Source organism: Amblyomma americanum, chromosome 1, assembly GCF_052857255.1.
Source record: "Amblyomma americanum isolate KBUSLIRL-KWMA chromosome 1, ASM5285725v1, whole genome shotgun sequence".
Lineage (NCBI taxonomy): Eukaryota > Metazoa > Arthropoda > Arachnida > Ixodida > Ixodidae > Amblyomma > Amblyomma americanum.
This window is the reverse complement of record NC_135497.1, coordinates 49,294,429-49,351,528: the sequence shown is the minus strand read 5'-3', so window position 1 is coordinate 49,351,528 and position 57,100 is coordinate 49,294,429. Positions and strand designations below refer to the sequence as shown.

The following is a 57,100-nucleotide window of genomic DNA, read 5'->3' as shown; positions in this document are numbered from 1 at the left end:
CCAACAGTCTGAAGCTACTGTATAGAAACTGGCAGACGTCTTGAAGCTGAAGGCAATAGATTAACTGGCCGTGTGATGGTTTCCATGTCATGTTGCATGGCATGAATTACTGCGGAAGACATCGTTTTCTTTATGCTCTTTTACAGTGCAGTTTCGGGTAATGCCAAGTTCACAAACTGCCAGCAAGAGCCCAGCGCTACAGAATCCGCCTCATTTGCAGCGAGTTGCAATCCCAGTAGCACTGCTAGGGCTGTTATCTTTGTAAAATACCTAGAATAAACATTCAATTCAAAGGGCCTAGATTATAATGTTCAGCAAGAGCTTCCCCAGCACTGTCATCGCTCAAGTGCTGAATGAGGGGGTGGTATGGGTACAAGCATCCCACTCAGTGATGATGCAATTAGAAAAGTCACTACCCTCCTGTAATAAAGTTGAAACTGGCCCCTCCTATGCAATAAAAGTAGGCACATGCAGTGCCCACAATCATCCTGTTCATTCCCTGATGTACATTTTCAGTGGGCTTCAGCACCCGTTTAAGTTGTCTCAAAGCAGTATGTTAGTGAAATTTCTTTGTTTTCATTAGCTTTGCGGAGCATTTTCTGCTGCAATGGCATAAACAGGAAGGCACTATGCGGTTCTGCAGGAACACTTCAGACTGATGCGACACACGGCAAGCACTTACCTCAAATATGAGTAGGTTACTCAGAGGAAACAATGTGGTGGTTGGGTATAGTCTTCAAAAAAAAAACTGCTTTGTAACACGGCTTTTCCATATGGCCAACGAAGTTGTTACTCATTTATTCATACACTTCATTAATTACTAACAAGGCGTGTCAGTAGGAATACTTTATTTGCCAAGGAAGTCCTGGCCGACGTGGGCCTAATGCGACTGCCTGTACGCCAAGGTGCAGACTTGTGGGCACATTCTTGAGCCAGTAGCCTGGAACGGGGAATAGGAGCCTTGGACCAGAGAATGCCGCGCCATGCAAGGTCGGCTGCTGCAGTCCCTCCACTAGTATCAGTCATACACAGGGTTGGATGCCATGAAAAGAGAAAAAGTATGCAAGCTCAGAACAATAAAATGCAACTAATCAACCACTAAGAGAAACCCACAAACAAATACACAAATAATGGAATGCATATGAACGAAAAAAGATAGACATCTCCCAACAGGCTACAGCAGCAGCCCACGCACTCCTGTAGTGGCTTTGCGTATGGACACTAGAAAGATCCTAAAAAAAAAGGATAAAAGGAACATTGTTCAAGACGTGCCAGAGAAACCACACACAAAAAGAAGTGTGTACAAGGCAGAGACCAAGAATGAATAAAAATAGTCAAGACAAACAATGAAAGAGTTTCTGAAAGGCTTCTGAAGCTGGCACACAGGAGGTCACAAGCTCCATATGTTAAACCCAAAACCTTAAAGGGGCGGAGACATCAAATTTTTGGTTGGAGTGTTCTTAGTTTCAAACATTGCATACTCCCACCCGGCATGTGATACGTGCTCTGCAATTCAAATATGCACATTAAATATTATCGCATTATTTATACTGAGCGATTTCGGTTTCTGAGTGTCGGGGTGCATTATGACGTCACTCCCAAGGAAGAGCAGCAACCCTGGTCATGTGGGCTCCAAAAGTAGTGACACAGGAACCGCTGCATCGTCTGGACTCGTACACATGCTGTGCATATCAGGGCCTTTCGAAATGCCGGCCAGTACTGCGATATGCTTTATTTTCGACTAGTTCAAATTATAAAACAGATATTTGAAATTACAACGCAAACATGTTTCCACAAAATGCAGTGATGAAAAGACACATGTCATTCCTCTTCATAATTTATCACATCCTAAAGCTTATTGAGCATCTCAATGAATGAGGAAAAATCATGTAGAATGGTACAATTAGTCTGAGCCATAACTGTGTTCAGGAAAAAACATGACAGCTTGACTTTGTAAGTCGCTGAACAACAATCTTTCGACTGTTCATTTCTCGGCCTTTTGGCAAAGATCATAGCACTGAAGCGCGGCCTTGTGGTAGAGCATCCGCCTCACATTCGGGAGGTGCTGTGTTTGATTCCCAGTGCCGCCGGGTACCCACCGGTTTTAAGATTTCGCCGCCATGGTGCTCAGCTCATCTAGGGTGAGATGCTTGGGAGAAGGGTCTTCGACCAAACCGTTGCCTTGATGGATCAGAGATAAGTTCCGGCGTCAAACAACCCTAAATCCATCTGGTGCGGTAGAAGTCCCATCTTTTTTTTTAAACCAGTCATGCACACCTGCCGATGCGTGTGAGCCAGCCACAACGGTAGCAAGAAAATACCACTGCACTTTGCTTGAAGGAGGTTTGTGAGCGAGAGAGCTATGGCACATCTGTCTTGAGGCTAGAGAAGTGAACGTTAAGTTTAGTAACTGGCACAAGGCGAGAGTTTTGGACTGCGGGATTTAACCACGTGGTGACATTTTTGTGTCCGCATTTGACGGGAATTTTGAGGCGCAGGCTATCCTTCCCACGCAGTGCACCCCTGCAGAGCCGAGCACTAGGCCGGGGGCCGCCTGTTCCCATTGGATTAATTGGCTGGTGGACCGGAGGCCGCGGGAATCGTACCCACGACCTCCCGTAGTCGAGGCGAGCACTCAAGCACGAGCCCACGGCTGCGGTGGAGATGCTCTTGTCACAGTTCAGACACTGAAAAGGCGTATGACGTGATGTGGCATTGTTGAGAAACACAAATGACACAAAAAATCGATGAACAGCAGCTTAAAGAGACACTGAGCAGAAATTGAAGTTGGCTTGTATCGATAGAATACCAGGTCCTGATCACAAGAACGCCACTCTTACTGAAAACAAAGCTCTTGTAAGGTAGAAAATAGCAAGAACCAAAATACAGGTATCGCCGCCACAGGCCGATCTTGCAAGTACAAGCGTGCTGACGTCATAGGACAAGAGACGCCACCTTGGAGGAATTGTCCTGCCTACATGGAGGTCGCGAATCTTTGAGGCTATCGAAGGAAGGCTGCACGGTTCAATATTGAAGTAAGTTCTGTTTTAAAACCAACAGTGCACTTTTATCACACAAGGAAGACAGACAAAAGGCAACCTGAATGTTGGAAGTAAAGAAAACTGATGCTTGGCGGCGCCACAGGCAGCCAGGAGAGTTTCGATTTGATATGGCGCTTTGCGTCTATGAACTTTGCGTGCCCCGAGGCTTTGTTTTTGACGCGCCTCGATTTACAAGCGCAGAACAGCAGAGGAACTCCAAGTGCTAGTTAACCTTTGAAGGAGCTTGTTAAGGCTGGTCAGGTGATCGCCACAGCCGATGAAAAACTATGATGGCACGATGGTCGGTGATCGTAGAAGGCCATTCGCAGTATAAAGAGCACTTGTGCTCTTCGCACGCTCGCTCGGCGAAACATTCCCGGCTGTGCCAGGCAACTTCAAACTACTTAACGGAAATCGTTTATTAGGGACGGGAGATAAGGTACAAGGCAGTTAAGAAAAATTGCTGACGGCCTAGTGCTGTTAGGCCAGGATGTACGTAACGAAAGTGCGAAGACTTCTGCATCGGAAGAGTGCATTCACTAGAAGCGCCTTTATTAATGGTTAACCTTGAGCCGTCGTGACGGAGTGGTAGCATCTCCGCCTGAAACGCTAAAGGCCCTGGTTCGATCGTGAACCTCGGTGCAGGATTATTTTTTATTCAGTGAGTGGGCGGGGGGTTTCAGTGGCTCCCATAGATGCCGCCACCGAATACGTTGGTTAGTGGTTAAGCGCAGGCTCTGTTAAGGAACGTTTATACGCCGGCGTAATGCGCGCGCACGCTGCATGGTGACGTTACGTTGGCCAAAGCGAGACCCTCTATACTCCAACTGCGCTTGACCGCTGACGCGTTCAGCGGCTTCGGCGCACACTGACCGCACTGGCGGAGTGCTTTGAGCATGTCTCTATTTCGCGCCGAATGCGTCAGCCGCCGCCAGCCCGGCTAGACCGATTCGGCTCCGTGGCGAGGTGCGTGTTGTGACGTAATTCAATAGTTTCGGCAGTTGGGCGGAGCTGTTCTTTTCGAGCTCTCGGCTAATTTAATCCATTCAAAGTACACATCTGAAGGTACATGTAAGTTGGCGAGAGAGCCCGATCCAGTGGACCCGTTGGATCTAGCGGAAGCCGTTGAAGCGTAGTGCGTCGGCTTTAGTTTCAAGCCGCCAACTTTAAACGCAAGCGCCCTTGAGCACCCGCCCGTTTCTTGTGGCAAAACAATAAATAAGTAACTTTAATTGGCCCTTGCAACCGTGGGAGACCTCGACGCAGCCTGCTGCACCGTGCAACCGCGCCGTTAAAAGAATGACAATCCGTTGTCCCCAAAGCCCCGGTCAGCCTCCGATGGGCGCAACGCGCCGACCTTGTCCTGGCCCTTCACGACTCCCCGCACTGGGGTTATGATATCTGATTATCAACGGCTGCTCACTGAGGAAGGGGGAAACGACCCGCCGGTGCCTAACCTAACTGTGCTCCCTGAAAAGCATCACACGCTCTCTGGGGCTAAGGTCGCTGAAATGTGGGCTGGAGTTTTTGCGAGAACTTCGTCGTCGGGTTCGGGAACGGGATCACTCGTTACGCTGGCAAGACACCGGTGCAAGCGTAAACGAAGCGACGGTAGCGACCCCTGATAGACGCCTTCAACGTGCGGCGGCGGTAGCTTTCATTTCGGCAGCCGCTAGACCGCACCGCTAGCGGCCAGAAGTCACGGAGTCTGCGTTTACATCACGTTTCACATCACTTCGTCCTGTGACGTCGTAAGAGTTCTCAAGTTTGAATCGGAGCGGCGGGAAAAACTTTTTCCACTTGGAATCCAAATTTCTTTGCAAAAAAGGCACCTTTTGCTCGCGGACAAGCGGCAACAAAGCCATGAAATGCCAAACTATCAGATTTTGCTAACAAAAAAAAATTGATAGAGCTCTTCTCAGTGTCCCTTTAAGCTACAACAAGAGTGAGAGCAATAACAAGACGACCTCTTCCACTCTCCCTTGTGACACCTCCAGCTGTGGAATGCTGCCCCAGATGCAGCATTCTGGATGGGACATGGCCCACTTAACTCTTGTGCATGGGTTTCACCACACTGGAATCCCTGCCCGTAACGGACCCAGAGATGCTGACACATTTCAACTAGGAATCCGTGCAGGAATTTCAGCAGCTGTTTCCCTTCTCACTAGATGAAAAGTGCCTGGGCGATCCGGAGTCCTAGATTTGGAAGTCTGTTAAAATTATGCTCACAAGTTTTTGCTTTTTTTTAATGGTTCATAAGAGTGGTGGCCATATGTGCTGACATTACATGTGCTTTCACAAAAGAAACAAACAACTCTACTTTGAAAAAATTCTGGAAAATTTCTAAACGGAACACTCTGCATGCTTTCAGGGGCTCCATACACTGCTCATTGTACTGCAAAAGAATACTTCAGGCTTTCAAGAAGGAACCCTTGAACAAGAGGGCTGAAAGGTTGGTTTGCTCATCACTGAGAAGCACTGCCTTTTACTGCCTTTCCAATGAAGGCACACTCTGGCATCCCTTTCGATAGCAGCAATGCCACAGGACAAGCACCAAGCGATTTCCACAAAAAGTAACAGCTTTTTATGACCTCGTCATCACAGCTCAAACCGCAGAGAAACTAGCCTCTATTTGTTTCTGCAACAGCCTACAAGATTGACGGGGACTGAGAGCAAGGTTTACAGATCGATTTTGATGCCACACTGGAGTGGCGTGGCACCTCGCATCAGTATACTGAAAGTGCATGAATTCTGCACATTACTATGACTACGGCTTATTCCACAGAAAATACTTTTGAATGTAGCTGTGTCTATTCATATGCACCAGACCAAATTTAATGAGCAGTGTGGCAACCTGTACAGAGCCAAACAGTATACACAATGCTCACTTAATTGAAACAAGAAAAAGACAGCTAGAACAGACAGGCTGCCATGCCTAATACTCATTAGGAGCAAAAATATGTCATGCCAATAAGAACGGACCGTGTGCTGGACACTTGTAGTATCGTTAAAACTCGCAGCAGACCTCTGCGTTAATTTCAGCCTGTCCTGTCCTGTCCGCCTGTCCTGCCAGCCTGTCCGAGACTTGACCACTTTCTTGATGGTATCCCTCGCAACTCGCCGATTTTTCCAGGTAAACAAAATTCCTCTTGAAAATTCTAGGTTGCTAGACACCCTTTAAAACCGTCACAGCCCTTCAAAGAAATACAGTAGAACCTTGCTGTTCTGTTCTTGGTTCGTGTAATCTGCACTATCACAAAACGAAAAATTATGCGTGTTGTGCTATTTTTATTCACAATACAAATTCTGGATAACTTTTTGAAGCGATTCCCTGGTATACATGTCCATAATTTTGCCAAATTGTGACCATATGATGCATTCAGAGACCAAGAGAAAATACCAGCCAAGCTAGTCATCATTTTTGGATGCTTTGCCCACACGCACCTGAGCACTGCGGAAGACGCCGCTGCTGCCCTGCACAAAGGCAAGGACACAAAGCATCTTAAGAGCAGCTGCGGCTCTTCCACAATGCTCAAGTGTAAGGGGACAAAGTATCTGAGAACGGTAAGAAATAGTTGACGGACTGGACATGCCATGAAACTTCACCCCCATGGAAAACAAAAATATGGAAACAACTTGCAAACGCTAGAAAAGGAACTTTTCAAAATTTGTTCCAGCACATTCACAAAAGTTTTAATGAAGTGAAAGTGCCAATAAATGCCAGGGACTAGGAAATGGTGCAAAACCTGGACATAGAGCCAGTCACGTGCAGACCAGCAAAAAAATTTTTCATAGGGGCTAATTCAAGCTTGTTGCCAAAACATTGCATTCATAACATCTAAAAAAAAATGAATAGGGACAGGGGGGGGGACAAAAAAATAGAAGGGAAGGTCTTGTTGCAAAAGGTCTTGTTGCGTACCATTTGCACAAGCTATCATGTCAGGATTTCGCATTCATTGAAAAGCAGTGTGCAATCACCTTGAAATCAGTGTGTGGCAGACTAGCCAGTAATTAAATTACTGTACTATAATTACAGTAATTAAATTACTTTTCTCACTAATTTCTAATGTAATTCATTACTTTTGTGGCCTGGTAATTTATTAATGTAATGAACTACTTTCAAGCAGTAATTTCACAAAAAAGTAATTAATTACTAGCGATATTACTTTTGCTGCATACTGAGTCCATGCTTCTCCTCGTGTCTGCCATCCTTTGGCCTCGCGTTTGTGGAGATGAGCATATACAAAGCACAGATGCAGTTTATGGGGGTTTAACGTCCCAAAGCAATCGACTAAGGCTATGAGGGACGCCATAGTGAAGGGCTCCGGGAATTTTGACCACCAGGGGTACTTTAACGTGCACTCACATCGCACAGTACACGGGCCTATAGCATTTTGCCTCCACTGAAATGAGACGCCACAGACGGGATCAAACCAGAGTCTTTTGGGCCAGCAGCCGAGCACCATATAACCAATGAGCCACCGCGGCGACTACCAAAGCAAGAATAAATTACGGGGGCACTTGAGACTACTTCGATGCTTTGAAGGCAAAAAACATTCATTTTTTAATTTATATTGTTTCCTTCCTTTCTAATGACACACCTACTCATTAGCATACAGTCATTAGGTAACACATACATTAAATGAATCATTATTCGCCAAGAAGCAACGCAGTTTTGTGGCCCATGGGTTGCGCGATCGCCTCGCAATCTGAAGGCCCTCAATTGGTTCAATTCTCTACACCTTAGGAAGAAATTTTTCCCTCTGCTGACGACATCATTGGGGGTTGTGGACCGCGTTTCCTGGAAATCGACGACGACGCCAGGTATCAATGTCAATGTGTCATATAAGGCGTTCCCCTTAAAAGTGCACAACCAGTAATGGCCAGCACTCCAGGGAAGCGGCGCACGTGGACGAGAGGTGACGTGCGCATAGGCGTCAGCACTGCCTTGGTGAAGAGTCTGCATATCAGTCACAGGACTGGCATGCATCTTCCTGCACTGCACACGATCTCACACACAAACGCACTGCGAGCGCTTGAGCAAGTACTTTGACGTCGCCGCACTGACAAGAAGTCTCAACTGACACGTCTAAGAAAGTTGTTTGTGAGTTTTCGGGTTTTTGTGGCCTCATTTGAGGCCCTATTTCTAACTGAAGGGCAACATAGGCAACAGCGTCTCAGCAACATGCAATGTATTTCCACCAACTTGCCTCCAGAACAAATCAATTGAACAGCAGAATTGGCAGCTTCTCGCGCCCCTGCGCACTTCTGGGGTGATGCGTCGATAAGCAGTCAATGCACTCCCGCTGTTTACGCGGATGACAAATTCTTCAAAATCAGAATGGTGGGACCATATTACACATTGAACGATGTACTTCTGATTGAAGACTGATATGACAAAGAACTCATCTACATCAGCAAAGCGGCTGTTCAAATTGACTAAAGAGGGGCAAAATTTCTGACGCCCATTTTCAAGCTCAGTGGCGGTGCAAAAAAAAACTAGAAATTTTTTGCACAAACTATGACCAATGCGCAACATTTTAGCATCGAAACTAAGTAATTTTCATTACTTAAGGCAGGTAATTATAATGTAATGTCATTACTTTTTGAGAACAGGAATTTGTAATATAATTTAATTACTTCTGTTATTTCTAGGAAAGTAATTAGCAATGGAATTTAATCACTTTTCAAAGGTAATTTTGCCACGTATGGTGTGGGGTCAGCGGCTGCCTAGGGAACTTCTCAGTGTCCTTAAGTTCTTACGCAAACAATGACACACCACCCAGTTTCCTACATGTGACAATGTCCATGAGAAAAAGCAATATTGTGACAAGACCACGAAGCTGGCTGTGGTGCGTTACAGAGCACTCGCGCTAGGCCAACGGCCATTAAATTATATCTCTGCCGTCGTTCACCGCGCCTCGCTCTCTGGACGGCAACCACGCAACAATATTATACACCACACAGCATTTGCATTGGAGGGAATGGCCAAGAGCATTTTCCATTTGGCTTTCTGCGTGCTAAAGGAATATAGACACGTAATTTTGGTGGCATGTATTCTTCTCTACAACGATGCAGAAAATACTACTACCTATGAATCACCATGTGATATTTGCCCATCCCCGCTAAATAATTTATAATTGAATTTTTTCTGTCACACTGTTTCAGTTTCAAGAGCCGAACAATTGCTGTGACATCAAAGAGTGCTTTTGTGTCATGTGAGGCATGGAAAAACGCCCATATAATCTCTGCTTCATCGTTATGATTTACTGCAGTGCTGAAGCCAGCCTTCCTCAAGAGCCGGAATGACAACTAATGTGGAAGCAGTGATTATATTGCAGTTTTTCACGTCTCACATGACCTACAACCTCTCTTTGAGGTCAGTCATCGTTCAGCTAGTGAAACTGAAACAGCACAAGAAAGAAATTCAGTTATATATTTTTTGGCAGCCAAAGGAGCATACCAAACGGTAATCCGTGTATAATAATGCCTTACACCTCATTACAAAAAAAGATCGGTTTGGTTTAGGGGGGTTAACGTCCCAAAATGAATCAGGCTATGAGGGACACTAGTGAAGGGCTCTGGAAATTTCGACCACCTGGGGTTCTTTAACGTGCACTGACATCACACAGTACATGGGCCTCTAGAATTTCGCCTCCATCAAAATTCGACCCCTGCAGCCGGCATCAAACACACGTCTTTCGGGTCAGCAGCCAAGCCCCATAACCTCTGAGCCACCACAGTGGCGTCATTACATTAAAAAGAAGAAACCACACACCCAAAAGTTAGGTGTGTATGCTCCCTTAAAGAACACCAGGTGTTCAGAATTTCCGGAGCCCTTCATTACGGCGGCCCTCATAGCCTGATTCGATTTAGGACAAACCCCCGTAAGCCATAACCTTTCAGCAAATAACTGTCACCATTTCATCAAATATCTCGTGCCATACCTTCTCTGCTTCTTCGACCTACACATAGAGGAGGTGAGTGATTGAGGCGTCATAATGAAAACCTAAGCAGTCAAGTCGAGTCGCATGGGCAGCATTTCAGCACTAATTCGTAAGTCGCCTGTGTGTATACATGCAACGATTTTTTTTCTTTCCGTGAAACGACCATTTCCTAGAGCAGGTTCATAGTAAAACCTCATTGCGATTTGATGCTTGAAAATTCTTCCAAGTGTTTCAGGATTTTGGTGGTTGTTGGTGTTGGCGGCACGCAGTTGGATGCAATTTCGTGACGACAGCAAGGCTATTGGACAATCGGACCTGCACTCGACCATTCGTTTTGGAAGCGGCCAGTGCCAAGCTGCATTTGAACTGCCTGAGCTGACGTTGCACGGTGCCGGCACCACCGCGGAACTTCACAGAACTAGTGCAGAGTGTGCAGCCAAATCAAAGAAACCTATCATGACCAATCTTAACAAAGCTGTAGTTCGGGCTTGTTCGTATAGCATATTAGAAGACATAGCGCAGCAAAACGGGACAGAGAAAAGGAGCACACAGGACGAGCGCTTATCCTGTGTGCTCCTTTTCTCTGTCGTGCTCCTTTTCTCTGTCCCATTGTGCTGCACTATGTCTTTTTCTAATATCACCACAATGACCTGCACACACTGCAACAGTGCCTTGTGAGCTTTATGCACCTCACAAGCTTCCAAACAGTCAAAGGACATTAAGCACATTGCCCACAATGTTCATCTCTTTAAGGGCTCTTTACACCATCAGCTGTAAAAAGGTCTTAAGCTTAGAGGCTTTAAAATTAAGCTTGCCTCTCCAGTTGCCTCATGCGCTCCATTCTAGTTGGCTGCCTGGGTCCAAGCACCTTTCCCACGTAAAACCGATGCTCGGCGAAAGTGGCACAGCACTCATTTTAAAATTCTCACAGAAGGTCGAGGGCTCACTTTGTGGCGCCTTAGAGCCTTTGCTGCCTCAGCATTTTAACGTCCCATTTGTTCAGCCTCTGCGCCAGCAAGCCAACGCCGGACTGCCAGCAAGCCAACGCCGGACTCGAAGCAGGAATCTGGAAGGTCCCTGCATACCACAAAACTGCCAGTCAGTTTTTAAAGTCGTTTTCTGAAATAAATATGAATTTAAAAGAACATGTTTCGCGGTGCAGACGCCAAAGCGTAATTGCTTATCTCACCGCAATTTTTGCACCTGTTTCAGAAAGCGGATTGTAACAACACCCCACAATTGTAAAGTGCAGCATTAAGTCAACACTCTACAGACTTTCCCAGTCGCAGAGCCACAAAAAATCGGACCGCGTACAAAACTCATCGCACAAACGGTTAGTTCAACTGGACGGTTGTCAAAAGTTTCCCGCCTTTTTTCGGGAGCACGCAAAAGCTGGTAATTATGCGTGTTTTACATGACCATGAGCTACGTTGGTTTGGGTTGACAAAAGATATAAAACACGCTCAGCGCAAGCTCTTTTCTGTTGAACTGCACAGAGCTTTTGAGCAGAACTTACGAAAAAACAGATGAGTCTTTCCCTCCGGGCCTTTGGGTCCACTGCCGGGAAAGCGGGCTCAGCGCTTTATCTGCTAACACAAAATATTCGGGCGCAAGGAAGTTGACAACGGAATGCCGAGTGTCAGATAACGGGCAGCACTCAGTATTAGAGATGGGTCGCTCAGGAGTGAGCCGGATCTTCTGAGCCGCTCTTTTAAAAGAGCGGGTGAGCCGTGGCTCAGGAAAAGTGAGAGGCGGTTCTTTTGGAGATCCGGCTCACTGATCCATAGGACCGTAGTCCAGCGTAGTGATCCGTGCCGAACGGCGAACTGTCTGTTCCGTCAGAGCTTTGTCGCTGGGTCTTCTGCCGGGTGCGATTTTCGCGCCATCTGTTAGCAGTGCGAGAAAGCTGGTTTGTCATTCAGTTAGCCGTGTCGAACCGTCCGTCAGAGCTGCTGGGTGCGATTTGCGCGCCATCTATTAGCAGTGCGAGAAAGCTGGTTGAGTGAACGGGTCGCCCGCTCTCTGAACGAGAGATCCGGATCTCCAAAGGAGCCATTCGGCTCACTGAGCCGCAGACCCGGCTCTTCAAAAGATCCGGATCTTTTGAAGAGCCGAGTCTTTGGCTCAGTGAGCCGTTTGGCTCCTTTGGAGATCCGGATCTTTTGAAGAGCCGGGTCTTTGTCTCAGTGAGCCGTTTGGCTCCTTTGGAGATCCGGATCTTTTCAAGAGCCGGGTCTTTGGCTCAGTGAGTCGTTTGGCTCTTTTGGAGAGCCGCTCTTCTGGTGAACCGATTCTCTCGTTCAGTGAGCCGTTTGGCTCTTTTGGAGAGTCGCTCTTTTGGTGAACTGCTTCTCTCGTGCAGTGAGCCGTGCAGCTCTTTTGGAGAGGCGCTTCTCTCGTTCAGTGAGCCGTGTGGCTGTTTTGGAGATCCGCTTCTCTCTCGTTCAGTGAGCCGTGTGGCTGTTTTGAAGGGGCGCTTCTCTCTCGTTCAGTGAGCCGTTCGAAGAACCGTTCAATCAGAGCCGGGTCTTCTGGCAAAGTGCGTATTTCTGGGCGAGTTGGTTGAGATACATTCCGAGCAAAAGAGCGCTCGCAGAGCTTGTCCTCGCTTTGTGTTGTCCTGCGGTGTTGTGTCTTCCTTGTCGTCCGTTGTCTGCGAGCGCTGTTTCGCTCAGAACGTGTCTTCTGGCAAATCATTGGCAAGGGATGGCGCCGTTCGTTGACAGCTGTTGTTCGAGCGATGTCTCACGACTCCCACCGATCTTGCATCGTGAGCTGGTGCAACATTTCGAAGGTATTAGTAAAAATACCTATAACACGGTTATTCTACTAATGCACATATTGTTTTTTTTAAAGCCAAATAACTAAACTCTATAGCAGAGGTTACAGAGTAACCTACTAGTTATTTGGCTTTTATGAAAACAAAACAATATATGCATCCGTAAAATAGCCGTGTAGTAAATTCAGGCATGGTCTCTTCCTTTTCTTTAGAGAGGAACAGGGCCTCTCCAGGCAGTGTTTGAAGATGGGGACGATTGTCAAATGCAGATGATTAAGAGAGGAAATATATCTACATAAATGTACAAAGGCAAACTGAGTTACAGAAGAAGGTCTCATACAGACGGCCGAACTAACTCTAACTAAAAAAAAGGCAATTCTCACACAGAGAACATACACTACAAGACCTTACTTATCGACCCACGTGTTAAAGCCTAGGTATATTTGCAGAATTACAAGCCACTGCACGGAGCCTCTAGCTAAACTAGGCAATGCCGACTTGTGATTTGTAATGCATTTGCTTGCGTTTTTGTAAGTTTTATAAACAAAGAAGTTAGGGCGGCCGTATTTCGAGGCCCGTCCTAAGTTTCGATAACCAATGAAGGTAGCCACCTACAGCCCTGAAGTTTGACACAACCTCGAGCCCAGGGCTTGGATAAAAGAAAAACACATAACGAAAATTTCCGAAAAACCTATTATTACGGGAGCCCTTACCCTTATTGCGTGATGCTCTTTTCCTTCCCCGCCCCACCTGCGCGTCGCCTCTCGAAGGATGACAAGTTTTCTTTCTTTTTTTTCTCAGCTAACTGGCGGTGCCACTAACCCACTGGCTCGTCCCAGAAATATCAGATAGCGGAGGCCCGCGACGCCTCGGCGCCATCAAGAATAGAGACGCGCTTTAAGGATCCGGTAGCATGCGGAAGGAAAAGAAAAAAAAAGAGATGGTCCCTGCGCCGCACTTGTGGAGAGAGGGAGTGGAAAGGAAAGAACCACGGCTCACTCGTTCTTCGTGTGTCCGTGTTTCATTGCGCTGTTTCTCCCCTAAATGCATTACCAACTAGCCCGGAACCTTGCTCTTCTGCTAAAAAGACCCGGCTCTTTCCTGAGCGACCCAAGTGAGCGGGTGAGCTGTTCAAATGATCCGGCTCACTTCAGTGAGCGGAGCCGTTCTGAGCCGCTCACTGAAGTGAGCCGTTTTGCCCATCTCTACTCAGTATGTGCATACCAACAGATAGCAAGAACAAATTACTCACGTGCAACACGATCGCACACTCCTCCCGCCGACCGGCCGTAGTGCTACTGAAAGCAATGCTTGGCTCGGCTCAAACATGAACAGGAAAAAAAAAAGCCGATGTGAAGTTTTTTGATCCAACCAGATTCGACGTCATGGGTTGAAATAATGCTTACGTTATTTCGACCTGGTTGTAAGCGAGGCAGGATTGGCTGTGAGCGCCCGTACGTCATTAGTCGGCGATGTGTCGCGTTTGTCAAGAAAACTTAGCGAATTTTGCAGATTATTGTTACGAGTGATGTTTTCTACGAGAAAAAAATAATTCGAAGCACAGACATTGAAGTACAGCACTTGTTGTCATGACAACGGTGGGACGCCAGCACAGGCGCCTGCTTGCAAATGGTGCCTCTCTGCCAAGGGTCAATGCGCGCCGCTCGGTTGACTTGCACCTTGTGCACGGTCTTTTTTTGTGCACGGTCTTAGCTCGGCAGACACAAACGGTAAGTGCAGTTCCATTCATAAGGTCTGTGGCGCGCTCCTTTTCTTTCGCGAGGAGGGAACGGTGCATTGGAAAGGTGCTCAGTGAGAGTTGCACGACTCAGGATGCCGTTTCGCAGGTTGCTCGTTCACCACGAGAGGCCACAAGAGAATAGGTTCGAGAGCCCAATTATCCCAGCCCGCAGGAAGCACGGTCGCTCATCGCGCCGAGAGTAGTTCTCATCTAAGAACAAAAGGCCTGATCCAAGGATTATGTAAAGCACGCGCAATACAGCAGCATAGCACTAAGGTGGGTTAATTTCTGTATATCTTGTTCCATGCCTATGTATGCATAGTAAGCTGATTCTTGGATGCACGCTGGCTTCGGCAGTGTGGTCACTAGGGTGCACGGCCAAGATTTAAAGTTGTCTCTTTGAGGCATAACCCTCTTGATTGCGCTATGCGAAATGCATCGAAATATAGCGAAATGTAGTAGCAGGTCTGAGCATAGCTAGAAAAAGGTGGGGGGGTGGGGTGGATATGGCAGACATGTATGATAATAAACCTGTATGTATATTGTGTGGCATCTGTCGCCGTCCATTCTGTGATGTGCGGCGTTACAGGAAGTTTACGCTTAGTCAGGCATGTTATTGTCTTTTCGTCAACTTCCTTGACAACTATTTTGTTTTGAACATAAAAACTCAACTTCGGCTTCACGTGTGCCTTCTTCACGCGACACCACTGCTCTATGGTGAAGACACCCTACCAAGTTATAAAGCCATCATGTTGCAGCGTCAAGAAAATGGTTCTGAAATTTTGAAAGAGGTCAGAAGTGCCCGTTTTTGTAGCGTCCGTATGTGGGATATGGGTGCGCCGGACCGGGGACCACCACTGTCCACACCGGTTCGTAAACATAGGCCCTGAAGTTTAATTTCATAACAAAAATGAGTATGGCTGCAAAAACAAAAATGTGCTTGGATTTGGAAGGTTGCATGCACACCTTTGCAGAAGAACTGAGGATTGGGCGAGTTGGTGGTTATCCATCGCATTAAAAACCAGCGTTAAAACACACACAAGAGGACGAGACGAGAGACACGGAAGGCGCTGAACTTACAACTGAATTTTATTCGACAGTAAGAAGTCAATTTATACAATACACACACACATGTAAGATTGTCCCGTCAAACGCAGATGTACTGTAATCACCCAAATGCGATAAACCCCCCGCCCTCAAAAAAAAAACCATTAAACAAATTTCCAAGGCAGATGCGCTCTCGTCAACCCTGCTACCCACAATGAAGACACCAAAAAAAACATTAAACAAATTTCTAAGGCACGTGCGCTATCATCAATCCCGCTACCCACAATGAAGACACTTCATTGTGGGTAGCGGGGTATATATGTAGCCTTCAGCATCTGTTATAATGTGCTTCGGTATATATATGACGAAGCGTGCCTGGAATTGTTAGGATGCTCAAATACCCGAGATGCAGTGTGTGCAGTGCAATAGTCTCTGCTTTAATGCCTGTAATGACTTGACCCGAGTTTATTTGGTTCTGTATGAATCCGACAATTTCTTGCATTTATTCTTTGCTGTGATCTTCTTTGTTCAGAGTCTAACCATGCGGAATACCCTTCAAACCGGTCTTGGTTGCTTCGGTTGTGTCTTTGCATTGTTGTTTTATCATTTCTCAGGGCAAAGTTCTCAACAGGCTTCTGGAGTGAGGCACTGCGCTCCACTTGATCCGCACCCAAGGCAGCTTACATTCTTAATGACTTCATCATTAAATGCTGTAATGCTTCTGTGTCGCCAATGAACAGAATGGTTGCTAGCCATAGCAGGTGAGTTGTGATCATTTAGAGCAAGTTCTTTTCTCCTAGACTGCTCATTAACTAGGTCAGGTGCACTGTGGTCATTTTCTTCAGTAAAGGAAAGACTCCTCATATCTCCTGCTTTTCCAGTGCAGTAGCTTTTTTATGACTTTTGATAGAGCTTCATTGCTATGTATTGAAGCTTCATACTGATCCCAGGAGCTATAGTCATGAGCATAGTTACATCAAACCTGCTGATTTCTGGTCTAAAAAGTTTGCCTATTGGCCTCGCTTCTTTCTGATGCATCCTGAGAGCTTAAATAGCGAACTGATGCACGTGGATTTTATTCGGTAGTATGCTGCAGTTCCGCATTCCTTCGCATCACATTAATCTATAACAGATGGAGGCGCAGCTTCCAGCTGCTTTTGGAGCTTGGCTCCTAGCTCCCAGTCATCAGGCGCTCTTTGTTTTCATATTCCGCATTGGTTGGGGATGCCTCTATCAAAAGAATGGTCAGATTAACATGCAGCTCAACTACGGGTTTGGATAGGGAGGATGGCGGGTTGCCAAGATTTCAATTACTGTTGCAATGACAGCTGAGTGCCGTGCACGACAAAGCTTTTCAAGTTGAAGAGAAAAGTGCACAAGTAATGCTGGTACGAAATACCGTCGGTGCTCGGTGTTTCTGTCGCTCTAGTGCAGAAACTGGTTGTCTTCTTCTTCAAGGACGTCGGGTCCTGGCTGCAGGCAGTGTAAAGTTCTACACTTTCAGTGTTCTCGGTAGCAGCTTCTGTAGTAGTCTTCAGCTCTCCATTCATACCTTCAGAGTTCTGGGTTTTTGGTACCATCCTTCTGGGAAGTGACCATAGTTCAAGACCCACAAGGGACAACAAGGCAGAGCTATTAACTGGAACCTTAAATGGCTACTGAAGAAAGATGATAGGGTACGTTAGAAGTGCTAGCTGCAACGAGAGCTTCACCTCTTCTGTGATGTTCAGTTCATCGGTACCAATTTCCAACTAAGCTCTCTGCAGTGAGTGCCTTTGCAACTGGGGCCATGTGTCGTACTATTTTCTGCCTTGTCGGCGCCGTGCCCACCTCTCTTCCTCTCTCAGTGCTTCTCTGTTCTCTCCAACAATTGTTTCTTTTGTCAATTAAATTAGTCTGCACAGATCCTTCGATTTGTCAGCAAAGTTTTCACCTCTTGGCTGGACCAAGCTTACCTGCCAGCTGGTACATCTGGTCATATTTGGCATAACCATGGATCCAGATTGTTCAGGGTTATGAACCAACCCCATTACAAGTCTTGGGGGAATGTATAGTATGTGGATAAAAATGTCCACTATTTGTTTGAGCTAGCATGATGGGTGCATTTCGAGCACATTTGATTATTGTGGTTGGCTCAGAATTATGCCTTTACTGTGCAGGACGTGGATGAAAAATTTGCTCGGGATTCTCTCCAAATTCGGCTAGCTGGCACTGAACCAGAGCTGGTGCAAGCAGTGCTTGCACTTGGCAAGGTGAGTGCACTGTGTCAGCTATGTTACATGCATTGCATTAAATAGTTGTCACTGATTTCACTTTGAATTGTTGTCACTGTTTGCCTACTCACCTTTGCTTTGCTGTGGCTGCATAAAAGCATTACAGAAAACATGCTAACAGCAGTTAATTATGAATGACATACGCACTGGGGGTAGTGTGAGGGATAAGGGTGACAGCAGTTGGCAAAACAGTAAAAAAAGAAATGTTTCTGTAATTCAAGTCCGATTTTCTTTTTATTTGTTTGTGCCTTTTCCCCTACTTAATACTGTGTTGTAGCCCCTCGGTTCAGGTTCTTTGATTTTGGCTGCATGGTGGTAGAACTAGCCAGGAAAGAGAATTACAACCCATCTGTAAATTTTCATCCTTTGGGTAATGTTTCAGTCATGACTACACGCCAGTTGACCTGTGGCATCCTTTTGCAGTTTCTTTCAATCTGCAGTGGTTCTTTGTTTCAGGATCTGTGCAAGTTTCTGGAGCAAGGAGTTGTCCTTGGCACCTGAGCAGAGCAAGAAATGGTGTGTGCAGAATGTCCCCTCTCTGCTCCTAGCATGCGTGTATTCTTATAATTGTCCTGCATTTGATCGAAGCATGGCCTTTGCTGGTTTGCATATTTTTCTTTTTCTCTGGTTTCTTTCACATTTTTTTTCTTTTCCATGATTCCATGAGGGGTTGTCAGAATGGCATCATACACGTTTTTTCGATTGTGGTTGGTTGTGATTGAGCCTTAGCGTAAGGCATAACTTATGTCAGCTTAAGAAGTTTTTTCACAGGCTTTGTCTTTGGTGTGTTTGATGCCTGAGGTCTGCACGTAGGTGGAGTTTCAAATATGATACATTCACCCCACTTCTTCATGAATAGGGGAGAAGGAGATTGAAAGAAAGCGAAGAGAAAGTTAATCAAAGTGGCTCACATAACTGACGAGTCAGAGCCCATTTTTTGAAGTAGCCATTCTTTTTTTCAACTGCCATCGTGCTTGTTGTAGGTTTGACCTGCGCACTGGTGTTTGTGTGTGATGACCTGTGCTCGTCACTGGACGAGGGGCAACTTCTCACAATGGTGCGTCTATTCTTGATGCCGACGGACGCCTCGGAGGTGTCTCTTGCTCGACTGGCGTACCCAAGCACGGCTTTGCAGCGGTTGCCATAGCTCAGCAACGTCACTGCTGACAGTGAGTGCAAGTGCTTTACTTTGCCACGGTTGCGAACCTGCGAGGTCTTGATTATCACCTGCAGTAGTTGTTGATGTGTGTAACGAAGGGCTCCAAGAACTGGGGTAAAACTTTTGAGGTTTCTTGGTTCTTGGCAGTGCTTCCATCTTCCCATGACAAGGACACTGTGTGATGCCTTGCTGCATTTGCCGAGCTTTTATGCTTCTGCTTGTGCATTTTGTTGAGTGCAACATGTTTGGCACCTAGCACAGTCTACTAATGTGCCAAACTGTACGACTTTGAACATAGTACTTAACAGGAGGCAACAGAAGGAAGGAAATGCCCTCTGTTTTGCAGTGCAAGCTCATGAACATTGTTCCTTCATTCAGAGAAGGATCTGTTCCAAGGAAGCTGCACCTGCCATTTCATTTCTGACTCTTGTTGCAGAAAAGATAACGGCCGCTTTGGAGACTGAGGATGTGGACACCGTCGCGGAGTTGCTTCTTGCTGATCTTGGGGAGGCTGCTGGAAAGATTGACCAACCTCTTACTGTGGTGAGCTAACAATTTTTTTTTCCCAAGTACAGTAAAAGCTCATTGATTTGGCCTCCGTTAATTCGGAAATCCGGATGATTCAAACTGACGGCTCGGTCTCAGCGAGTGTCGGATGCTCGCTAATTCAGACGCAATGGATCTCACACCGGTTAATTCAAATGGACTTCCGAATGGAGGCTGTGTCCAGGTATGAATGACGCGGCAGGAGATCGTCGAAATAGCTTTACTCAAACCTGAATTTCATGCTGCATAGTCGCTTGCTTACCTCTGAGGGCGTGCAATGGCAGGCAGGACGACGAACGGGTGGCCTCATATCGGAGAACACTGACAGCGTAAGGTCTGTTTGATTTGGCTGCACTAGTTTCATGGAGTTCTGCAATGTTGGTGCCAGCATGCAGCATCAGCTCCAAGTGCAGCTTGCCACTGGCTGCTTCCAGAAAGAGTGATAGAGTGCAGGCCTGGTTGTCTGGTAGCCTCGGTGTTGCCTTCAAATTACAGCCAGCTGCATGCTGGCAACATCATCGGTCACCGTAATCTCATACCACATGACGAATTTTCATGCGGCAAAACACAGTGCAGTGTTGCATGTAACCAGGCCCAGGAAATCTTCGTTTTAAAAAAGTTGTTGCATGTACAGTCGAGCCCACATATAACGGCCCCACTTAAGACGAACTTTCGGTTGTAACAAACGAAACCTGCGCAACCGTCAAAATATACATTATTTCAATGGCACAAAATCACACGTATAACAAACGTAATTAAGCCCTGCTGATCGGTTACAGCGAACGGACGGTGTAAACCCGGCGCTGTGATGCAGGATAACCTGCCTCCAACCCCTTTGTGCGCCCGGCGTACGGTATGCTTTCGTAAGCCTCATCACGAGCGAACTGCCCGCCCTGTTTCGTGCCGCACTTGAGCGAGCTACCCTTTCGTTGCCGACGCGACTTCCAAGATCGCCCTCCCGCCCCTCCTCGCAACTCCACTCCTTTATCCTCACCCTCTTCCAAATCCACGCGTGGCCTCTGCGACCAACCACGCCGCCGCCAGTATCGATCGCGGAGGCCACGCACTGTGAAGCTGGCTTTCCGTGGGAGCCAAGAGGTGGCTGCACTGACACTCACGGACGCCCCTCATTGGTCTCTCCGATGGCGCTGTGCATGTGTATCAGCTTGATTGGCTTGATTGCCACCTGTGCATGCTGCACGCCCACCCCATCACGCGCTTTTGTCACTCTTGTTGCGGTGCGGACGTTTCGTTGGCTTAGTTCAAATCTTGGGCCCTGGTTGTAATTCGGGATGGCGGACGGGAACACCGAGCCCACTTCCATTGTGTTCAGCGGTAGAGATTATGAAAGCGGCCTGTGCGGTGGTGACGGCCACTGGCTAGCAAAACTGCTTCCGCAAGGGTGGCTTCGTCGACACAGTGTCTGATGCCGAGCCTGATTCTTCGGCAGATGACCAGCCCAGCGGCAATATGTGGCGGCGTGTCACCAACTCCGACATGGGGGTCATGACATTGGTTGGAATGATTTTATTTCTGTTGATGACGCCAACACCACGGAACAGTGCACAAACGAGGGCATCGTTTCTGAAGTGCGGGACGAGAGTGACGCAGAGGAATCAGATGAGGATGAAGCTTCGGAGCCAGCACCCATAAGCGCGCTTGTAGCAATGAGCTACATAGATAGCCTCAGACAACTCGTCTATGCCAAGGGCCTTGGCGATAGCACGCTTCTGCTTAAAATAATCTGGAAACCTCAATCATCGGATCTGCGCTGCAAAAAGAGACGATCATCGCGGACTTTTCCGCAAAGAAAAATTTTTTTGTTTGACAAGCAGCTGTCTTTAAAGCTCTGGTCCACTTACTATGCACTTCGGGATATAACTAGCGGACGCCGTGTGATGCTCATGTTTGTTATAAGCGGTCTCGACTGCATAGCACAGATGATTTACAAGATGCGCTGAAATGCTACCCATGGGACTTGACTTGACCGCTTAGGTTTACAGTTCTGATGCCACTAACAGCTACTTGCCTCCTGCTTTCTAGACAGAACTGTCAATAATTCACTAATGACATAAGCCATCCTTTGTTGTCATTAAAGTTGCCACAGTGGCTCAGTGGTTGTGGTGCTCAGCTGCTGATCCAAAAGGTGTGGGTTCGATCCCAGCTGCCGCTGTTGCATTTCGATGGAGGCAGAATGCTTGAGGGCCTAGTACCGTGGGATGCCAGTGCACATTAAAGAACCGCAGATGGTCAAAATTATCTGAAGCCCTCTATTACGGTGTCCTTTATTGTCTGAGTCACTTTGGGAAGTGATCGAAAACAAGCGTAGTGCTTCACAGCTGCTGCCTCTGCTTTAATGCACGAGTGTTTGTTTGTTACTGTTAAGTTTTGTGTATGACGTGTGCTGCACCATTTTTATTTGAAACCTTGCAGAAAGCCCCATGTGGATTCTAAGGCAACAAGACGACGCCATCTGCGCTACTTTGGACCTTCTTGCCAACATATTTGGTACAGTTTTGGAGCACTCGGTCAGCAAGGGCAGCAGCCGATCAATTTCGGCAGCTGATGCAGAAGTTGTTCAAGGTGCATTCCTAGCCTTCTTCCTTGCACGTGTGCGTGCGTGCATGCTTGTGTGTATGTGTCCTCATTTTACATAGAAACACACTCATGAGATGAAATGCAAGTGTCCAATTACTTAGGGTTTCAGAGGCTGCTTTAGCCAGTTTTGGGAACTGTGGGTGCACAAAGCTTAATACAGGGTCACGTGTGGCACTTCGCACAAATGAAAGAATGGAGGCGTTGCAGAATAAAAAAAAGCGCACAATGTGCAGTTAGTGAGCTGTGTGTCATCCCATAGGAAACATGTTAGTCTGGTCAACTAAACCGATGTTAACGAGTTTGATTTAAACAAATTCTTTAAGTTTTGTAGTTCAAGTAGGATTCAGAATTCGCCTTCATGATTGCTGGGGCGACGTGCAGGGGAGCATGAAGGCGTTCCGAAAAGTCGAGCAGCAAATTGTGGCGCATGTGAAATTTCAGTCACAATTTACTGCAATGTCTCACAGAGGTACAGAGAAGTCAGAAAAATCAAATGCATTCCAATCTTAAAGTCTGAAGAATTGGTTAACAGTTGTATTGCAGAATAAGCTTTCAAGTTAGTTTCGTTTTGCGAATGCTTCTTTGAAGCAGAATCCGCATTTCAGAACTCGTTCATTTGTGGGAAAATTTGTTGCATTATATTGTACAGTATCCTGAGAGGGTGTTGGAAGTATTGTATATATGTGGGTAAGGACCACATTTTTTTCCACCATTTTGGCAGATTTCGGCCTTTACCTGAAAGCAGAATTTTACTGTTTCGTCATCTGACTATAGTCTGGGGTCCTATAAGAAGTTTGTTTTAGCAGATGTGCCACTATAAAAGGCATATGTGAGAATGCTAAGTGTATCCAAATATATGTTATATGAAAGATTGAATAAAGTGGCCATGCAATGAGAGGGCAATTGCAAATGGAACATTTATTGTGGTTTCCCAGGGCTGCCGGGTACCCACCGGAGATAAAAGGAGTACAAGTTTTCTGCTGGTCTGGTGCTCAGCTTCTTTAGGGTGAAATGCTTGGGAAATGGGTCTTTGACCCCACCGTGAGTAAAAGAAAAATAAAACCTTGTTTCATGGCACTCGGCCACAGCTGCCCTTGCGCCATAAAAATTCATTCATGTGTGAAGAAGAAGGGCATCCTATATTTACTGAGGAAAAGAAGAGGTGGCCGCACTGCCATCGCTCAGACCGACTGCCTGCTGACCTGAATAGACCAGAGACTCGGTCACCGCCGTGGTTTCGCCGCCGCCTCAGCATTAACCTAAGCCCCCGTTACATTCGGTGGAGGTTCGGTTTAGCATCCTCGTACCACCCTGGACCTGTGCAACCTCACGCTACCGACCCCCGCTATGCCCGCTATGCCTGAAGCCGCCCACCACCAAGCCGTGCAGGTTGGCTCACTAGGCCTCTGTTCCGGCTCCCTCCAGCAGCGGGTCCCGGCACTCTTCAGCGGTACTGACAATCGTGACGCTGAAGACTGGCTCACATCATACGAGCGGTTGAGCACATATAACAATTGGGACGATACCACCAAGTTGAACAATGTCATCTTTTATTTGACTGGCGTTGCCAACCTGTGGTTTCGAAACCACGAAGCAGACTTCTCCACGTGGACTGCTTTTAAGGCGAACCTCACCGAAGTGTTCGGAGGTCCTGCTGTGCGCAAGCTACGCGCCGAACACCGCTTGCGCGAGCGCTCTCAGCAGTCGGGTGAGACGTTCACCAGCTACATTGAAGACGTGGTCAACCTATGCTCGCTTGTCAACCCCCAGATGTCCGAGGCGGACAAGATCAAGCATATTCTGAAAATCATCGAGGATGATGACTTTCAGATGCTGCTGTCGCGAGATCTCCGCACCGCTGCCGAAGTCGTCAGTCTCTGCCAGAGCTACGACGAGCTGCGCAAGCAGAGGCTCATCACTCGCCAGCACGCAGCAGCGGCTGTCGAGTCGCTTGCCGGCCTGTCGGCTGCACCTGACCGCTCGCAACTGTTGGCGCACATCAAAGATTTTGTGCGTGAGGAAGTTGCAGGTCAGCTGTTGCTTCTGCCATCCCCTTCCGTGCAATCTCCATTCCTGGCGCCCGACCTTCCCACTGCCATCAGCGAACAAGTGCCTGAGGCCCTTCCACCGGCCCCTCCGCCCGCACCAGCACAGCCGCCCGCACCTGTCGCTGCACCCCTGACCTACGCTGCCGCCGTCGCACGGCCGCCTAACTACCGCCCAACCTACGCTCCACCTCAAGCGTCTGTGCCTCAAGTTCCTCACGCTCCGACGCCTTTTTTGCGACCGCTTCGGCAATTTGGCAATCTCTGGCGTACTATTGATAAATCGGCCTATTTGTTACTCTTGCGGACTGCCTGGTCATGTGGCCCGGCTTTGCCGTCGTCGTGCGCTGATCTCCCCAGTTGCCGGTTACTGGCCTCCTCCCAGTGACTACTCACTGCCAGCCGAGACGCCACAGAGTCGCCCGCTTTCCCGTGATCGCACCACCTTCTCCACCCGGCGGTCACCTTCTCCTCGTCGCCGCTCCCTTTCTCTCATGTGTCGGCACCCGAATCTTTCGCAAGAGGAAAACTAGACGCCGCAGTTCTTGAGGCGAGAACTGCGCCACCAGCGAAATGTCCAGGGCCTCAGTTATGTCCCGCCAATCTGATCGCCGTTTCCGTAGAGGGTGTTTCTGTTCTGGCGCTTGTGGACACCGGCTGCCATGGCCGCCTCCTTTTGCCGCTCGTTGCGAAAAGGGACGACCCCACTTTCTGGATTCTCGCTGCGCACCGCAAGCGCGCAGGCTATTGCGCCGTTAGCGGCGTGTACGGCTCGCGTCGTCATTCAGGAAATTCTCTACGTGATTGAATTCATTTTACCAACCTGCTCTCTTGAGATCATCTTGGGTTGAGACTTCCTGTCCCGCCATAACGCAGTCATTGATTGTGCTCGTGCTGAACTTGAGTTCTTTGCGCTCAGCGGTTCCACGCCGCTCGGTGGCCCTTCTGCTACTCCTGCCAAAGCCGTCGTTGCTGAAGACACTGAACTGCCTGCCTGTTCTTCTGTTCTTGTGCCCCTCACTTCTGACCTTGTTCGCGACGGCAACATACTTTTTACACCATCGCCCCTCTTTCTGTGCCGCAAGTACCGCTCCATACCTTATGCCGTCCTCACTCTGTCAGTTCGCCTTAGCGCGTTGTTCGTGACCAATCCGTTTACATATGCTTCCGCTGTGCGTCGCGGTGAGTGCCTGGGTACCATGCAAATCATTGACTTCATTCTCTACCGCGATGAAAATGACAATTCCCCATCCCTTGACGTTAGTGCCGTCAGCCCGCCGGTTCCTGCACCCGACACTTCGTCTCCAGACGTTTTCCTTCCCTCCATCGACGCCTCTCTTCCTGCACCTCAACGAACTCAACTTCTCGCTCTGCTTCATCAATTTCGTTCCTCCTTCGATTCACACCAACCCGCTTCGACCCGCATGTCGACTGTCGCCCACCATATCGACACCGGTGACCACGCCCCTCTACGTCAGTGCCCATATCGTGTCTCAGCCACTGAGCGCCAAGTTATTAAAGACCAAGTTGACACCATGCTTCAGAGTGGCGTGATCCAGGCTTCACACAGTCCCTGGGCTTCTCCCGTGGTCCTCGTGAAAAAGAAAGATGGCTCTATTCGTTTTTGCGTTGATTACAGCCGCCTGAATAAGGTCACATGAAACTCTTTCGCGCATTGATGATGCTCTGGACTGCCTTCAAGGAGCGGAACTCTTCTCTTCTCTCGACTTATGCTCTGGGTACTGGCAGGTCCCCATGGCAGCTGACGACCGCCCTAAAACCGCATTCGTCACCCCTGATGGCCTGTATGAAATTACCGTCATGCCTTTTGGCCACTGTAATGCTCCGGCTACTTTTGAGCGCATGATGGACAGCATTCTGCGTGGCCTGAAATGGAAGTCGTGCCTGTGTTATCTCGATGACATCACGATATTTTCGCCCGACTTTGCCACTCATCTATCCCGGCTGAAGCACGTCTTAACATTCCTTACGGACGCTGGCCTTGAACTGAACTTAAGAAAGTGTTGATTTGCTGCTCCTGAGCTGACAATTTTAGGCCACGTTGTGTCAAAAGAGGGCGGCCGCCCCGACACCGCCAAACTTCGTGCTGTGACTGCGTTTCCAAAACGTACTTGCATTAAGGAACTGCGCAGCTTCCTAGGCCTCTGTTCCTATTTTAAACGTTTTATTCGCAACTTTGCGGCTATTGCTGCCCCTTTAACTGAGCTTCTCGGCTGCATTGTGCATTGTTCGAGTTGGTCGCCTGCCTGCGACGATGCCTACAACATCTTGCGCAGTCTCCTCACGGCACCACCTATCTTGCGTCACTTCGACCTGCAAGCCCCAAGTGAAGTACACACGGATGCCAATGGCATTGGCCTCGGGGCTGTGCTCGCCCAACGCAAGTCTGGATTTGAGGAATATGTGGTTGCTTATGCCAGCCACACCCTCACGAAATCTGAGTCCATCTACTCCGTGACGGAAAAAGAGAGCTTGGCCATTGTTTGGGCCCTTGGAAAGTTTTGACCTTATCTCTATGGCCTTACGCTGTAAGCAACTGCCTCATCACTCTGCTGGACAGTTGCAGCCACTGCAGTGTCCTCCTCGCCCCTTCGACTGTGTTGGCATCTATATATACGGCCCTCTGCCATACACCGCTGCTGGCAACCGCTGGGTCATTGTTGCCATTGACCACCTGACCCGTATGCAGTAACCGCCGCGCTCCCAGCTGCTACAGCTTGTGAAGTGGCGTGCTTCATTTTGCAGCGCTTTATACTTCGCCACGGTGCTCCTCATGAACTCTTCAGTGACAGAGGATGCGTATTCTTGTCTGATATCGTTAAACCTCTACTCGCCGAGTGCAATATCATTCATCAGACTTGTACAGCCTACCATCCGCAAACAAACGGTCTAACTGAACGATTTAATCACACTCTGAGCGATATGCTAGCGATGTACGTTGCTGCCAAGCACACGAACTGGGACCTCGTTCTACTCTATATTACGTACGCCTACAACACTGCTACTCAGTCCACTACCGGTTTCTCCCCATTTTTTCTGCTCTACGGCCGACATCCATCCGCTCGCGTCGACACAGTTCTTCCATACCGCCCTCCCTCATCTGAGTGTACAACTATTTCTGAAGCTGCCCAGCACGCTGAAGACTGCCGCCAGATTGCACGGTCGCTCACGGCAGACACTCAGGGGCGCCAGAAACACCGCCATGACGACGGTCAGCTTGATCCGGATTTCCCACCTGGTTCACTTGTCTGGCTGTGGATTCCTTCCACTGATCCCGGCCTATCAAAGAAACTTCTTTCACAATACCATGGCCCCTACCACGTCCTGGAGCGCACATCCTCCGTGAACTACCTTATTGAGCCCCTCACACCATCTTCCGATCTTCGCCGACGTGGTCGCGAGAGTGTGCATGTCCAACGACTGAAGCCATACTATGACCCGGTTGTGTTGTCACCACCCTGAGTCGCCAGGATGGCACCTTTTCTCCCCGGGGCCATTGTGAAGAAGAAGAAGGGCATCATCCTATATTTACTGAGGAAAAGAAGAAGATTCTTGGCCGATCCCCCAGTTTGGGTATGTGCCATCTTTTGATAAACTAACAACAACAACAAGAAGAGGTAGCCGCACTGCCATCGCTCAGACCGAGCGCCTGCTGACCTGAACAGATGAGATACTCGGTCGCCGCCGCCTCAGCATTAACCTAAGCCCCCGTTACACATGCAACATTTATTGTGGGATCAAGTGAGCAGATGAGTGAGGGCATGAAATAAGCTCTGATAATTGTACTTGAAAACGGCACCAGTCTAGTTTTATTTTTGCGGCATCTTTTTGTCTCTCTTCCGCAGCGACTGATATTTTGTCCTTTGTTGTTTTTGCTTTCCCCCTAGCTCTGAGCAGTCAAAAGCACAACTGCATGATTAGGCATGCACATGTGTCTGACATCTCAATCCTTCCCTAGTTGTACAGCTAGTTTTATGAGCAGCTGCACGACATGCCTTTCCGTCTGGCTCAGGCAATGCCCCGGTGATGCCGATAGTATTTGGCCGCCTCAGCACCTTGATAATGTGTGTTGCGGCTCCGTATCAGTTGAAAAATTCAGCTCTCAACTGTTTCAGCCCTGAATCAATGAGCAGCTCCACTTCGTACCTACACGCCTTTTAGTCAGCAGGAGGGCAGCTTGCGTCATGTGGCTTGTGCGATGCCGAGCTCTGGCCGTATCAGATCCCTGCGCCGTGCTCAGCCAGGAGTGAAGGTACTGCACAGAAGCTACTTTGTAGAGTTGCGTTTTTTGGCGTGGAAACATTTTTTTTTTCGCTCCTAGGAGGTTTTGCGCGGACATTCTGTAAGTACTGTTGTGCAGAATCGCTGTGTGTCCGCCGCAGTGGCTGAGTGGTTATGGCGCTCGGCTGCTGGCCCGAAAGACGCGGGTTCGATCCCGGCCCCGGCGGTCGAATTTCGATGGAGGCGAAATTCTAGATGCCCGTGTGCTGTGCGATGTCAGTGCGCGTTAAAGAACCCCAGGTGGTTGAAATTTCCGCAGCCCTTCACTACGGCGTCTCTCATAGCCTGAGTCACTTTGGGACGTTAAACCCCCATAAACCAAACCAGAATCGCTGTGGTTCACAGTTGCTGTGAAACTATTTTTTATTTAACTGAAGGACATGCACAATAGTTCGTCTTATGCAGATTTCTTTTGCATTGGATCCTATGGGAAACCAACCAATTGATCACACATTGTTCACCTCATCTGAGAATTCATCCCAACTGAGTTTGTTTCAAGAGGAGTTGACTGTAGTTCATTGAACCGAGAATTTTGCTGTTTCAGTGTTGGCAATGCTCCTTGTAATATGATGCAATTAGGTCATTGTGATGCCTTTGCCTTTCTCCCCTATCTTTTTTTTTTTGCAAAGGGGGTAGGGCATTTTGTGCCGTAAGCACAACTGGGTTCACCACTCATGGTGTGTAGGTTCTGCATACAATTGCAGTGCCCCTATTTTTTGCACTTAGAAAGTTTTCTCCAAGAAAGGAAAAAGGAAAAGCACAATCCTTCGACACAGGTTTGCACTGACAGGTTTACACCAACAGACTTCTGATAAGGGAAGTGGAGTACTTATGATGTATTCCATTTTCCTCTGTAATGCCCTACGTCCCTGAGGGTAAATAAATAAACAGAAAAAGAATACATATGTAAATGTTTACTTTAAATGAATAATTGAACAAAGAAACAGGTATGTTGCTTAAAGGCCACGCTGGCATTCGTGATTGTTCTGAGTTGAAAGCAGATATATATATATCTCTAAATGCTGAACTGAGTCATTTAGTTTGTCATTATATTTGACTTCCGTTTGCTTGAACTGAGAACATATTAACACTCCTATGTAAATGTTTACTTTAAATGAATAATTGAACAAAGAAACAGGTATGTTGCTTAAAGGCCACGCTGGCATTCGTGATTGTTCTGAGTTGAAAGCAGATATATATATATCTCTAAATGCTGAACTGAGTCATTTAGTTTGTCATTATATTTGACTTCCGTTTGCTTGAACTGAGAACATATTAGCACTCCTCTGCCATTTCTGGCTAAGCCCGTTGTTCTGTTTCAATTTCCTGCTTTCCCCAGGTGCACTTCCTGGGTGGCCTGTGGCTGTTGCACCTGGATGCCAGCTGTTGTGCCGTCGCCAGCAGCGGTCGCCAGGGGGCGTCACTCTCCCTTGCAAAGGAGAAGCTTCAGTCTCTGGCTGTCGCTGTTTCGGCCCAGCTGCTGCAGACAGTTGAGGACATCAAGTGGATCTTGGTCGAACAGAATCTTGGTGGATATGGTGGCCTGTACAGCAAAGAAAAATAAAGGAAGCATGTTTGGGACGGGAATCATGGGAGTGTTTAAGGGATACACTCGGTGGTTGGAGGAGCTTCTTGTAATCTAGGTGGTTTGTGACTGAAAAAAAGAATGTTGTGCACAGTAAAATGTTTACAGAGAAATGAAAAAGTGGTGGCTGGTTGCAGTGCACACCTTTTAACTCCCGTGATGCGCAGGGCCAAACAGCGAAAGTCATTGATCGGTATTTTTGCAAGAAGTTACATAGTGAGGGTGTCAGAAGCAGTGCATTGTATGGTGCACAAGAAGTCTGGCAGAAATATTCTGCAAAAAAGGAAGACATTGGTAGTCAACTCTGCTGAAATAAAATATAATCAAGAATTGTGGATAGGTATGGAGAACACAGAATGCAGAGGCTTATTCTCTGCGTGTGTAGGTCACTATTGCTTCTTCTTCATTTATTTACTCTTTTTTTCGATTTTTGAAGCTAAAAATGTTTGATGCCATCCTGCGTTCCCACACCATGTGACCTTATCTAGCACAGAATGGCAGCCGAATATAGTAGACTACGAGCACCACTAGCGAGAGTTACAACTCTGTTTTTTTGTCCGCATGTGCAGTGCCATCGTGCTGTCACTACTGTCGCCAGTACAAGGCATCCGAGAGCTGGCTGTCAGCCTGGCACAGGCGGCATTGGACTCGTCTCACAAGGGGTGCAGCAGGCCCCATCTTCTTTTCAAGGAGATCGACCAGCATGCTGCAGAAGTGGCCGCTGACACGGAGTACGTGCTTGCTAACCCGAATGCTGGTGTTTCAGGTTCAGTGATGACAACAAGGGGAGGTCAGGGGTGGTGCTCGCCACCCCAAGCAAGTAATTGGTTGCTTGCTCCATTACGCGACAAGAATTTGGTAGAATTTTTTACATTAAATTGCAGCTAGTAAAGGGACATTGCCTTCACAATGTGTTCTTTTCATTTTATTTTTATGAGGAGCAATGCTACGTAAGCATCATGCCTACCCCAAGTTGAGTTAAATTGATGAAGTTGGGGAAATGTTTTTATTGGAAGGGACGGTTTAACCAGCACATTTTCGTGAAGTAGCATTTGTTGTTTTTTTTCCTAATTTGGCACTTGCCTTTGATGTGAATTTTTTTTTTCTGGTCTGTGGACGATTGTTCCTAAGTAGAGTGACAAATTTCTTAGAATGATGATCCACAAATATATACCTTATAATCTCATGTAAGGGCTGCACCCATGTATGGACCACACCCTCTGTTCTGAACTATATAATTGAGAAAAAAAATGTGGCTGTACTTTTTTTTAATTCGTGTATGAGCCGCATCTACAAAATTCACTCCCAAATTTAAATAAAAAGTGTGGCCCTTACACAAGTTTCTTATACAGTAGCTTGTTACAATGCTTGTCTTTAGGGTCCCTGCAGGTGCATTGTGCTGAAGTATGATCAAACTGAAATTCAAAGAAGGTGCCAGAACGAAAAGAAACTAAAAAAGGTAAAAAGTACCGTGGGCATTCGTGTAAGGACTGCTCTTTATCTTTGCGATTTTGACGGTGTGCAGCCATTACATGGAACCCGTGCCCTGTTTATGGGGTGGCACGTTTTTTTATGACGTATTAGCACTTCTGTGATGAATCTTTTAAGTACATAATGCATTAATTAAAGGTATGGACGGTACAGTGCACAGTGACATGCTATATTACTTGATAGCCAGCACGAGCCACCTAAAATAAGATGCTGGTAGGCCACTTTTTTGGCCAAAGTTTCCTTCCCTTCTTTGGCAGAGGTATGTGCATACAACTGTTGGGCCATAGCACCTTACTGAGAGTAATGATGGTTTGGCCAAAGGTTCGATACAATGCTTAGCTTGTGCGATCTGAAGCCATTGGTGGGAGCTGGCCTTACCTGGGTTGCTTTTCTGATCGCTTTACTGGCAAAGGCATGAAAAACGTCAGTGGTACCTTCATTTTAATGTCAGAGTATTGTGTTGTGCTTAACTGGTAGCATGGTTATGCCTTTTATGATAAACGGCGACTAGTTTCAAAGCATCTTTGCTGCGACTTCTATGCGAAGCATGCCCAACCGCTAGCGTCTGAGCCAGGCGGGCAGTGCAGGGAAGTACGGCACTAGCATGGGAGCACCCTGTTCCGACTTTTGTGCTGTTGGAGATAATACCAATAACGTTCTGCCTTTTTTGGTGTAACACCCTGCTCACAAGTAGAAAGTGAGGCAGTCTGACGAAACAACACGTCATCAGCATGATCACACTGGTTGTACAGAGTGTCGTAGGCAGGTTTCACCATCTGTTGGCTCTGGGTGGAATGCACCATGTGTTTAAATGACACATGTGTGAAGTGAAATTCTTTTGGCTGACTTTATTTCTTTCTAAATTATTGGCTGCCAAGCCGTGGTTGCAGCCCTTGCACTAACACAGCCCTTACACAAGTATATATGTCAAACGAGCAAGGCGTTGATTAGTGCCAGGACAGCACAGTGTTCCGCAGTCCCCGACTGGAGCTGCTTGAAAAATTGGCCATCATTTATGAACAGTAGCGGTTGATGAAGTGTCTGAATAGCCTTGCTCTGTGTCGTGCCTGCATGCAGGGAGCTGCTGGAGCTGATAGTCACATGGAGTCATGGCCTGAAGAAGCAGAATACACTCCTGGTGCTTTTGAACCACCCTCAGGTTCCTGTGGCGATGCAGAATGGCATACTCCAACTGGTGACGCACGTTGACTCCAAGGTGTGTGGACTATTGATGATGACGACGGGGGGGCTTTGATTTCGGTGGCAGAAAGCCACTGCGACAAAGGTGCACAGTGGCTGTCATGTTTTTGGTCTGCACGATGTGGGAGTCAAAGACTAGGTTTTTTTTTCCCTAAGATTTCACCCCAGAGAAAGCTGAGCACCAGGCCAAGGAGAAACTTGTCTCTGCTAGAAAACTGATGGGTAGTGGCACTGGGTATCGAACCCTGCACCTCCTCCGTACTAAGCAGATGGTCAAGGCCATCACTGCAGTGTTGGTTTTTTTTACCTATTTTGCTTCGAGGGCTTTTGGTTGTGCCACGTGCGTTAAGGCTGATGTAATGTCTTTTGTGTAGCAAAGTGTTTCAGAATGGAAAGTAAGAGAGCTTTGCTTTGACAGCATTCTTTTGAGATTGGTTGAGTTGCTCATTGCATTACTTCCTTGTCTCAAAAGTAGTTTCATTGGTTGCGTTGAGATAAAGGTTCAGATAGTAGTTTACAAGACATAGGTGTCAGTTGCCTTCCATTCATATCGCCAGTAAAAGCAAATGGCATGCCCCCTTTTGCAGTTTAACTGTACAAATCAATTGTATGCAGCAAGTTGCAGTAAATGCCACTTGGAAGTGTTGCAGTGTTTGAACTTTTAGAATGTGCAGGCAAAGTCGTATCGGTATCAGATTTTTTTGTCAATTTTTATCTGTGTGCCTGAGCTGCCTGTTTTGCGTATTTCTGACCTGGTGAGATTAGGTAATGTCCTGAAGCTCCACCCGAGCACTGAGAAGCACTGCAGTGTAGAACTCCGGATAAATTTTGACTACCTGGAGATTCCTTAGCTGGTGCTGACATTACACAGTATACTTCAGCAGAAGTGAGGCACTCTGGTATCTGTGCTTGTGGTGAATAGATAACTTCACATTTAAGGGTATAATTTAGCATTTTTATTTTATTTCTCAGCTTTAGGTTGTTGCAAAACACTGGGAAGCTGCTTTGTATTGACATTTTTTCTGCTACAAAGCTCGCTGTAAAAGCTTTCGCCATTCGCACCACCACTGATAGTGGCATTGGTTGCTGCTTACAAGATGTGGGTGCAGGTTGCCTTTGGTTCATTTTGGTGGTCAGAACAAATGACTTGCCTCCTTGTGTTGGTTAATTTAGTGAATTAAAGCTGTATAGACAGCTAACTTTTGGATGTGTGTTTTCTTCTTTCTAATGATGTGCCAGGCATTAGTATACGTGGAGTACCACATGACATTCACCTACAACTGCTGAATAATTTATAATCTCATTTCTCTCTCATGCTGTTTTAGTTTCACTTTCAGTGGCCGAATGATGCCAACTTGCAGTTTCAGTTCACACAAGGCATCACAAAAAATGCGAAGTATTCACTGCTTCATCATTTTAATTCAATACGTTAAAGCCAGTCCACCTCAAGAGCTGGAATGACAACGCATGAAGCAGCAGCAGTTATATTGCATTTTTTTTATGCCTTACGCATGCAAAACTGACATCACAGAGCTGCCGAAACTCAAACCAAGAGAGCATGGGAGGAAAATTATATTATAAACTATTTAGCTGCGGAACGGAGATACCACGTGGTGAGCCATCTATAGTAATGTCCTACACATCACTGCGAAGAAGACAACATGCCACCAAAATGCGTTGTCGATACTCTTTTAATAGACGTGACAGCTGCGAGATGCTTTAAATGCCGCAGCATTTGGCTACAAGGTGGGATGAACAGAGATATTTTTAATTTTGAAATGTATTGAAGCTTCAAATACTTAGAAATGTGGTGCGTGAATTGGGTTTAATGGCAAATGCAGTTCAGGAACTATTCAGAAAGCAGCATTGTCTACCTTTACTTGGCAGTTTATTAACCTGGTGGAAAAAGAGTTTAATGTTCAGTATAAGAAAATCATTAGTGGATACTTTGGTCTGTTTTGAGCATGCCTGAAGTGGGTGTAGCATATGTATGGTACTGACACAGTGAGATTGTCATTGAGCAACTCTGTGTGTTTGTGTACATCTGTATTGTTTGTTGTCAAGATGGCTACTCCCGCTAAATGGACTTTTTTTTTGACGTGATGTAACTTCTGAAGAGGGGACTTATTGACGGGGGAGAAGGGACTAGCGCACAAAGCAGTTAAGGCAGTGTAGGCAGGAACCACCGACGAATGCCAGCAGCCTAAGCTTGAGTCTCGTGCGGAGGCGACCAGCGATGGTGATGAAATGTGGCTTGGCTGCATGGTCTTCATCATCTTCCTTGCATTCCCATGACATTGGAGAGTGGACTTCAACATGCTATGCTTATGGAGCATATGAACAAACATATTTTTTTCTTGATGAGTGCTTACTGCCTGAAGACACAAAAAGGAGAGTGAATATATAAATGGGAACAGGCTTGCTGATCTAACATGTAAGGTTTACAATTATTTGTTACTAGTGCCCAGGTATGCTATTTTGTGCACTTATTGCATGGGCCCAGACTAGCAACTGGCTAAGGGTCCAGATGCTTTTGTTGCCCACTTTTGTAAATGTGTATGTTCCAAAGTAAATAAAATTGAATTGAAGTGCGCAAGGTACTGATCACGGGGTCCCTGTGTTCAAGTAGAGTATGGCACTGCTACATCACAAGTGACAGTGACCCCGCATTGGGGCAGGGTGCATCACATTCTTCTTGCCAGAAGCACCTGCCTCCTTTCACTGTTTGCTTCATAGGTGCATGACTGACTGCCACCCTGCCACCCTCAGTGGGCGTGGGAGCAGCTACGTGATGCGGCTCTTCAATTTCGTCCGTTTCTTTGCCGAGGTTACTTCATGTCTCCAGCTTGGCGCCTTGTATACTTTGGAAGCACGGGAATGCAACGACTCGCCAACAAGTTTCGTCAGCTTTCACGGTGAAGACTTTGATCACCACTGGCAACCCTGCTGGACCGCTTCCTCGTGGATCAAGGCATCCGGATCGACTATGTCATCAACACTCGTCGTCGATAAGAACTGCTGGCGTGTCCCGGAACTGTTCAGTGGTGCGGCTACGTGATGTGGCTCTTCAATTTTGTCCGTTTCTTTGCCCAGGTCAGTCATGACTCTTGTCTTTACGCAAGTAAATCGGACAGTGCCTGCTTGTTGCTGCTCCCACGCCCGGGAATACTTTTGTCTTTGTTATGTGAGTGCGTTGTTGTTAAAGAGCTGCTTCTGCTGTCCGGTGATGTGGAAGAAAACCCAGGAGCACTATGCAATACCGGTTCCCACGATGCAGGAGATGACGACGATGCACAGCAGAGGCAGCTAAGTGATATGTGTGGGTTTCTACAGGATATGAATATTCGAACCGCCAAAATAGAGAAAGAACAAGTCTACTTAAGGGGGGACACACCTCTTAGAACTTTTTTCCTTATTTATGGGTGGATCTGGTTGAAACTTGCACCATTTGTATATTTTTGCATGGTAATTTCAAATATCTGATTAGTTTTGTTGTAGATGAAATAGTTTTCAAAATTTCACCTAATTCATGTTGCTCATTTGGAGGTGGGCTAATTACTAAACACTCTGTGGCATGATGAGAATAGACCTGCCAGAGTGATCTAGAAGGATCATAGAGTGCAACAAGACAAGGATTATTGTGCTAGAAGAATTTCAACCAAAGTTACTCCTAGTCAAACTTTTGTGACAAAAAGCCCAAGTTGGCCCCCAAGATTGATAATTCATTTTGTAAATGTTGCCTTGTAAGAACTGAACATATTTTAGTCTTAATGCATTGATGTAGTATCAGTGATGAGGAATTGTAGTTCATAATTGAGGACAGTATTCAGTGCAAATGAAGAGAGCTAAAATACTAAACAATCTGGAAAGAGAACATTTTACGATAGGGAGTGAGGTAGTGGAAGTGGTAACAGTACATCTAGGCCAGGTCATTCACATGTCTCAGCCAGGTCGTGCGCAAATGCAGAGCATTTGAGAGAAGTGGGTGCGAGTAGATTGGGGTTTAAGGCCTTTGGCATGCACACAGAAGTTATGAACAGTGCCTTGCAGTATGCTCAAAAAGAATTTTAAACTGCATTCCTTCTACAAATCTTTCGGGCAAAAAGTGGTACACTAAGAAGTTTAAAATTGCGAGGAGTGCAGTCAACCACTGAAAGAAAAACAGGGTTAATGCTAAGATATGGAGGAGAGAGCTGTGTGAGTTGGCAATAAATGCAAATCAAAATCAGAGCTGAAATCTTGAATAGACTTAGGTAGGACATGCATTTTTAAAAGCTGACTGGCCTTTTGGGTTATGGAGTGGTTGCTGGCAGCAAGAAACTCTGCTCTTGCCTTCATTTTATGGACATATTGCTTTGTGCTTTAGGTGCCATAGCCTGTCGTAGGCCGCATGTACTTGTAATGAATTATCTGCACAAATATATGGCATTCGTAGACTAGGCAAACTCTAATACCTCATCAATGCTCACTCTCTCTGTAGTGAACTTTGTAAAGTCTGTTAGTCACCACTTTGTTGCATGTCACCCCTTCACTACAACATCCCTCATAGCCTGAGTCGCTTTGGGATGTTAAACCCAAATAAACAAAACTAAGCATGTCACCCCAAATGGGAGCCGCGGTTATGGTACTCAGCTGCTGACCAGAAAGATGCAGGTTCAATTCCAGCTGCAGTGGTTGCATTTTAATGGAGACGAAATGCTAGAGGTGCAGGAACTCTGTGATGTTAGCACACTTAAAGATTTATCCATTTCTCTAATATCTAACAGCCTGCACTGCTTTGTGTTTTTAAACCTCATAAAACCAAGCAAAATTAGTGGCTACATAATTTCTTAAAATTTCCTTAAGTTTATTATTATTTTCTAAACATTAACAATTTCCTGCACCTCTACTCCTTCATCTTTGCCTCTCTTATTCCCTCCTTGCTGAGTAGCAGGTCAGTGGTTTTGAATGCCAGTGAAATATTGTTTTTCATTTCATTCGAAAAACTCTCTTGCTCTATTGCTTTGTTAGTTGTATTATGCAGAAAGATGTGAAGCTTAGATCCAAGAGCTATGGTCTGGATAGTAAGTTCTATATTCAAGGATAGTCAGTTTTATATTCAACCATACTTACATTACTTATTACGCTATCTATGCTGACTTCCTTTGTAATGGGCTACCTGGCATAGAAGTGCTGTGACCTGCAGCAGTAAACATCTTTTCAAGGCAAATTTCTCAGTTACATGCATAAATAGATTGGGCAAGCTCATGTGCTTGTGAAGCTCATAAACTTGCATTTGTTTTCATAACCTTTGCTGTGATGCACTGACTCAATGGAATATGCTACAAATCTTCACTGCAATTAGATATGCCTAATATAGTGAGACATTCATGTACTCAAGTTTGGCTTAGTACACTGTGCTCAAATGAGTTTGTTAGCTGGCAAAGATAAAGCAAGGGTGGCAGTGTTTTGTAATGTCCACAGGGCATTCTTGCAAACTCCAGTATGCGTGTCATTCCTTTCTTTTCATGAAACATGAAGTCTTCCCTTCACGCTCATGTTTGAAACAAAATGCTGCATGCTTCACCACAGTAAAATTGAAGGCCATTGTGCTGCTCCACAAAATGATATCTGGCTGCAGCTGTAGTTGTGGTATGGAAAATTGGCTAGGCTATATTTACACATATTCATCATGGTACAAGCCATTTGCATGCCACACAAAAATGTTGATAGTACAATATCTAGCAGTATTGCTTTGGAGAGTACGGTGCTAAAACGAGAATAATGATAAAGAAAGCAGACAATATATTTTGGCAGAGGCATCAAGATTGCTAAATTTTTTGGAAAAGAATTTTTGGGACGCTCCTCAGAAGGTTAAGGAACTTTTATACTTCACTACCATCTGACCAATTATGGAGTAAGCCAGTGCAGTGTGGGATCCTCTAGTCAGAACCTATTGTGATATGCTGGAACGCGTTCCGAATCGTGCGGCGTGGTTTGTCAGCAACAGATATACTTTTAATTATTCGAAATAACAGTATCAAGCAGGACCTGAACTGGGACTCTCTGGAGGAGTGCCGTTTACGAATAAGGTTAGCATTCCTTTACCACATTTATTTCAAGGAAACTACTATTAACCCCGAAACTTGTTCGCTGCCACCTCATTTTGTATCCAGAAGGCACAACCACGACTGCAAAATACATGAGATAAAATGCGGTACTAATGTGTTCAAATTGTTTTTCTTTCCACATGAATGTTGTAAGCTGCCTCAATGTATTGTTGAATGCCAGTCCAAAGCAAACTTCCGAGCACTGTTGTTGGAATTGTGATGTGCACGCATGCTGAGCTGCTGTTTTTCTGCTTTTCCTCTTGCCCTTCCCTGAAGAATTGACTGATGTGAATGCGCTGTCGATACTTTTTTATCATCGACCATAGATTCTTTCCCATCCTGTACAAAAGGTTGGCACATGCTGTAGGATTGATTGTGTATGTATGTAATGCGAAGGCAAGATAACCGCTGGTCTTTAAGGGTAACGGAGTGGGTTCCAAGAGAAAGTAAGCGTAGCAGGGGGCGGCAGAAGGTTAGATGGGCGGATGAGATTAAGAAGTTTGCAGGCAAAGGGTGGATGCAGCTGGCAAAGGATAGGGTTAATTGGAGAGACATGGGAGAGGCCTTTGCCCTGCAGTGGGTGTAGTAGGGCTGATGATGATGATGATGATGATGTGCTAGGGCTGCAGGATTCCAAGATTGAGAAAAGCAGTGGGAGGCCCTGAGCCAGGTAGAATAGTGAAATTTGGCTAGTAGCAGACAGGGATCATGCAGCTTATGGAGGGCAGGAAAATTGGAGACTTATGTAAGTGGCTGTAGACTCAACTGCACCATCTGGGCTTGTGATGCAATGTGTAAGGCCCTTTGGTTCTGGATAAAACCTGGTTTCTTCCTGCTGTTGAACACAAAAAGATTCTTAAAGACCAAGTTCAGCCCAATTTCTGTGCAAATGTGCCTGTAAGAAAGTGTGGTTTGATGGTGCACAAAGCTCAAGAACTGCTGAAGTGTGGTGGAAGTCACATATTTCTTCTGACAAATTTTTAACAATTCTGGTTATTTTATTTTCTTTTTAATGTTTATTGTTTGTCGATTTGCTTATAATTTTAGGATAAATTGAACACTACATGTACTGACTGGTATTTCATTGCAATAATTATACCCATAGTTATGAAGCTGTGTTCGAAGGTAGGTGTGCATTTAGTATGCATGCTTTGAATTTCAGTGATTGTTTCTGCACTGCAAAATGGAGGACAGGTCTCTGCTGTGTGAGTTTTTTGCAATGGAGTGAAAGTAACTGTAGCAGCGTTTGTTACTGGGTCACCCGCCCAAACATTCTCCCACAGGATCATCGAGCTTCTGAATACCTGTGGCTCAAAGCTCAAAGCTCTGATTGCCCTTTCCGAGGTTTTCTGCATTAACCAGTGCAAGGCCAACGGCTCAGAGCTAACAGGCATTTGAAACCATAGAGCTATACACAGTAGTACTGGGACCGTGCAGCAAGTCAGCGTTAACGAGGTCGCGATAAACGGGAATTACTGTAGAAAGCTAGTGTGAAAAAATAGTTTAGTTGTGCTCACGGAAAATGCTGTTTTTTTTCTTAGTCATTGAAACAAAGCAATGCATATAAAGTTTGATATCTTGCTGATCCCTCAGATTTTTTTTCCAGCTAAAGACCAAGGGTAGCATGGAAGTCGTACAAGTCAGCAAGTTGCGTGCGATTTGTGCCAGTGACCTGGAGCAGGCTGGGAAATTTGTGAATGGCCAGTGGTATTCACTCAGTAAAGCAAGCTTTTTCTGTAAGTACAGTTTTTGGCGTGGCATTGCTTAAGGATGCATGTATTAAACTGACTACTCTGCACCTACCCATGCTTCAAGAACAGTGAAGTACATGAAAAAAACTTGATTGGCGAAAAAAATTTGCTGCTTCTGGTATGTTTTCCCAGGAAAGTATTTTCCATTTAAAGGGCTCAGTGTGCTGTGAAAAACCTTAATAATGTGCTTGCTGTTGCCTTTAGTCAAATTTCTCTTTCCACATCTTTGTTGGCCTGACCTTGTAGCTTGTCTGCATGAGATTGCTTGAGATTGGCTGCTACCTACAGTTTGCTTTTTGTTGCTTTTTATTGGTCGTCACATTCTTTGCTTGGCAGTGTCATGCGGTTTGGGAAGTAATCTGATCTGATTTCTGCGTTGGCCTGAAGTTCAAGCTTTTAGATGTGGTGGCAGGTTTAGTTCGCTGTAACTTGTTCGCTGTTCACTTGTTCGCTGTAACTGCAGTTTCACCATGAGGGTTAGTCCTTGTTTATTGTGATGTGGTGTCATTTACTTCGTGCATAAATTAATGAAGCAAGCGCTATTTTTTGTAATAAATGAACACTCATTTTAATTGCAGCCATTATAAGTGTTCTTGACACTAAAATGGCTGTCTTCTGGCATTCAGTATTACATCTTAAAACCAGCCTGAAGGCAACACAGAAGAGATGAGCACAAGACGAGGCTGGTCTAACAACTGAAGTTTTATTGAAGGCAAGCAGCAAAAGAAGACCTGCAAAGAGATGCACGCGCACAAACCCCAAAGCAGTGAGAGGGCGAAAAACAATCGAAAGGCACTGCCATACTAGTAAACGATCTAAAAAAACAAATTCCTGAAGGTTCACCGACGGCTTAGCCACGCACATGTCCTTAGCCTTACCGATATAGTAAGCCTCAGCTATGTCCGGACAGATTATCACTTCCATAAACCACTGATGTGCCGCGAAAATCGGGCGTGCAAAGAGACAGGTCGTCCTCCGATTGCATTGACGAGGTTGAGCGTGCAGTGCCAGGTAAGAATTCGCCTTCCCTCCTATACAGTGAAGGTGCTCTCAGTCAGCCGCACATTCAGACATCTGCCTGTCTGCCCATAGTAGTTTCAGCTACAAGGCAGTGGAACGTGAAAAACCCTTTTGCTTTTGCAAGTGGTGAACCTTTTTTATCTCCTACTGTGCATAGCAGATGATTACCGGTAGTTTTATCGAGCCTAGTTTGAACGGTGGTGCAAAGGGCTCCTACTTCGCTTTTAGCTATCAAGACAACAGCAAGATCATACTTAAATTTGGTACGATTTGCTTGAGATGGTGCGAAATGCCGTGGAGGTAAGGTATAGAGGGCACATTTTTGTGCTGCTCCACTACGTGAGCATCATCCGAGTGGTGTTCCTTTCCCTCAAGCGAGTGAAAACACACTGACAGGTGCACGAGATGGGCAAAGGGGAACCCAGCTGCCATTGGCTTGGAAACCTGCTCCGAGAATGAGCTCTCAACACTGTAATGGCATGACTTCCGTAAAGCGGTCGTGATGCATGCGATTGCCAACCCGTGCTTCACCAGCCGCAAGTAGTTCAACTCATAGCTAAGAGGTTTTCCTGATCTTAGGCTATGGTGCCAACACACGTGGTCGTCTACAAAGTGCAGGTCTATATCAAGAAACTGCAAACGGTTCTGCTTAGTGAAAGTCAGACGTAAAAGATAGGCTTTGACCGCATGCCTTAAAGATTTCTAAAATGTCTTGTGGCAACTTATCTGAGCCCTCCTTGTCCATGAAAATTAGGTAGCCATCAACATAACGAAATGCTACTATGCCGAGGTCTTCCAAATAGAGCTTTGATGCCGTATCGACTCTGTACAGAAAAATGTCGCGGAGGAACGGTGCGACCTGGGACCCTCTGCATACGCCTGATCTCTGATGTAAATACTGCCCTGCCAACTCGCAAGAGTGGAGTTCTGTGGAGATCTAGTTTCTTGTGGACAGCAACCTGGGCATGTGCTCTGCAGTGAGCATCGACATGGAGGACCTGTACTATTCATTGTCACATGATAGACTTCTGAGGCATGTGCAAGACTGCATCAGGGTGGACAATGAACAGGCTTTTACAGACAGTTGCGTGATTTCGGTTGCTGGCTTCATGGGGCTGTTGTTCTTTTACCGCAAATCTGGATTTGTCAGTTGTCAGGGCGTTATTTACACCCAGGTCGTACCTTTGATCAGCAACACTTTTTAATCTAAAGTCGATAAGGCATTAGAGCCCTGTTTGGAAGACCTCAGCATAGGAGCATTTCGTTGTTTTCATGACTACCTAAATTTCCTGGGCATGGAGGGCCCAGAAAAGTTGGCACAAGATGTTTTAGAAGTCTTTAAGGTGTGCAGTCAAGGCCTCTTTTTTACGTCAGAATTGTCTAAGCAGAACCGTTAGCAGTTTCTTGGTTCAGACCTGCGCTTTGTGGACGACCATGTTTGTTGGGGCTACAGCCCAAGATCCGGGAAGCCTCTTTTTAGGTACGAGTCAGGCCACTCGTGGCTAGGGAAGGGTGGTGAAGAGGTGTACTTGTCTCTGGCTAAGGCCAGTAAAGATGGAAACACTTGATGGGTGTGCAATCGCATGCATGACATCAGCTTTACTTAAGTCATGCCATTTCTGCTGAGGACGCATTCTCATAGCAGGTTTCCAAGCTAATGGCAGCTGGGTTCCCACTTGCCCATCTCACCAACCTGTCAGAGCGTCTTTTCACTTGCTCGAGGGAAAGGAACACATACTCGGATGATGCTGATATACCTTACCTCTACAGTATTTCACACAGTCTCAAGAAAGTCTCGGCAAAGTGTAATGTTGCTGTCGTCTTAACAGCTAAGTGCAAGATAAGAGGCTTTTGCGTGGCCATTAAAAAAAGGCTTGATAAAACTATGGGTAATCATCCACAGTGGACAGTGTCACGTATAAAAAGGTTCACCACTTGCAAAAGTAATAAAGTTTATTGTGTTCCACTGCCTTATGGCTGCAACTACTATGGGCAGACAGGCAGATGTCTGATTTTGCACCTGACTGAGCACTTTCAATCTACAGGAGGGAAGGCAAATTCTAATCTGGCACTACACACTCAATCTTTTGAACGCAAATATGAGGATGACCTATCTCTTTGAACGCCTAATTTCCGCAACACATCAGTGGTTTACGGAAGGGAGAAATCTGTTGGTAGATACTTGAGGTTTACTACATCGGTAACGCTAAGGACACGTGTGGCTAAGCTGTGGGTAAACTTTCGCCGTAAGGAATTTGCTTTTTTACATTCACTAGTATGCCAGTGACTTTCGATTGCATATCCTCCTTTCACTGCTTTGGGGTACTGTGCGCACGCATGTCTTTGCGGATCTTCTTTTGCGGCTTTCTTTCAATAAAATTTCAGTTGTTAGTCCAGCCTCTTGTTGAGCTCATGTCTTCTCCTGTGTTGTGTCTTCTGGCTGGTTTTAAGTTGAGTCAGTACCAGTACCAGTATCAGTATATCTCTGTTGGCTACTACCTGATGCTGTCACTTGTATTTTGCAATTTTAAGTTATAGGCTTTTCAAGAGCGCATCGAATAAAGGCTTTTCCTTTCTTGCAAAGCTGCAAGTTGTGACTGCTTATTTCACATTTCTTGAAATGCCCTTCGTTGAGATCTGGCTGTGTACATGTGCCTCAGGTGCTTGGTTTTAAACATTTTGCCTCTCTGAGAAGCAGCGCCGGCATTTGATGACTGTAATTTGCGTGTTTGAGGCCAAAAGGCGTACGCAGGCATCCTTTGCATGCAGATCAAGATATCTTGGCCCTCTCCCGGTTTTCAGCTGGAAAACTAACTGGAGTAGTTTTTCATTTGGGGTATGACGGGGGAGGTTGAGCGCAATTTTGTAGGATTGTCTAATTAGAGCATCCAGGTCATCTCTTTCTCTGTCTGTGAGGGTGACGTATGCTGTACAGTAGATGACTCTGCTAAGAACGAAGGCTTGGATAAGTTTCCTGGTCTCGGCTTCTTTAATTCCTCCTCGCCTATTTGCAATCCATCTGATGATAAGGGAGATTTGGTTGACGGTGTTTCTCAGTTTCTTATTTAGTGTGACGTTTTTTGGTTCTCAATATTCTTAGTGTTTCCACTTCTACGATGGCTGCCCCTTCCGCGTAGATTTCGATCTGAGGTGCTTTATTTTTTCTTTGTTTCTTTGACGCTTTGGGTGTAGGATGAGGACTTCGGATTTTTTGGCGGGACACGGAAGTCCCGCTGCTTGTGCCTCCTCTACTACTACATCTGCCGCTTGTTGTAGCGTATCTTGTATCGTGCCGATACTCTCCTTAGTGGTCCAAAGGATGATATCGTCCGCGTACAAAGAGTGTTCTAGGTCTGGGATTTTGGCGACTTCGTGTGCCTTTTTGTTGATGGTTATATTGAATAAGAAGAGGGACAGGACAGATCCTTGTGGCATTCCTCTGTCTCCTAAACTGAAGGTGTCGGATTTGATTGTGCCAATTTGAATTTTAGCCGTTCTATCGGAGAGAAAGTCTTTGATGTAGTTAAACGTTCTTTCGCCTGCATTCAAGGGGCTTTCCGAAGCACTTGCGACTTTATCTTTCCTGCTGATTTTGTCAGGTCACTAAGGGATTAGGCGTAACATTCAGACACGCCATCCAGATGGCGTCCAAGTATTGTCACTTTGTTTTTACTGGCGCTGCGGTTTTTAGTGACTGCAAGTTATTTTTGCGTGTGTGTGCATAAAGCTTACACGCTTAGGTAACATTGCGTGCATTTGAAATTTCAATAGAATTTTTAATCACAAAGTAAATGAAAAGTATTTCTAATGCCTATAGGAACAAAATGACAAACTGAAGAATAGCCGCTGCATGGCAACTCAAAATAGTTTTGAGCAGGTAGCAGCGCTACTACTTATCTTTGCGCTACATATAAAAGAAAAAGTGGGGAAGCGCATAGGGAAGTGCCAGCAAGCAAGGAAGTGAAGCGCATGAAGACAGTTCTCAGTCGACATTGGAGCTGCGTTCGACAGGCTCCAAGGAACGCGAGCAGGCAAGTCGGCTAGCTGTCACGAGCAGTCAGTTTGGGCAAAGCTGTCCGCTGCCACTCCACTGTGTGAATTAATTGAATTGATCGGTGATCAATTCTTATTGGCTGGAGGTGTCATTACTTCCTTTTCCTCTTCTGCTTAGACTGCACAAGCTGCCACTGCCGCCCGCCGTTCGAACTTTCGCCGGGATGAGTGGTGAGGCTGCACATGTCGATGCTGTCACCGGCCGGAGCTACATGTTCCGACGCGGAGCCAGCGGCGTGACGGTGATCTACTACCCGTTCGACAATGCCGAGCACGGGCTCGAGCCAGAGTTTTGGCTCCTGATCCTGGCTGACATGAAAGGATGAGGCTGCAAGGTTCCCCAGGGTGTGCTCAACAAGCTGCTCAATTTGCTGAAGGGAGACGGCGAAGCACAGCAGACCGTGTTGTACCACCCTGAGGGATCACAGATCGGTGCGTTCAAGCTTTAGAGCAGCTTGTTTTAATTTGTACACCGAACACTTGTGCCGATACTTTATTGTCGTCTTTGCCTGATTGTACAAGCATTAGAACGGCACGCTCAACAGATTTTTCGACTGCGGTGATGCTTTGTAACCGTACGGCAGTGAAACGAACGTACTACTGGATTCAGGACATAAGTACTTGTCGTGGTGTTATGTACTTGTGCCAGCGCAAAAGTACTCAGTTGTTCACTTGCATGCATTAGTGTGCTATAGCAGGCGCTAACATCATTCTGCTATTTTTTCACTTTAGTTCAGCCTACAAAAAATACAAAATTCATCAACTTGGAATTGTTGATCACTGTCTTGATCTAGCTATTTTCTGTTCAGAACAGTGCAGCCACTCAACAAGGCTGCCATTTATGTCATGATGGAATTAATGATTTTTCATTGTACCAGCATTGAAATGAACATATTATGTGATGCAGGATATACTTATTGACTGTTTTGTTCCATGCTTCTGCTGTTTTATAAAATTGCAGTTCTTGAATCAGTCATTGGTGAGAGAATACCTCTGGCATTCAGTGAACTCTGTTCAGTCTGTCGTGCCTAAAATTCACTAGTGACGTGACACATAAAGTGAGTGATGTTTCTAGTTCAGTATCCTTTAAATAAAAAAAAAGTGGTAGGGGTTTAACGTAGTTAAACCAAGTACACGTGTGAAAGCAGGGGACACTTAAGTGCCACTCTGAGGGGTTTAGTAGGATAATGCCCATATAGGCAGAGGTGGTAATTCTCTACTTAACATTCATAGATGGCGGCGTACCACTACTAGCGCAGTGGCGCAGCGGTTAAGGGATGTGCCACTGCATTGACAGGTGTCTGTTTCTATCATAGCCACCGGTAGGGATCGTGCGACTCATGTTGCTCTTCCCGAGCAACCTTTTGCGGCCAATCATTATTTTGACTGCCACGGTGGACAGTTTTCTCACAATCCAATGCGCAGAATGTGATGTTGCCACAAGCTTATGTGACCTAGGTGGTGAGATGCCCTCCTCCCAATGGCTACAGTTGGCGCGATGCTTCTCCAAACTTACCTGAGCTTCATCCTATTGGCTGCAGCTTGCGTGATGCTGCTCCGAACTGACCCGAGCTTGGGATAGTACAAGCACAAGACAAGATTCTTGCTAGGGGTTGGTACATGTGGAATAGTGCTTTCGCACTAAAAGCATGAGGGAGGGACAATGGCTGTCAGTGACTGAAATATGACATTGAGATGATATTAATGTTGATAAATATCCAAGTGTACTTTAGTTTTACAAACTGAACACGGACGCTCAAGTAGCTGTGCTCTGGTTTACAATACACACCGATTAATAATTAATTAAAGAATTTACTAGCTGAAGACATGTGTGACACTCTCTTCTGGTACAGCAGATTGACTAAACATTTACAGTTGTGTGGCCAGCTTTATTCTGGTGTTTGGATATAAAGCTATTACACTTTCGGGTACAAGCCGGTAGACTGTTTCTTTCCTTTTTGTCTGTCCCAACATAGTATTTGTGTTGGATTATGAATGATCTTCCCTTTCAGTACAAATTTAGCCTCACATTTAAACACTCTAGACAATAAAGTTTTTGCTTGCACTTTTTCTTCTTTCAAGTCATGCTTTAGACATTACAATACATAGATCACCACCTGGTACTCACCTGTGACTGCTAAATTTATAACTGAATTTCTTCTTGGCCCTGTTTAAGTTTCAGTTTCATCAACCAAATGATAGGTGTGACAAGTAGGACACATGAGACACGAAAAGAACGGCAGTTTAACTGCTGATATGTTGCTTGTTGTCATTCCAGCTCTTGAAGCAAGCTGGTTTAATTGTTTTAGTGAATTAAAACTATGTATCAGCATTTATATTACAGGTTTTTTTTTCGTGCCTCATGCTACCTAAGTGTGAACCCCATGTCTCAGCACTCGTTCGGTTGATTAAAGTGAAATATCATGAAAGAAGAAATTAAGATACAAATTACTTATTGCTAATAGTTGTCCACATGGTGGCATAAGTATTCTAATGTTTAACACATCATTTGAAAGAATCAAACGAACTAATGCTGGATGTCTATAGTTCTCTAAGTCATAATGGGAACAAAACCCAACACTGATGGTGTGCGGACAGTTTAACCTCATTGAAGACATTTTGGGTGCCTTGTACAGTGCTTTTAAATGTAGTAACTCTGATAACTTCCCTGAAAATTTCCCTTTCTTCAAGAAGCTGCCCATAACAACCTGACTAATATACATATTTTTTTCCATTCAGACATTGGCATGGATTCCAGTGTTGTGCCCCTTGGAGGTTCTGGTTATTCTCTGGTTCAAACTATTGAATACTTCTATCCATCTGTTGAAGACCCCTACATAGCTGTAAGTGTTCAACATTGTAAAAAAATGCTTACCTGCATTTAGTAACCTGGTGGCAGATTGTATACTCGAACTTCAACATCACAGTGCTCTGCTGTCACTTCAGTCGACTGTACAAAAAATACTAAGTGTTATTTTTTTGCAGAAAGTTATGTGTCTGTAGTTTTAATACCAGGCGATAAAACGAAACAAAGCAGCATTAAATATATATTCTTGTAGCTGTAAGAGTATCACCAAACTTTTTCTATAATCTGAGTTTCTAAGTGCTAAGTTTGTTAACTTATTGGCTAGTCTGGATAACAGGTCACTTACTGAGCAGTCTTATTGGGCTCAAAACCACACTATAATTATACTTTCTATAAGCGTGTAAATAAATCTGATTGTAACGATGTGTCAATACGATAGCAGCGTTTGTTACCTTACGTCGGCGGTTGTTCTAGAGCCAGCCAGCAGCGCGCGCTCAGCGATAGCACTGCCGCTACTGCGTTGACACATCTTCGTTGTTACACAATAATGAATCAAATAGGTGACAGGCCTCATGTTGGTGTCCTTTGCTGGCACCATGTGTACAGGATGTTTTCTTATTCATTGTTTTTGTTTGTTGCAGGGCAAGATAGCGTGTGCCAATGTGCTGTCTGATCTTTATGCACTTGGCATGACCCGCTGCGATAACGTGCTGATGGTAATGGCTGTCAGCACTAAGCTCACTGAAAAGCAGAGGGACATTGTCGTGCCTCTTCTCATCAGGGGGAGTCAAGGTAGGATCGGCCCCTGCTGCAGTAAAGCCTAAGATGTTTGCATCAATGTTTTGAGGTGTGTGTAGGCCATGGCTGCCTATCAGAGCTAATGTGAGTGTGAGGGCACTAGTTGTGTGAGCTCTCAAAATTTGAATGCAGTCTCAGATTTCTTTTTCAAGTTCGTGCGCTTAGCATGGTGAAGAGATAACTTGAGAGAAGATCTACAAGAGATGTCCATGTCAGACAGCAGCTGTTCAAGTGTTTCAGCTTTTAACTCTTTTCACTGCCTGAGTTCATGCCCCAGTACTGAAGTGATAAGCATGGTGCAAATAGCTTAAATGGCATTTGTTTCTCCACAGGACTTGGCTGAACAAGCAGGCACAAGGGTCACAGGAGGGCAGACTGCTCAATCCTTGGCCTATGATTGGTGGTGTGGCATCATCAGTCTGCAGAGTCTGAAATCATCTCGTGAGTGCAGTAATCGTTTCTCTTTTTTTTTCTTTTTCCAATGAATTAAGTTTTCCATGCTATTTTTGTCTGTGTTAGCATTTATGAAATGCAAAATGTGAGCATTTGAGGCTCTGTCTGTTGGGTACTATGATGAATTTTTCCAGCATGAGCGTCGTTTTCAAAGTTCAGATAAACCTTACTTAATACCCAAATAATCACCACACTGATGATGTAGTTTGCCCAAGGAAATACCTGACTGTACAGCCAAAGCTCATAATTTGAATTTCTGGATAATTCGAACTGTACGACTGGGTCTGGCCATGCTCCACTGGGTCTGTGTGAAACAAAGCCCATTAATTTGTTAATTCGAACAACCACCACCGCGCCTGGAGGGCGGGTGACGCGGTGAACCAAGAAACATTCCCACTAGGCTTCACCACCTCTTTGGAGAAGTGTGCAGGGTTAAAATGGCGTGAGAGGCTGGGTAAACGGGGGAGGGGTTTCTCTCTGTGCTAGTGGTAGCAACTAACTGCATGACCTCTGAGCCGGCTTGCTTGTATGTGTTGGTCTCGAATGCTTCAGTAGCTTGCTGTGTTGGGTTTTGCTGTTGAGAAATCGATCACATGGCCAGCGACGAGATGCTTACAGTGAATCAGACATGTCGCAGTGTCTCCAGCACTCCAAATCCGAAACCATGCGGTCGTGCGCGAAACGACGACGTGTGCCAAACGAATGAGTTGGAGCTTGGCTGATGTTTGCTGTGTGTATTTGTCTCGGTTTTTCAGTGGCCTTTGCATGTGATTGGTTGCGGCCGGAGCAGTCAACCTACACGGTGTACCGCATTTAAAATTGTCTTCCGTTTGCAGTAATTACTGTGCCAAAATGCTTGAAGAGAAGGTTGGAACCATGCATGAAGTCAATGCCAGAGCATTATCGAAGCAGGATATCACCAAAAAGCACACTCATTGGTTTGGCAGTGTGCGCCTTGAGCCAGGGGAGGCTGCAAAATCGGGCAATATACGTGTGGCCGCTCGGTTTACCTTTGCTTGTCGACTTCAATGCTTACGCAACCTCGCGACTCACAAGTGTGAATTTGCAAGTCACAGAGGTTGCACTATAGGATTTGGTCAAAAAGCGCCAGACGTGAGACGGTAGTTCTTTTGACCATGCTCAGTGGTGGTTGTATGCCTTTTGCAACTTCAGTGGGGCCCTCCGCTGCGGTAGTTTGGATGCACTGAATGCTACGCGCCTCTTCAGTTTTGAAGGTGAAAAAAGGCATTCAGATAAAAGGTAGGAGGTGATGAAGGAATACTTTCGGACAATGAAATGGCTAATCTCGCTACCCGACTGCTTCCCAAGTGCATATTCTGTTCACTTTTGTTTGTTCGAACTTCAGTCAATTTGAACTGTCGTCGTCCCCATCGAGTTCTTATTAACGAGCTTTCACTGTACTGTACAATTCACTTTTGCACAAGTTCAAACCATGTCTTATTGGAATTGTCGTCATTATATCAAGTGCTATCCCGCACCCACCAAAGATGTTCTGATACTATTTTGCACTCCACTAAGTCAACGCTGATGCTTTTTGCAAGTAGAGTACTTGTAGTAAAGGCCCAGCAGGTCAGTCGCATAGACAGTGAAATTTTGAAAATGGCAATATAATGTAAACAGAAAAAGAATTGCAGCAAAAACCTTTGAACATATGCCTTCCCCCAGAGCAAAGAATGACAGCAATAGTAATGCTATGCCTGTCTCAACGTTATCCTTTTAGAAGGTTTGCTACAGAAGTAGTCACTGCGTCATTAAAGGCAAGCTATTTCAGAACAACAGGAAAGGCCCTAGACAAAAACTGGAATGTTCATCAGCCTGGCCATTTAACCTAATTGCTAAATGTTATGCTCCCTTTACAGGCCAGACAATGCACAGCCTGGAGACGTGCTGGTACTGACCAAGCCCCTTGGCACCCAGGTGGCAGTGAACGCTCACCAGTGGCTGGAGAAGCCGGAGCGCCATGCTTAGCTGGGCAAGGCTGGCATCAGTGAAGAAGATGTACGCAGGGTCTACCTCCATGCAATAGACTCCATGGCACGTCTCAATCTCAATGGTTGGTGCTGATTTGTTCGTGTCTGCAGTTTTTTTTAGTTGCCTATTTGCTTATGTGCTTATTTACGGCAGTCTCTGCAATGCCTTCCTGAGGTATTGTAGAGGTGAAACATGTGCACTCACAGAAAGAGAGTGGACAGATACTAAAGTGCATACAAACTGTGAGCAATGCTTTAAGAAGGTGACAACAAAATAGTTGATAATTGAAGTACAGCGCAGTGGTCAGGGCAACAATAATAAATTCGTGTCCCATGATGAAGACAGCTTCCACTACAGTAATCGTAACATAAATAATCAGATGGGATATGATATAGCATTGAAAACGAAAAGTGCAGGACATTAGTGCAAACAAATAAAAAGAAGCTCCAAGAATTTGATCACGCACTTTAGGAGATGTTGCTGCACATGGTAGATTCTGCAAAATATGCGAGAGCAAAGGACATCATGACATGTAAATGCACAAAGAAATTGGGGAGTTCATTTGGAGAAAAAGAAGGGATGGGCAAGCAGGGAGAAGGATTAAAAAGGCAGAAGTGAAGAAGATAAGTTGTGAAAAGATGAACGCAAGAAGAGTGATGCTGTCGCAGCTAGGCAAGAGGTGGGAGAAAAGGAAAGTCGTCTTGTTGAAATATTGGTTAAGGGCCTGAGGCTTCCCCCACCACCAGTTGTTTGTTTTCTGTTGTGAAGCATCCAATCCTTGTGGCTGTCTCTACTACCACAGCCGTTCACTCCAGTGTTATGCCAACAAATAAGGAAAAGAAAAAAGAAAATAATTAAAGTCGTGTCTGGATAGTACAAACAAGGATACAGGTTAGATTAGATTGGAAAACACTAACCTTGAGAAGGTGGTGGGGCTGGGAAGTACTGTATTTTGCCCATCTGGTTTTTGCTTCCTTGTTTATTACATGGAAATATCTCAGCTTGTTAGCAGCCCATGGGAAGGGGGACAGTGATAACCTGGCGACCAACATTAAAGACTGCAGTAATTGAGTTACTACCACCTTACAGGGTATGCTGGTAGTATCTGTGCAGTCTCACATTTTGCAAGTGCAAGTATGTGTGTTCCACTTACTAGTACTTCACTGTCTGCATGCAAGAAGGCTACCACAAAATTGCAGACTTTTGACGAGGAAAACTTTTCATTTTGATCAAAGCAGGTCTTTATCAGACCAGCTACATTTCTTTCCTTTTATATCATGAAATGAGAGGCATTGTACGACTATTCATCAGTTGTGTATTTTGTGACCAAGTGAGCATTGACTTTCACTTCGCTCCTGCTTGTGCAGAAACTGTGTTAAAACAAATTTTTTGCCTTTGTTGTTCCAGGAGCTCGGCTGATGCACAAGCATGGCTGCCACGGTGCTACAGGCGTGACAGGCTTCGGTCTGCTCGGCCACACCCAGAACTTGGTGCAGATGCAGCAGCGCTCAGTGCGGTTTGTGATCCACACGCTGCCCATCAGAGCCAATTTCCTGCCCTGCTGGCCGCCACGGGCACCTCCTTCAAACTAACGCACGGGCATTCGGCCGAGACCTCTGTTGAGCCACTGACTGACCATCAGTCGAATTTTTTTTTCTCTATTGTAGGATTTCCTTCTCATGTCTTTCACAGCTTCTTCAAAATAGATACAACACAATTTTTCAAACTTTCACCCTCAGGAAGTGCTAAAATGTATGCAGAGTTTAGAGTTACATGAAAGTGATGGTGTTCCTGTTGGAAATCCCCAGTTGTTCCTTGGAAAGATATGTTGTTGTCTCGTTTTGGGTGAAACTCTTTTCAGATTTTTTTAATGTAATTCAGATGCTTTGCTCTGAGTAGTACCAGGAGAAAAGTAAACAAAATTGACAGGACAATCATGAAACCTGATGCGAGAACGCTGTAATAGCAGTTGGATTTTCGCTCAGTGATTACTTTGATGCTTTTACTTTAATGAATGCTTTTACTTAAAGCCGAGTGCAACAGAATTTTTCTAGAGGGTGTCTATGTTGGCGGCCCCCTAGCTAGTGGGGCATGGTGAGGCTGTGGCCGGTTGGGGATGCTTCTGGAGGGCAGCTGACTTTCCCACTGTCTCTTTGTATTTGATTTTACTGTTGCTCTTTTTGCTCTGCTGCTGCATGGGCTTCTGGTGTGTGGAGGCAGGCAACGGGTTGGTGATGGATGTGTGGTTCTTGTGGAGGGTGGAGTAGGGAGGTCTCTGGCACTTGTCGAGGCTTCACATAGAGAAAATTTCTTGTCTTCACACAGATAACGCTGCCCTTAGTACAGCTGTTGCCAAAAATGTTTTTTTACTTAGCAATGCGAACTTCCTGGAAACGGCAATAAATGGCAACAGCGACATGGCGTGTGTCCTTTCCACACGCTCTTTGATAAATCAGAGCATAGCGACGGATTCATCGCATGACTTAGTATCTTGGATCACCCACCGGACACCCAAGATGCAATGAACAAGTTAAAGCATCATTTGGGGTGTTTTCTCAAAATCTCTTGCCAATATATTAGCATATGGAATTTATTTATTTATTTTATTTATTTATTTATTTCAATACCTCCAAGGCCTCTGGGGGCATTAGTGGAGAGGAGTGCATGAAAAATATATAATCATAACACAGGAATTGCAGCAATTTTGAGGCAATACAGGAATTGTGGTAAAACAGCAGCAATTTCATTTCAAGTTTATTTCATAGGTTGCACTCGTAAAATTTATGGAGTTAGTGAGTTACAAGTTTCCTGTTTTCCTTTCTCATGTGGACTGCTGATGTGCCTTCCAAAGGAGAATGCCGAAGGATCGTGCAAAGAAATTGAGCAGCAGGAGGGATACCCAGCGTGGATCATAGAGGATGTTGTTGAAGGGGAGCGGGTAGCAAGGCTGACGGACTCTCTACGCGTGCTCGAAGTGCCTTCAGCCGACAAGGAGTCCTAGCTTTGGTAACACAGGCTTGTGAATAGGGGACAGGGAAAGAATTGGTTGTGAGGAAGGTTTCCAGCCTTGCAAGGAGTTTTGAAAGAGTGAGCTGATGGGGTACCTTATGGCTGTCATATGCAACTACGAATGCCACATACACGAGTGGCGACAGCTTTGGTCTTATGCTGCATGCCACTGACATGAACATTAGCTAAATGGACTCCAAACAAACATTTTGTGTTGTGTTAGTGATATTTTATGCGCTTTATGAGCACACCAATATTTTTGTTAGTCATGAAAGATAGTCTTCTACAAGCATTCGTTATGTAAAATATTTTCCCCTTTTATCATATAGTAGTGGTGTTGATGGTTTGTTCAGTTAAGAGACTGGCTGTTCCTTGAAGAGACCTTCATGAATCTGTGCTGACTGAATATTACGGTGGTGTGGAGGATGGTTTGTCTCCCGTGGGCATCTCTCACAGCCTCTCATTGCTTAAGCCTCAGCCATTTGCCATGCATTGGGAATAAAAATATTTTGCAAAAATTCTGGCTCTTGTCTTTGCTGAGAGTGTGTGTGGGCACACTGAAGCTTTACCCATCAGTATCATTAAGAGCAGACATTACTTAGCACCATTAGATACAGGTTGCTTCATCCAATTTTATGTGAAACGACTTTTGAATTGAATTTTTGTGAAGACCTAATTTGCTCGTTTTGTCACGACTCATATAAACAGCACATTGCAAGAAATTGCTCCCCTGAATAATGTGGTTAAAAAGAGCGCTAAGGAGCTTGTCACTTATCCTTTCCAAAATTTATTCCTCAGGACTTTACCTGATTTTGTGAAATATTAAGCTTGAGGAAAATTACTTGTTTACAGCATCTCATTTCGGAACATGAACATTGTGCTTGGTCCAGTGTCTACTTTGGGTTCTGCACATGTCAACAGTGCATATAGCGCTCCTGCACATTACTGCGTGGTGGACGTAAATGTTAGGCAATGCAGCATGCTGTAACAAAACAGATTCAAACCAAACTGCACATGATGCTGCCATCAGTGAGAGTAACAATGGGAACTTCGGTTGCAAGTGCATTAAACACTTGAAGGTTCCCATATCTGATCATGGGCTTTGGTTGCTGTAGCATGTGGCGTTGTCTTTAGCGCTGTCTTGTTGCCACTGCACGCCCCAAGTGATTGTGACGAAGCTAGCGCAAGGCGCCGGCTACGTGCAATGAGTGGTCGCGTGATCATAGGTGAAGTCCATGGCTCTGTTTAACAGCTAGCACTTTCAAATGTTTTGGACGCGGGCGTGGCCTTCCTTCCGTTTGCCCCATGGCATGCTGCAGCAATGAGCTCCCGAGACTCTTCGATGCCTGCTGCTTGTACTTTGATGCAGGTGTCACAGTGCACGGCTATCAGGAAACCTCTTTCTTCCTTTCTTCTTTCACTCCCTCCTTTATCCCTTCTCTGAAGGTGTGGTTCAGGTGTCTGCCAATATGTGAGACAGATACTGCACCATTTCTTTTCCCCAAAAACCAATTTCATTTTCATAGTGGTTAGGGGTGTTCCGCTGCTAAGCTTTAGGATGGGGGATGAAAAGAAAATTTTGTTTTTTGAAAGGATAGCGTACCATCTCGGTGAACACCTCAACCCTGTGGTGAACACCTCAACCCTGCCGTGGGGAACGGCAGAAAGTATATAAAGAGTGAAAGAAGGAAGAGAGAGGTGCCGTAGCAGAGGCTGCCTGATAATTCAGACCTGGCGGGGTACTTTAATGTGCACTATAAATTGCCACTTGTTATACGGGACATGAACGTTTGAGTGCAGTGAGGCCGTGCAGGGGCTCAAGGACCTGTGTGTCCTAAATGTTTTGTAGCGGGAGCTACACTAGGCTACCAGTCGAGCATTTCGTGGTACACGCGAGGGGAAAGTTGTGCGTATGCGCGGATACCATGTTACATGGGAGAGGCCAATTGTGCTCATGCGCCGTTACCATGGCAACCGTGAAGGAGTGAGTGGCTTCATCGCTGCTCTCCCTCCTTTATTCCTTCCCTTATGGCTCTGTTCAGGACCACGTACCATCGGCAAGGACCGTATGCCTTGCTATGTGTAACAAAATTTTCTTTTCTACAAATTGCAAATTGCATTGCCGCGTGCTTTTCGTTTTTAATAACTGAGTGCAGGCGAACAGCCACCCGATTCTTGGCCGATCCCCCAGTGTGGGCATGTGCTATCCTTTGATACTTTGATAGGCTAACAACAATGACATATAAACTCGTATGACATCATAATCATCATCATCAACATTTTCATACACACGTAGAACGGCTGCTGCCAAGAACGCTCGCACGTTGTGTCACGGGAGCTGGCGGATTGCGGCCGCTAGGCCTATCGCTTGTTCT

At 45.8% G+C, this 57,100-nt stretch overlaps 1 protein-coding gene, 2 long non-coding RNA genes and 1 pseudogene across 5 annotated transcripts; 3 read left to right on the top strand and 1 right to left on the bottom strand.

The window, feature by feature from the left end:
- Positions 1-829: 829 nt before the first annotated feature.
- LOC144112776 (uncharacterized) lies at positions 830-14,104 on the bottom strand. Of its 2 annotated transcripts, XR_013310462.1 has the most exons (4): positions 14,020-14,104; positions 11,505-11,574; positions 10,936-11,065; positions 830-1,012 (listed from the first exon to the last, which is right to left on the bottom strand). It is a non-coding gene; the product is annotated as an uncharacterized LOC144112776 (long non-coding RNA). The 2 variants fall into 2 exon arrangements; XR_013310463.1 differs by lacking the exon at positions 11,505-11,574 and having other exon boundaries at positions 831-1,012.
- Positions 14,105-14,369: 265 nt separating this feature from the next.
- Positions 14,370-22,041, top strand: LOC144132688 (uncharacterized). Of its 2 annotated transcripts, XR_013314897.1 has the most exons (8): positions 14,370-14,497; positions 14,615-14,784; positions 16,170-16,316; positions 17,715-17,807; positions 18,285-18,344; positions 18,812-18,997; positions 19,424-19,530; positions 21,967-22,041. It is a non-coding gene; the product is annotated as an uncharacterized LOC144132688 (long non-coding RNA). The 2 variants fall into 2 exon arrangements; XR_013314902.1 differs by lacking the exon at positions 16,170-16,316 and having other exon boundaries at positions 14,371-14,497.
- An 8,583-nt stretch (positions 22,042-30,624) lies between these two features.
- Positions 30,625-46,499, top strand: LOC144136247 (uncharacterized). The gene is made up of 3 exons (XM_077668481.1): positions 30,625-30,794; positions 32,632-32,770; positions 45,786-46,499. Exons 1-3 carry the CDS (start codon positions 30,625-30,627, stop codon positions 45,840-45,842), a joined length of 366 nt encoding a protein of 121 aa, XP_077524607.1. The 3' UTR covers positions 45,843-46,499.
- A 1,915-nt stretch (positions 46,500-48,414) lies between these two features.
- LOC144112775 (inactive selenide, water dikinase-like protein) lies at positions 48,415-55,243 on the top strand (annotated as a pseudogene).
- Positions 55,244-57,100: the final 1,857 nt, after the last annotated feature.

What these genes read in the sequence shown, in the direction of transcription:
- LOC144136247 (XM_077668481.1), top strand. Translation starts at nt 30,625, where the DNA reads ATGTGCAGTGCCATCGTGCTGTCACTACTGTCGCCAGTACAAGGCATC. An exon ending in GAAGTGGCCGCTGACACGGA is followed by an intron (nt 30,795 to 32,631) that starts GTACGTGCTTGC and finishes GCCTGCATGCAG; the next exon opens with GGAGCTGCTGGAGCTGATAG. An exon ending in TGACGCACGTTGACTCCAAG is followed by an intron (nt 32,771 to 45,785) that starts GTGTGTGGACTA and finishes TCTTCTGCTTAG; the next exon opens with ACTGCACAAGCTGCCACTGC.